Below are 57,527 nucleotides of genomic sequence, written 5' to 3'. Positions count from 1 at the left end.
AAGCAGTGGTATCAACGCAGAGTACTGTAATTATCAGCTAATTCATTAAAACTAATTTTTTCATTCTTCATTTTTCATTCACTCATTGAAAACAGTTTTCAATAAGTTTCAAATTATTATTTAACAACACCTTACTTTTGGTGGATGTTGTAACGGAAGAAGAAGTACTTGAACAATTTGAGCGTAATCCTGCTACTAGTGTTAGAACAGTTTCGGATGAAATCGGAGTATCAAAATCAACGATATGGAACATTTTATCAAGAAATGCAATGTATCCATATCACGTGCAACGAGTTCAAGGACTTTCTGTTGCAGATTATGGTCCCCGTTTGCAATTTTGCCAATGGGTTGTAAACAGAATAGATGAAAATCCGAATTTTTGTGAAAATATTCTATTTACTGATGAAGCAGGCTTTGACCGAAATGGAATTTTTAACTATCACAACCTTCATGTATGGGCTTTAGAAAATCCTAAAGCAATTGATCAAAGAAGGCATCAACAACAGTTAAGTTGCACCGTATGGGCGGGTATTATTGGTGCCGAACTTATAGGGCCATATTTCTTTGAAGAGAGATTAAATGGTCAGAATTATGTACGATTTCTTAGAGAAGAGTTAGGCCACCTTCTTGAAAACGTCCCTTTAATAATACGACAAAACATGTGGTTCATGCATGATGGTGCACCTGCGCATTTTAGCCGTGTTGCCAGAGATCATTTGAATCGAAATTATGACCAGAGATGGATAGGGCGTGGAGGTCCGGTTGCCTGGCCCCCAAGATCACCAGACATGACTCCACTTGATTTTTATCTATGGGGTCATGTAAAGTCAATTGTTTACAGAAATGCACCCAATAATATTGCTGACTTAAGACAAAGAATAATTCATGGATTTGAAGAAATAAGGAGGGATCCAAATGTTTTTCAAAGAGTTCGGAATTCCTTTGATAGAAGAATAAGGGCCTGCATTCGTGCTGAAGGTGGTCATTTTGAACACCTTATTTAATTCGATTTAAATATCTGTTCATGTTTATACTTTAAAAATAATGTAATCGTATTTACAAATATTGAAAAATTGAAAAAAACTAAAAAAAATTAAAATTAAAAAAAATTAAAAATTAAAAATTAAAATTAAAAAAAATTAAAAATAAAAATTGAAAATTAAAAATTTAATAAAAATAACAAATAAAAATTAAAAAATAAAAATTTTTAATTTAAGAAAAAATTAAGAAAGAGGGATGCCAAGCGGACTACAAATTATGATTTTTTAAACATAAAAGTGGTTATAACTCGGAAACGACTTATTTCCGGACCTATGTTTATATAACATTTTTTTTTCTTTTTTCGTCCCGAATCACCTCCCGAAGTGGAGCAGGCGATTTTTCGGACACCCTGTATATGATAATTATATATCATAAGCAGTATCCGTACTGTCCTACCCTCGTCTTCTCGTTCTAATTTATCTCCTAACATTTATTTAGTATAAGATTTAAGGCTCCTGGGTGCTCACCGCGGCCATATTGGAATCGTGACGTCAGAGGCGAGAAATAACACGTTGAGATTTTTTAGATGCCATTTCTAAATAAAAACATATTTGCATAAAATAACACTTAAGATCTCTTTAATACACTTCTAAAAAAACGCCGAAAACTATTCTTTTCCCTTGACAGTCAATCAACAATCGTAAAATGATCGAGATATCAGACTTTGACATGCGGAATGACTGCGCATGTGCAAAGACCAGACGGACTGGGCCTCATTATATTACATTTTACAGCTGTTGATTGATTATAAAGGGAAAAGGATAGTTTTCGGCGTTTTTTAGAAGTATATTAAAGAGATCTTAAGTATTATTTTATGCAAATATGTTTTTATTTAGAAATGGCATCTAAAAATTTTTAGCGTGTGTTTTCTCGCCTCTGACGTCACGATTCCGACATGGTCGACAAGGTACCAGGAGTCTTAAAAAGAATTATATTTCAACTATAATCTTTATGTTAATAGATCATACACACATATACATATTATATGCAGAGTATCCCATTTTAATAGAAAAGAATCTATGTGAATAGATCACACACACATACATATTATATACAGGGTATCCCATTTTTTAATAGAAAAGAATAAATTGGTATAAAAAAACACATCGTTGTTTGTAAGAAAAAGTATGTAGCTGCTAGCAGGGGCGTAGCCAGGGCAAAGCCTGCTCTTGTAGCTTTTTTGCCTGCTCTTGAAAAATCTAGCTGTTTATAAATAGTTCTTATTTTTTATAAATAAATTTTACTGTTTTAAATAAATTTTATTTATTTTTTATTAAAATATTCGCAAATTATTTGTAATATTTTATTATTTATAATAATATTTTTTTATAATTATCACTCATTATTTTAAAATTTATTATCGTTAATACATAATACTTAAGGCTCCTGCATACTCGATTGCCAAGTCCGTAAAATTTGTACGACAGCGCCACATTTGGCAAAACTATAAACTATAAAGCGTGAAAATGACATAAATTATTCTTGCGACTTACAGGGTCATTTATTGTCATTTTAGTGCAGTGTTTCTATTTTTAAAATAATTGCTATAGTGTTAAAACAGAGCTGTCTACGTTTTGCACTTTTCGGCCGATTTCCGAGGCTCACCGCCTAGCGGCCCCCACTTACGCTCGAGACCTTAGCAACGCGTGGCCCGATAACCGTAGTTGCTAAGGTCTCGAGCGTAAGTGGGGGCCGCTAGGCGGTGAGCCTCGGAAATCGGCCGAAAAGTGCAAAACGTGGACAGCTCTGTGTTAAAATATACCGAAAACTCTCTTTTTTTTATAATTTAATATGTAAAAGCAAAAATATTAATTTTATTTCGATACCTGTCAAACAGTTGGTTTTCGTCCTTGATTAGGCTCAATTCAATTCGACATATACAATGTTATTTATTGCTTACCCAAACAAAAAGAGAGTTTTCGGTATATTTTACAAGTCGGTTCTATCGATTACAAACCCTATTTTATTGAAGAACATTTTTATTTTAGCGTAAGTCGCAAGAATTTTCATGGTACATTTTCTCGCTTCTGACGTCATCAATTCAAGATAGCTGCAGTGAGTATGCAGGAGCCTTTTTATTATTTGAGAACTTTAGAATAGACACCATCTTTATTTATTCAATAAACAAGGTATTATGTATTTGGCGTTTGTGTATACTTTTGTATGTGTATTACTTTTTAGTTGTTTAATTCAATAAATAATTTTAACTTAAATAATAGGCTGAAAAATTTTATATAATTTTATAATTTTATAACTTTATGGTCTGTTTTGTGTGTGCTTCTTTTCCTGCTCTGCCAATTTTTTTGCCTGCTCTAGCATTTTAACTTGGCTACGCCCCTGGCTGCTAGTTACAATTTACATACTTTTTCTTGAAAACAACTGTGTTTTCTTTACACCAATTGATTTCTCTCATTATTTTATACATAAAAGAGTATCAAGATCATCGGAAAATAAATATTCTATGAGATATTTCAGAATTTATGTAAAATTATGTCAAACTTAAGTATAAAATATCTCGTAAAATATATCTACTTTATATATATATAAAAAGATTAGCTGAAATCGGTCTTGTTTTTATGTCAAAGTTTTTTGTAACGTATATTTAATTGGGATTATGGTGAGGAGGGAGGGTATGGGAAGGGAAAATGGGAGAGGGTGGGGAGGGGTGAGAGGGGAGGGTAAAAAATAAAAAATAAAAAAATAAATATATAAAGAGCACTCCCGGGGGGTTGGCCGCTGTAGGCGGTAGGGGAGCGGAGCCCCCATAGTATATATATATCTATATATTCATTTTTAGCCATCTTACCCATTAACTTTTTATGTCAAAAATTACGAGGAATCAATTTATTTAAAAAATATATAATAGTAGTTCCATTAAAAAAACATAAATAACCTTGAAAAGCGCCCTTTAGAAAAAAGTCAATATAACGTTATCTTCTGTCCCCCTTCAAATTAAACAACTTTTGTTTAAAGCATTTTGTTGTATACAATCAAAAATAAAAAAGTTTTTGGGAATGATCGATTAAAATGAAATACTCTGTGTATATTATACATATATGTATATAAATAAGTGTATAACAAAACTACTTTAAGGATGCGGGTAATATATATACATCAAAATTATGAAATAACTTCAACATAAATCCGTAAATAACCCTTTATCATTGCAAATTAGGAATGTTACTACTTTTTAGTTATACTTTGAACTAACTTCGTTAAGGCTCCTTTTGATTCTTCTTCTCTTCTTCTCTTCTTTTATGGCAAAAAATACAGCTGGTATGTTGAGTGCTGATTATGCTGCCAGATTGTCTTCAATAGATGTATATTGGGCTAGTTTCTTGAGATCAGGCTTAAAGCAGAACCCTGCTTATTACTTTTTGCTTTTTAGACATTAAATTTTTGTTAATAGAAGGATCTTTCAGTCAGAATAACGATTATTACATTTGAATAGTTTGGCATTTAAATATTTAAAAAATATTTAAATTGTGCTTTCGAAGAAAGGAAGTTATAGGAATTATGATTTTAGGATTAGGTTCTTTTAGTAGTTTGAAAATATCATAGGAGGAGGAAATTTTAGGTGAAATTAAATGGTTTTTTTTAGAGAGTGACGATAAGAGTGGAAGTTTGGACATGACCATAGTATATATGGTTAATATCTTGAGCTGGCGCTCCGCAATCACATGCCGGAGAGTCAACGATGCTGCATCTATAAAAACTGTAGTTAGTATTATAATGATTGGAACGTATTTTACTTATTGAAACTATATCATAGCGATTGAGATTAAGTTTGGAAAACCAAGCACGAGAGGTGAAACTGAATAGTTTTTAAAATATAAGGAATCTGTATGCGTTGCCATATTTGTTAGAAATTTGTTTGTTGTTTGGACCATATTTTCCCGAACAGCACAGTAAAAATCCGTATGGGGAACTAGGAAGTCAATACGGGAACTTTTATGAATAGCTTCTTTTGCTAGAAAATCAGCTGTTTCCAAAAATTCCTACGTGAGCAGGAATCCATACAAAGGAGATATCAATATTTTGCAGTGAAGCTGCCCTGAGTTTATTTTTTAAAGTTAGAATCAGATAATTATAAAGTCTCTATTAAGATTATTAGAGGAAAGAACTGCGTGTATGACTGCTAGGCATTTTTCAGAGAATACTGATGAATTATAGTTAATTTTGAACATTTTTTGGACAGACAGGGATGAAGAATAAAATGCAAATCCAACATGCTCTTCCTTCTCATACTTGGAAGCGTCTATAAAGAAAGTGTGTCTGTTTTTTAAGAGTTGGGCGTATTCAGTTTGGAATATTATTTGCGGTATTTGAGCTTGTCGGATCTTTTCAGCTGTTTCTTGAGAAGTAAACGAGGTTTGTGGTGAGAATATGATAGTATCATAGGGGAAAAGATATAGAGGGACTATAGAGAAGTCAGCTATATTATTTCTATTTGGCAGAAAGCTTTATAAAGAAGGAACGTTTTAGATAAGTAATTCCTCTTATTTATGTACATTATAGCTATAAATCATACAATTTATCTATGAGATTATATCTAAGAGCAAAAGATTTCAGGATAAATTTAGATGCCAAAAATATAAACTGATATTTTAAAGGAATAATACCAGTTTCTGCATATATTACGTTAACCGGTGTTGCCGCCTCAGTCCCAAATAGTACCGAAGTGCCCTACGCTGAATCCTCTCTAGACTATCCATGAGCGCGTCATTATAAAAAGGAAATAGAAACGAGCCATACTCGATGGCTCCTCTTACAACCGCCTTATAGATACAAAGCAAAGATTTCGGGTCTGCCCCCCACCATGTACCTCTTGATGCTTTTAAAATATTCAAGATCTTACCACTTTTTGATAGGAGATAAGACGTGTGATTGTGTCCTCTAAGATTGGAGTCCAGCCAAACCCCCCAAAATTTTGTACAGCGACCGGCTCGTATCTGAGAGTCTTTAAGTTTAATGGAGTAGGCCAAGGGATTAATCTTTTTTCTTGTGAATATAATCATAGCAGATTTTGAAGGAGATATTTCTAAACCCTTTGAGTATAGATATTTTGCTAAACGATTTGCTGAATTTTCTAGAATATCAATAGCCTGGTTTATATTATCCGACTTTACAAAAAGAGCGATGTCATCGACAAACTGCACTATTTGACACTTTCTGTCTATAAATTTCTTGCAATCGAAAAAATATAAGTTAAATAATAAGGGGCTTAAAATGGACCCTTGAGGTATACCTTTATCCGTAGACTGTTGAGCAACCGTTCTTCCATTATAGACATTGTAGAGATCTTTGACTTATTATAATGTGATATATAAAGAAGCAGATTTTAATTCGCGGCAAACCTATTTTAATTAAGTCTTCGATAAGGATATTCGGGACTAGGGCCCGAAAATAAAATCATAAATATTTAAAAATGTAGTGATTTATGTAAAATTGATGATATCTTTGACTATATAAATATGGACTTAAATATCCGACTACTTTAATCTTCATAGCCACTTTTTGCAAGCATTATATAATTCTCATAACAAATCTTAAATACGAGATAGATAGCGCATCGTGCGTCATATAGCGGTAAATAAAGGAACTAACGATTACTGAATACGTATTCTCTAGGAATTCATTTTGACTAAATTATGTGAATTCATAACGAATTTGAATATTGAATCCTTTTTGAACTCATTTTGACTAAATTATGTGAATTCATAATGAATTTGAATATTGAATTATTTTTGAACTCATTTCGAACAAATTACGTGAATTCTTAAAGAATTAGGAATAGTGAATTCTTTTTGAACTCATAATGATCATCTGTGCTATCTGGAATATCTAATAACTCTTTTAGCAAGGTGATCTGCGGTTTCGTTTCCAAGGATTCCTTTATACGAAGCGATCCATATAATCTTAATCTTATAGTTGAAAGAAGCGGCTGTTTTAAGCTTATCTTTAAGTGATAAGATAAGGGGATTATGGTTCTTAGCAGTATGAGAAGTGAGTGATTTGACTGTGCTTAAAGAGTCCGTAAAGATAGAAGAGTCCGGAATTTTGTTTTTTATAATGTAATCAATGCAGCAACCAATGGCAATTATTTCGCCTGTAAATATTGAGGCAGATGAGCGTATTTTACAAGTTAATTGGAAGTTGAGTGAGGGCGAGTAGATCGCTAGTCCGACATAAATGGCAGATTCAACTTTGAAGGCATCTGTGTAAAAAACTTGTTTGTTAACGATTATATTTCGATACGTAGAAAGAAAGACTATTTGGGGTATGGGAGCTTTTTGTATCTCCTCTACTATGTTAGGAGGTGTTATTTCCGTGTCCGGAAGAAAGAAATTAGTTTCGTAGTGGTGTGTATAAATATAAAGGGTAAGAGCTAAAGCTAAATATTTCTGTTCTGAATTTCTTGTTAATAAGAAAAGCTTTGTATAATAAAAAAAATTCGGATAATTTTTGTATTTATCGTTGCGTATTAATGATATTTGAAGGTCATGCAGTTTATCAATGATTACGCTAGATTCATCCGAAAGTGATTTTAATATAAATTTAGAAGTAAGAAATAAAAAACGATATATTTAAGTGGAGATATTGCTGCTTCTGCTAGGACTACATTAGAAAGGGAGGATTGACGTAAACCAAGACATAATTTAAGGACACACCTCTGAATTTTTTCGAGTTTGTTTAACTGACTTTTGTTACTATTAGTTGGGAGGATAAAGCATCCATATTGGTCCAAATGAACGACTTGTACAAATTGAGAAGGAGACGGAGATCCGATCCCCACCAAATGCCTCTGAGCGAACGGATTATGTTTGCGAGTTTGGAGCATTTAGTTGTTAGTGTTTCAACGTGTTTATGATAGTGTAATTTTGAGTCTAACGTAATTCCTAAGGCTGGGTCTACAATAGGTGATTTAAGCCCTAAGCTTTAAGAAATTGACCAATCACGGTCGAGTATTCTCATCGTACTTGACCGTGATTTGTCAATTTATTAAAGCTTAAGGCTTAAATCACCTATTGTAGACCCAGCCTAAGAATTTGTGGTGGGATTTGGATTTAAGAGTTTTCCCGCAAATATTGACTGACAAGGAAAGGTACCCAACTGTCACTCACGGATTTTAATGAAACTTTGCACACTTGTAAAACTATGCAAAATAATAGACACGTATTTTTTTTATGTGCGGAATCGGATTTAGGGCATGCTTGGTTATCGTTATGTGCTTTTTCTCCATAATGGTGACAACGGGATTTGCCTTTACATTGAATATTGGAATAGCGAAGGCAGGAGGAGCATTGTGAGGTTTTGGTAATAAAGGGAGTGACTTCGTACCTAACCATATGTAGGTGGACATATTTAGGTAAGGATTGACCTTTAAAAGTAATGGCTATTGTTCTCGAGGGAGCATAACTCACCTTGCCCACGCCGTTTTCATCAAAGATAGTAATTTTCCTGACAGCACCGAAAGGTTGCAGATATATTGCAGAATAGTTTCATTGAAACTTTGCAATATTGCAACTTGGTTGCAAAATATTACTGCACCATTGTTGCAAGATTGCGGCAACGGCTAGATGTCCGCTTTTTGTTATATTGCAATGTAATGTTACAGCAACATTGCAATGTAATATATTTTGAAGAATGCAACGTTACTGCAACCATCCAGTAATGCGTTACTTGTTTATTTATTTTGCTAGCAAAAATTCCGCTTTTGTAAATTTTCTTAAATATAAATTTATTTAAGTATAAATAAATATACAAACAATAAGAAATCGATTAGAATTAATTTTATATCTTTATTTAAAAAATTCTTTAGAGCTGCATATATCATATTTTTTAGAGATCTATCACATTTATATATATATATATATATATATATATATATACACTCGTCAACAAAATTAACGCATATGTATTTTAAGTCAAAATTTCGCATAATTTCAAATAAGCATAACTCCGCTAAAAATGATCGTATTTGAAAAATTTTTTTTTCACTGTCAAGCTTGAAGTCTCTACTTTAAAAACCATTCGTCAGATTTTTAATTTAACCTCCTCCTCCGTACGCCACTGCTTCAAAAGTAAGGACGTGTTTTGTCTCTAAAAAATTGCGTACTTTGACGCACTCCACGGTGTGGAATAAATTTTTTTCGCAAATCTTATCATAACTATCGTAAAATGTGGACTTTTTACTACAAGTTTAAAAAAAAGCAAAGTTCGTACGATTTTTTTTCGCGGAGTTATTACATATGAAAGTTACCTATGCATTTTTTCCATTTACCGCCAGCATTAGTATTACCCGACACGCACCACGAGGTTGTTGGTTGGATTTGGCGCATAGTGTATGTGTGTATGTGTGTGTGTGTATGCGCCCACGCGTGCGTGCGTGCGTGTAAATTTGGGCTCAAATTCCTCAAACAACAATTAGAGCATGCATTAATATGCGTGAACGTATAGAAGAAGTAATCTAAAGACGAGGCGGGAACACACAATTTTGAATGAGAACATTCCTACATTTCCCTCTCCTAACCATACGCACGCACGCATACGCACGCATGCACGCACACATACACACACAGCAGAGAGGGTTTGGAGTCATTAAATGGAAAAAATGTATGGGTAACTTTCATATGTAATAACTCCGCGAAAAAAAATCGTACGAACTTTGCTTTTTTTTTAAATTTGTAGTAAAAAGTCCACATTTTACGATAGTTATGATAAGATTTGCGAAAAAAATGTATTCCACCCCTGGAGTGCGTCAAAGTACGCAATTTTTTAGAGACAAAACACGTCCTTACTTTTGAAGCAGTGGCGTACGGGGGAGGAGGATAAATTAAAAATCTGACGAATGGTTTTTAAAGTAGACCCTGCAAGCTTGACAGTGAAAAAAAATTTTTCAAATACGATCATTTTTAGCGGAGTTATGCTTATTTGAAATTATGCGAAATTTTGACTTAAAATACATATGCGTTAATTTTGTTGACGAGTGTATATCACATATATTTTTTAGACCGATTTCGATAACTTGCGTTCAGCAGAATAATTAATATATTAACTTGCTGTCTTATTCATCGATGATGATGCGTTAGATCCATAGACATAGAAATATAGATATATATTGTAGGCTCAAATTAAATATTCAACTTCTGATATTTGTAGGCAATAAATTAATAATAGGAAAACAAGTCAGAATTTAGCAAAAGTAAAATAAGTCAGGATTTAATATAATACGTCGATTTAATACGAGATAGCCAGAAATAATGTACAGGATATAGGCCGCGATAAATAGGTCAAGGAGAACTCGCGTAAACAGAGAACAGCTGTTATTGTGTCGGCTGATCCTTCTAGACTCTGTCGCTCGATATCGACATGTGGTCGACGCGGAAAGTAAATCATGCGATCATGCGCAAATGATCGCGCGCATCGCTGTCAGGACACGCGTGGCCCGCAATAAAATAATATAATTGCCTACAGTTCGGCCAGCCTGACATTATGGCTATCTCGGCCATGCAATACAATAGATGCGCAAAATAACAAAGAGAAAACAAAAAAAAATTAAATACAAATCGGTAACCAACTCGGTAATAACTCGTCAAGATCAATATCCGCTAATTAAATACAATGATTAATATAACAAATATAAACACATTTCAAATTTAATCGTTACCATACATTTTCATATGATCTGCGTTTACATTTTCCGAGTAGCTGAGTCATTTAAAACTCTCGATATTCGAGACGATATAGCGGTCATTATCTAAAACGACTCTTATCAAATACGTAATTCTCTTTTGTACCAAATTTAAAAGTCGCATTTTCTTTACCCAAATTAAAAAGTAGTTTTACAATAATCGAAAAATTGTCAATAAATCGGCGGAAATAATTTACAATATATATAAATCGGTGAACTTCACTAATATTACGTGGCACCGAGAAATTAATAACTGATTCTACGCTTGCAACGCTGGGTCGAATGCCGCTCTCACTAATCAAATAGCTAACAACAAGATAGATAATCTCGCGATACAAAAACGAACATTTATCCGATCGCAACTGCAACTTACATTGTCGAGCCAAATAAAAAATTTTACAAAAACTTCTCAAGTGTTCGCCAATGCTTTTCGTTGTAATCAATATATCATTAAGACATATTAATATTTTATCTGCTCGAATTAAATCGCGAAAAACGTCGTCAAGGGGGGTACCGCTGAAACATACGCATTCGCCAATTCGAAAGGCATCTTTAACAACTCAAATCGACCTAAGGGTGTTACCAAGGACATATACTTCGCCAATCCGTCGGCAACTCCGACACAACAAAACACGTTTCGCAAACCAAGTCTAGAACAATAAAATTCTCCGCACAATCTATCCAAATGGTCGTCAATAAGAGGGGTTGGAAAATTATCTTTTACAATTACTTTATCTAATTCGCGATAATCGATGTACAATTGCGGTTCACTGTCTCTCTTACGCACCAATATAGTTGGGAAAGCGTATAGAAAATCGATCGGTTTTATTATTTGCTCCGGTAACAATTTATTTACAATTTGTCTCAACTTATCTTTATTGTCAAATAAAAGTCTTTGCGGTTTCAAATAAATAGGCCGATCGTGCGTCATATTAATCGTCGTTTCAATCTCCTTTCGAGGACTCACAATTTCTGTTTCGGTAACATGCTCGCTTTTATACAACTAGAACATTACAAGCGCGCGCTACGCGCGCGCCATTTTTTACTAATATTATCCATTTATAAACTTGTGATACACACCGCATAACACCGACGCAATATTGAAAAATATGTGTATACTTAATAACATTTTCTAAAGTGATAATTTTAACTTATAAATTCATGTTTTACGCACAAAATTATGAAACCCTTCTCCTTCACAATTACTCAATTTGTACATGTGTGTATACGTATATATATAAATATTATAAAATACATATCTATCTCTTTGTCCTTATTCTTTTCTTTAAGATTCATTATTTTCTTTAATAATATAACAGAATTCCGTAATGTTAAATGATTAACCGCAAACTGTCAAACTGTTAACTGTCAAACGATCTTGGTTGTAAATCACAACTTGTGATTCAAGCCGCGACTTAAGATTCATTATTTTCTTTAATAATATAACAGAATTCCGTAATGTTAAATGATTAACCGCAAACTGTCAAACTGTCAACTGTCAAACGATCTTGGTTGTAAATCACAACTTGTGATTCAAGCCGCGACGTAAACTTCGAGAAAACCAATCAGCATCGCGGAAAAGAGACTTCACAACTTCGATATTAAAACAAAAAAAAAAAAGGAAGGATAAAGAAGATACACATAATAGAAGTATGCGCCGTACAGTGCGCGCGGCGACTTATTGTCGGTATTAAATATTTAAAGACGAGCCAAAAATTAATCGTTTGTATATTTCAAAAGTACATTCTTTGTAGAACATTTTCCTACAAAGCAGATATCAGTCTACACACTTTTTTATTTAATATACATAATAGAAGTATCCGTCGTATAGTAGGACAACACAAGCGCGCGCTTTGCGCGCGCCATTTCTTCTTCATTAATAGATAAAAGTCTTAAAGAAAGCCAATAATTAATTAAATAAATCAACATATAATATCAATTTAAAAATTCAAAACGTTTATTCTTTTTATAAATACATTTTTTGAACGTTTTTTAATAAAAAAAAATTACAATTTTTAAATTAATTTTTCATTAATTAGTTTAAATTAAAACATTAACATTGCAAAATCTCACTCTTGCTTACTTTTCTTCAAATGCTATAAGAAAAATGATCAAGATAAATATATACATATATATACATATATATATATTTATGTTTGTCATATTTATCACCTGCTGTGATGAACTTTCTTCCAAATTTTTTTTTTTAAGCGTCCGATTAATATTAAGTATCGATGTCAATGACATACGTCCCTTTAATCTCCCAGACAGCACAAAACGTCCTCAGGATCATCCTGAATATATCCAGAACATCCTGGGAGATTTATAGGACGTTTTGAATTTTTGTGCAAATATTTATATAAAGATTTAATATGCATATATGATAACTTTTAGTTATATAAAATATTTAATTTAATTTTAAAACGTCAGTATATATTTATAAATGTTCCATAAAGATCTATATTTTTTCCTTAAGTGTAAAGTCTAATTAAAAATACTTGTATAATAATATAATATAATTTAATAAGAACGTACAATTATTTTCAGTTTGCTTTAATATAGAATATTCATAGAATATTTGCATATATAAATATAATTTTATTATGTCCCATTAATATCCATAGGACATCCATTAGAAATGAACTGGATGCTTACTGGTTACCCACTGGATATACATATATATCAGCACATATCTTCGAAAGACGTTCAAAGGACATCCAGAGGACATCCTAAGAATATCCTCTAGATGTCCTCTGAACGTCTTTCAAACATGTATACTGCATGTTAGGGATTCAATCTTTTAATTTAATAAAAGCAAGAAAAACAATAAAAATAAAATATTCTTATACATATATGAGCAACATATAACATATATATGTATATATATATATATATATATATATATATTTGTCATATATATGTTGCTTGTATATATAAGAATATTTTCTGTTTTTTTATTGTTTCTTGCTTTTATTAAATTGAAAGATTGATGAAATATTTTTTAAAATCAGTAAAACGTGTAAGAAAATGCTTCGACATGAACTGTTGGACTTGCAAGTAACAAAGATATTGCGCATGCGCAGTATCTTAGTAATGAAAGTAACGAAATGACGTCGCATATAATTTTCCCGGTTCTTTATGCCATATGCGCCTGATTGTGCCTAGCAGTGCCAGTGCTTCGATCGACAATTTTATTAATTGTGCCTGTTAAGTGCAAGTTTAAAACATTATAATATTTGAGTCGTTGTGAATCCTCAAGGAGGAATCAAAAGGTAAGATTTTAACATTTACAGTTTTTTAGAAAATAAGAAATAAATATATTTAAGGTTAAGATGCCACATCCTAACTATAAAAAAAAGTTTTATACAATTAATTCTCCAACCCAACGAAAAGTAAGAAAATTAGAAGTTAATATAATTAATGAAGCTTTAAATTCAAACATATCATCTAATAAACCAATATTATCTAATGAACCAACATCTGAAATCATTGAGAATGTTTTGGATATATCAATGGATGCAAATAATTTATCAAATGATAGTGATTTTGAGGAAATAAATCCTGCTTCAAGCAGCGAAAATGAAAACAATGAGTTTTTACCTTTATTTGAGCAAGAATTTTTGAATAATGATGAAGATGATAATAATACATCAGATACTGAAAAAAATGATTTTAAAATATTTCTTGCCAGTTGGGCAGTTAAAGAAAACATTGCACAGGCATCATTACGTAGTCTTTTAAGAGGAATAAAACAATATACATGTGTTAAATGTCATCATGACATACCATCTGATCCTAGAACACTTTTGCGCACTCCAAGAAATACAAATATTAGAAATTGTGCTAGCGGAGAATATTATCATTTTGGTTTATTAAAGGCAATAGAAAATAATTTTTCATCTCTTTCAAAAAATTTAAGTAATATAAAAATAAGTATAAATATTGATGGTCTACCATTATCGCAGTCTTCGCAACAACAACTGTGGCCAATTTTAGGTTCCGTAGAACAATCAAAACAAGTTTTTGTTATTGGTGCATATTATGGTAGACAAAAACCTTCTAATTCACAAGAGTTTCTAAAAGAATTCATAGAAGAAGCAAAACTATTATGTAATGATGGAATTTTTATCAATAATAAACACATTAAATGTAGTATAGATTCGATAATATGTGATACTCCAGCCAAAGCATTTATATTACAAATTAAAGGACATACTGGCTATTCGAGTTGCACTAAATGTATAACTGAAGGTGATTTCCGTTGTAATAAAGTTTGTTTTCCTGAAATAAATGCTCCATTGAGGACAGATCTAGATTTTAGATTAAAGACTGATGAAAATTTTCATATTGGAACCACAATTGTTGAAGAAATTCCTAATTTTGATTTTATAAATAATATACCATTAGATTACATGCATTTAGTTTGTCTAGGGGTTACGCGACGTTTATTATATTTATGGTTATTTGGTGATAAAAAATTTCGTTTAGAAAATAGAAAACGTCAAAGCATATCATCAAATTTAGAAAATATTTTAAAAATAAATGTGCCATGTGAGTTTGTAAGAAAGCCTCGATCACTAACTTATGTGAAATTGTGGAAAGCAACAGAATATCGAGAACTGCTTCTATATACAGGACCTGTAGTTTTTAAAAACTTTCTTCGTAGCGATATATATGATCATTTTGTAACTTTACATGTAACTATTAGAATATTATGTTCCAATAAATTACAAGATTTATTTAATTATTGTCAAGAATTATTAGAACATTTCGTTAAAGCATTTGCATTAATTTATGGCACACATAACGTTTCTTACAATGTACATGGTCTTATTCATCTTGTAAAAGATGTAAAAAAATTTGGTCCACTAGATAATTTTAGTGCGTTTAAATATGAAAATTATTTACAAACATTGAAAAAACTGTTAAAAAAACATGACAAACCTTTACAACAAATTGTAAGAAGATACATTGAACATGAAAAAAATAAAGTAGCAGAAAAACTTATGACAGAAGAAACTGATCATTTTACAATAGATTTGAGATCTATTCATTCATCTGGTCCATTAATACAAGGTTGTTGCAATCCACAATATAAAATAATAAGAAAGGAAAATATGACTTTACGTATAGATGTAAAAGCTGATAATTGTTGCGCATTAGTTGATAGAACTATTGTGTTAATAGAAAACATAGCACATAATAAAGATCTCAATGTAGATGTAATTATAGGTCGCAAATTTTTATACAAGGAAGATTTTTACAACATTCCATGTCCGTCATCATTATTACAAATATTTAGTGTACATAGTTTAAGTCAATTACAAATGTGGTCGATAAAAAATATTGATACAAAATATGTTAAATTACCACTATTAGAAAATAAATATGTAGTACTTCCATTGTTACATTAATAAATTGAATTTAAAATATATATATATATATATATATATATAGGTTTTAGATATTGTAATTAGATAATGTATATTTTATATTTTAATATATAATATATATGTATATGTATACTAACACATATATATTTTGTGTTTATATATATATATATATATATTAAATATATTTAATATATCTCTATTTCTGTTAATTTGGAGCTATGGAACAGTATGCCATAGTAGAGTTCATTGATGGACTGGAAATGATACCCTCTTCTTGGGTAACCGAAAATAATAAATATGCATATTGGCCTACTTTCACATCAAACGAAAAATTTAAAAAAGCTGTGCAAAAATGTATTTCAAAGATGGACGATTGGCCGCAACATGAAATAAAAAGGATTTTAGCAACTGCAAGTAAGTACATACAAAAAGTAAAATAAATAATTACATTAATATACATAAATAACTACATTAATATATAGATAATTAATTGTACTCTTATTTTGTTGCTCATTCAATATTCTTCAATATTAAAATAGTATTAAATATAGCATGTTCGTAGCATAACTTATAGAAAATTTTTTAAAAATATTTTTACAAACTTACAATACTTACACTTTAGAGTTTAGAGTGTAATTGTTATAGTAAAATATATAATTAACAAGCATTTTTTAAATTTAAAAATAAAAAATAATTTTTGTTTTAATAATTACTATTTGCTATATAATTTTATTTTTTTAAGGTACATTTGAAAAAGGAATAAAAAAATTAAAAAAAGCAGAATTTATATCAGATTTAAATTCTGAAAGTGAAGATAATGATACTTTAAAAAAGAGTAGAAAACATAGAGCTAAGACTGTTATAAGTAGTGAAGAAAGTTTTAGTGAAGAGGAAAAACGTGTTCGTGTACCATCATATCCAAAGCTTCCACATAAAAAAAATCTTAATAAACAGTCACATGAAAATTCAGCAATTAAAATGCCATTAAAAAGTTAGTAAATATTTATAGCGTATATTAATATAGTAAAAAGATTTATAATATATACACTACAATAATAATTTTACTTATCATTTATATAGATAAAAATGTATCAAAACTGACCGAATATGAAAATAATTCAAATATAAATTCCCCAAACAAAACAAATGTAGAAACATTTTCTTCTTCAATAAATAAAAATACAGGTAATCGATAAATATGTATAATTTTTACAGCAATAATTTTTATAATAATTTTATTTTTAGTATCGCTTTCAGTATTTTTATATTTTCAGTATTTTCAGTAAATTATTATATTTTAGTATTATTAAATAGTTGTCAACTAATTTAATTTTAATATTTTACATTTTTTGTGTTTTTTATTCGTATAGGGTATGATTTTAATCAGAATAATGTCAAAGAAAAAGAGCTCAGCTTTGAAACTTGTAAAACTGATTCTATAATTCGTAAGTATTGATTTGTAATATTTTGTAATGTACATTTCCATGTATTCTATATTACATTTGTATGTATTATATATACTTTATGTTTTAAAACGTGTTTTTTATTATTTTATAATATTTATATATATATATATATATATATTATTTACAGCAACAATAGATTTTCAACGATACGTTATACGAAAATTATTGGATATGGACTTCAAAATATCAACAATACATGAGGAACAGAAAAATATAAACACTAAATTAGATAGTATACAAAACCAAATCCAAACTTTTGTATTAGATGGTGGAGTGAAAAAGAAAGATGTCGAAGTAGATTACATGGAATTCTTTCCGTTACAAACATTAGAAGAGCTAGAAAAATTCGAACAACGATTAGTTGAGAATAAAATAAATCGTAAAGCATTGGTATGCATATTTTTAATCTTTAAAAATAATTGAATCAAAAAAATTAAACTTATTTATTTAATTTATAATTATAATTATTTTATTTATTTATAAAAAAATTTATTTATTATTTATTTATTATGTAGATTGTGCAAGTGGCACGAATAGGTGGATCGGATATTAAATCACTTACATTTAACATCATACGAAGACTTCTGAGTGATTCAGTTGGAAGTTTATTTAGCTACATTGGCGGAAAGAAAAAACGTTCATTTTTTGATTTATATCTACGAAAAATTATATTTGGTAAATACAATTTCTATTTATAATATGTAAACTACTAAAATAAGTACTTGAGATATTTTTTGCACATAAAAAATATTGTTAAAAAACATTCAAATATTTTTTGAAACTTATTTTCGGTTTTAATTACATCAATTTTAGTTACATCAATTTGGATTTGTTTTAATTACTATATTTAATGTTATCTTATATTTTTTTACTCATTCTTATAATCTTACTTAACTTTTTCAGTTCAGAGAATTTTATTTTTTAAAAATATTTATTTTAAATATTTTATTAAATATTTCTCTTTAAATACTTTTACATTTTAACATAATATAGGTGCTGTACGAGTCTATTTTCCTGAGGCTACCGAACAGAAGATATCAGAACCAATTAAATCCTGGTTAAGGCATGCAAGTGAACGTAGTATGAAGAAAAAAAAGTATGCATGTTACTTTATTTTTTATAAATTTTATTGAATAATAAAATAATATATATTATATAAAGTTTTAAATTTTGTTAAGGAAAAGTTTTGAGAAAACTATTACAACTTTAACATTATTTTAAGTTTGCAGATAAATCTTTGATAGAAACAGATATTCAATCTTTCAAATCGAATAAATATAATTTATTGAAAAAATATATGTTACAATGTAAATCCATTACAATGTAAATCTATGTAAAAATTTGCTAAAAAATTTTGCTATAAAAATTATTCTAGCATGGATAAGAGAGCAGATACAGCTTCTGTACAAGAAGATCAGGATCAAGCAGAAGAAACAACTTTAGATGAATAAATTGCTCCAAATATCTAAGAATAAACGTCTAGGGTCCAGATATTTAAGTCGTTGTAGAAACGATTGCCGACTTTGAAAGAATTTGATGTTCAATACACGGAGGCCCGATGACCCGAAGTTACGTCCAACACCTCGTCCATCGATGGTGACGATCATATTGTGATATAAAAACGCTAAGATTTGATCACTCGGAGAAGACAATTCAAGAGACTGCCGAAGTGACGTTTGTATTTTCTGTGCAATTAATTTGATATCAAACGCTTATTTATAAGAGAATTTACACCTTGGCAGAAAAGCAGAAAAGCAGAAGCTAAACTCGCGCTGATAGTAAACTAGGCAGTAACTTGGTGGTAGTAAATTTACTACCAACGCGAGTTCTGCTTGTCTGCTTTCTGCGTTTTTGCCAAGATGTGTGTGTGAATTCACCTTTATTTTTTTTATATATTCTACAAGAATAATATAAAAAACCAATGTAAAATGATTTCCTAATACTTTAAGATACAATTATTTTTTTATTTCATTTAATAGATATAGGTTCAGTTCTTTTTCAATACTTTTTCATACAGTCAAATCTAATATTTAAAACTTAAATGACTGTATTTTTTTTATGTTTATTGTACGAGTTTATGTTTATTGTATGAGCTAGAAAATCTTAGAAAGAGCGCAATAGGAAAATTTAATTTAAAAATGTATTTAAAAATTTTCTAATTTTATTTAGAATTTTGAACAAAAATACTTGGCGAAAGATTAAGAAACTTTTTTATAATATTTAGAAATAGACATCCTGTTTTTGATCATAAAAAATATCAGATCATAAAAAATATTCTTTACACCTAGGATGTAAAATATAATATATCTAATGCGAACAAATTTATAATTATATAACGCTTCATTATCAGTGCAAATATTCGTTAATTACTTAATATGATTATATTTTGAAATTTTGTTATACTTAACATTTTATTATATATATAGATATATATATATATATATATCTATATATATAATAAAATGTTAAGTATAACAAAATTTCAAAATATAATCATATTAAGTAATTAACGAATATTTGCACTGATAATGAAGCGTTATATAATTATATATATATATATATATATATATATATATCTATCTATATAGATATATATATATATATATCTTATATAAATTATATTTAGTGTATCAAAAAAATTAATTTTAATTATTCATTAAATTGTATGTTAAATTGCAGAATATTTATTTTTCATTTAAAAGAATTTTATTTTTATATATTTAAATAAATTATATATGCATACGGAAAATATGTTGGCTTTTATATATACGTATATGTGCAAAAATAAAATTAAAATTAGTAAAACAATTCATGTATGTGTGTCTAAATTAATCCTTAAATTATCCTGTAAAGTACCTCAATAACATATTCTGGATGTATTATGGACGTTTCAAAAATAACAATGTCTTATGGATATCGTATGGACGTCCGTAGGACTTTGAAATAGAATGTCCTGAGGATATTTTTAGGTATAGCATGAGGCGCTCATTTGCTATTCCTCAGGACATCCTGAAAAAGTATCAGGAATATAACAGGATATCCTCTGCACATCCCGCCTAGAAAAAAGGATGTCCTTAGGACGTCCAAAAGACATCCATGTGCTGTCTGGGCTCGTAATATCTTTCAAATTTTGAACCAGAAAATATGGCGGATCAACTGTGAAAATTATTACACAATTATTTTAAAATTAAAATTTAAATATTTACACACACGCGCGCGCGCATATACACACACATATGCAATCAGAGTTTATATAGTAGCTAGTATACACAGTAATGAATAAAAAATCTTAGTAAACGTAAGTCGTAAACTGAATCCTTTCAGAGATGCTATTTTGTATATTACTATTATAACTGACTTACGAGAAACGTCTCCCATCGATTTTAATATATTGTAGAGCACTAAAAATTATTAGACCTATATTTTTTTTAGCTACGTATATCAATATTTAGTTAGAAACAACTTATCGAAAATGAGTTCTTTTTTCATTTTTAATGAATATCTTTGAAAATATAAACTATATATAAAAAAATATTTTATACAAAAGTTTTATGGTATTTTATACTCTACAATAATTTATACACATTTATCGAAAATATCAATTTCGAAAAATTTGATATTTTCTAAAAATGTGATTACACCATTGTAAAGAATTAAAGAATATAAAACATAAAATTTTTTTATAAAACTTTTTTTGATAAATGTAATATATTTAATAGGTAATATGTAAAATTTAATATATAATATATTAATTTATTAATCAAAGTTTAATATTAATGAAACTAAAATTAAGTAATAATAAACATTTTATACCTGTATTTTGCATTACGCCATTTACTTTAACTTTTTCACCTTTCATAAAATCATTCTCATCTTCATCAAAATTTGTTATATGTATCTCTAATTTGAAATGGCCATCAGTTGTTGAACCGCAACCAATTTTTTTATTTGAATTGTTTGAATATTTTGGACCAAAATTAGATTTTATATAACCTTCTAATGCTATAAAAGAATATATATATATATATATATATATATTATCTTTAAATGAATCCAAAAAATCATTAACACATAATGTAGTATAATGATCCTGTAATATCTCATATATTCGTACAAAAAATCGACAACTTACCAACGCGTGTCGATGTATTTAACACTTCGCTAAATTTAACCTGTTCGAGTCCTGTATCTAATTTTATTGGATTATATTTCCCTAAATTTGAAACAACTGTATTTGATTGAATTTGTAATTCGTAAGGTACATTGCCACTATTGAACCGAGCAACTTTAGGTATTCGTGCTTGTACACCGTCTAGATGAATTATCTAGTGTATAACAACATTTTTATAAAGAGATATAAATCGATTCCTCGCAATATTTACTATAAAAAGTTATAAAGATAAGATTGTTGAAAAGTGAATAGTTTGCGAGATATTTTATATTTTAGTTTAACATAATTTTACATAAACTATGAAATATCTCATAAAATAAACATTTTTCGTCGATTTTAGCTCAATACTTTTATGCACAATATAACGAGAAGAATCAATTGGTGTTAAGAAAATACATTATTGTCTGTAAAAAAGGTATATAGCTGCTAGTTGCAAATTACATATTTTTTCTTACAAACAATTATATGTTTTCTTTTATCTTTATAACTATTTATGCCAAAAATTACGAAGAATTGATTTATATGTATTAAAAAAAATATAATACCATTTTTTTAAGATAAAATATAGTACACAAAATATTGTACTAAAATATAGTACACATATTTTCAAAAACAAATAAATTTAATAATTATTATTTCTATTTAACTACATATGATATCTTTATTCTATGAATAACATGATGTACAACATGCTATTTTATATATCCAGAAAAATAGAAAACATGTAAAAATAAGATATGCTTACATGATTCAATTTTATATGATATTCAATTGATTTAATGTCATCATTCCAAACAACAATTTGCACACGTCTCCCTGAGGAGACGATGATTCGCAGGGGGCAGCCCGACTTGTGAATCTTAAGGAGCCCATAGGTTCTCGGCAGTACCCCCTCCGAACAATTCAACGACCTGTATGTCGTATCGGATATGTAATCTAAGTTTTTCCACCTTGTAAGCAATTCATGCAAACTGTTGATAATTCTTCTGGTGGGATCCTTCTTTACTCTAATGTAAGTATTTGTATCACCAAGGAGGACCTTCATTTTTTCCAAATAAGATGTCTTTTCTAAGGCGACCGTTATATTGCCCTTATCGGCTCGCGTAAAAATGATATTAGGATTATCGCGTATAAACGTTCTCGCTGCTAGGGACGCGCCCGAGAGCTCCTTATCAAACAAAGATTCTTCAGGGTTGCAACTGGCCAACTTGTTAACAATTGCCGACAACCTCTGGCGAACCAATGGCCGAACGCCAACTTCCACTCTGTCGATACTATATTCTATACTTTTGATAAATTCCATAAGAACTCGATCTTTATTCTTACTTGGTAAACAAAAACACGAAAGGCTTAGGACTTTGTTTGCGAGAAATAAAAATAATAATTCAGGTGACGCTAACAGAACACCTGATACTAATTCGGCCCGCGTTGCATATTTTAATGTCCCATACATACCCAAATTTTCCGAGCGGTTTAGCCATGTGGTCCGTGATCTAGATGTAAAAATGTCCTACACAGGTTTGAATAAGTTACGCTCGTTTATCCGCGTGCATAAAGACACACTGCAGAAAGACTGGCATAATAACGTTGTATACAAAATTTCATGTCAAAATTGTAATGCCTCTTATGTCGGTCAGACCAGCAGACAGTTGAGAACACGCATTAGGGAGCACAGAAATCACATAAAAAGAAACACCGCGCAAAAATCCGTGATCACGGACCACAGGCTGAATAACCACGAATTTGATTGGGATAACGTTGAGATCTTGGATGAGGAACCGTTTCTAAGAAAGAGACGTGTATCAGAGATGCTGTTTATCAGGCGCCAGATAAATGGCCTAAACCGACAAGAAGACACAGAGTGTCTAAGTCAAGCATATATATCTGTTGTGACAAATATGCCACAAATTTCCTGAAAGACGGTCTTCGTTTAGTTGTTATCGAATTCCTTTATAGAGCCATAAATCAGTTGTAACATTAATTTCCATACATTGTATGTTTGAGAGAAGGAGATAGAGAAGAGGGGGAAGCGAGAGGAAAGGGGGACAGGGATAGAGGGAGAGAGACGGAGGGGGAGGGAGAGGGAGGGGGGAGAGAGAGGGAGAGAGAGAGAGTGGAGAGGTAGAGGGATAAGGAGAGGGACAGAGAGAGAGGGAGAGAAATAAATTCCACACATTGTGTTTGACATTGACTTCGATAACAGGCTATGAGCCATTGTATGGCGCCTTATAAATAGCATCAAACCGAATATCTTCTTCACTCGTGCGTCGGACGCGTCTGCATACGGTCGTGTGAATGTGCGATGGATGAGTGTGTGAGTAAGAGTGAGCCCCCTGTCGGAAATTCCTCACTATACTCTTCATTAGAGTCCACTTTTGAGTACCTCATGACATATTATTTCACTTTGTCTATTTAGTGGGGTATCGATCGGGGGGCTCACGGCTTTTTGCGCTGCGTGCGTCAGTATTCCACATTATAATTTATTGTATTAAATTTACTGAAGAAGGTCCAAAGAAAGGACCGAAACGTTTAGATTTAATAAATTTGTTATTCCAACAAGTTTGTTTTTAGTATTTGCGTACCTACACCCTACGCGTGGCTCCATATAGCCTCCTTCTGAATTTGTAATTTATCAATGCAGGGAGCCTACATTGTTGATTTATTATAATAAATAAATTAATAATATGTTTTAACTACTTTTTATTATTAGAAAATATAAAAATTTTAATATAATTATAAATTTTGTTAAAAAATTATGATTAAAAATTATAATTTTCTAAAATTATTTTAAAAATTTTGTTTTTTCTCAGTGATATGTCGACATGATGTTTTTGTACTGGTTTTATAATGTGAATATTTACATATACAGTTACGAAAATTTATATTAGCAGTCATACAATAAATTTATCATTATTCTTACCCGTAACTTTAGATGTCAATATCTTTTAAACAAAGCGTTTACGAGCATACCTCCAGAAGAAAATTTTTTCTTGTTTTGAAATCATAAATTCATATTTTAAGTTAACCCTGAAACACCTTGTATACACATTGTTACGTCCTGTGGACTCCGCGATTCTTTTCTTTCAAAGAACGCAAGGCGATGATTGAGAAATCACAGGCGTGGGAATAAGACTATGATCTGGCAGGCGAAGCAGCTGACCGGAGACGGTTAATCGTAAAAATAAAAAAAAAAGGAGAGATACATACCAGATGTAACTCACGGTGTTCGAAATTCTCGCTTTGACTAGTTGACAACTCGCGCTTGAAAAAGCAATAAAAATCTTTCTTTTAAAGGAAAATTTTACTTAAAAAGTAATAAAAACTTTTTAGAAGGAAATCTCCACTTGAAAATCAATAAAAATTTAGAAGAAAACTTCCACTTGAAAACGAATAAAATTTTACCAGACTAACAACGATAACCGAATCCAAACAAATGCCGCCTGACAGATCATCGAGATAATCTCGAGAGGATAATAAAAATATAAACCTCAACAAATTCTCCATTGATCAAAACCTAGGGCCCTAAACAAAAGCCCTGACCAATCCCGGTAAACTTTTAAAGTCAAGAGACGCCTCCGGGACTAAAAGGGCGTTATTGAAAAATTCCCTATTCGTCAGGAAATATTAACAAACTAACGGGAAGGAGGAACAAGAAGGTATATATACCCGCGACATCTCTCAGAGAATCTCAATCTTTTTCTCAAACCTACGCACGCGGATCATTCGCGAAAAGTTATACCACCATCCTTCGAGTCCGTAAATTGTTCGAATCTCGAACTCGTGAGCATTCGCAGTGACACTTGTGAGATCATCGTGTGCTCAGTGCTCACCGATTACGACAATTTTCGTGAGTGAACAACCGTGAGTGGAACACCATCCTCACGGAGGAGTCCTTAGCCAGATTCACACCTGGGATAATCGGAATAGTTAACACCTACCTACGCACTCAATAAGTAGTAAGTGACCCTCTTAAATTCCTAATTTTATTTTATTTTATTTTATTTTTTTTTATTTTTTTTTTATTTTCTTTATTTTAAAAGGAATAATTCTCGGATCTTTCAATTATCTAATTTTAAGCGCAATCATTTACTTCTCTGAAAATTTCTTTCTCCCCTTTCCCAAAATCACTCAGGATTCTTTGTGTTAGCGAAGTAATCCGTGATTTTTCCCTTTTCTCAAAATCATTCAGGATTCTTTGTGTTAACGAAGTAATCCGTGATTTTTTCTCTTTTCCAAAATCATTCAGGATTCTTTGTGTTAGCGAAGTAATCCGTGATTTTTCCCTTTTCTCAAAATCATTCAGGATTCTTTGTGTTAGCGAAGTAATCCGTGATTTTTCCCTTTTCTCAAAATCATTCAGGATTCTTTGTGTTAGCGAAGTAATCCGTGATTTTTCCCCTTTCCCAAAATCACTCAGGATTCTTTGCTTTAGTAAAGTAATCCGTGAGTTCTTTTCCCACCTCTCTTCTCTTCAACCTTATTTAATTTAAGGAACAGAGAAATAAATGAGGAAACATTTATATAAAATATTTTACATTATCCCTTGATCTAAGAATTTCCGAGAAATATTCTTGATAAATCCCCCTTATCAATTATTCCTTATTTCGTTCGTTCCCATAGTGAACGAACTCCGCAAACGACCCTCGCGAGCGACAGCTAAATCAGCGCGAAACCGTCGAAACCGTCGGTTGGCGAGAATTGGCTCGGGCTACTGCGGCACTGCGCGACAATCTCCATCTAACTCGCGAGACACTAGAAAGATGGACTCAGGAGCACATCTAACATATCTAACTAGCATATCTAATAAATTTTCGATGTATACATAGATATTCATGTTAGATAAAAATAATTGTATTACCAATCGGGACCTTAAAATTTAAACAATAACTTATTCCCCTCTCTGCCCCGATTGATGACCACCGTACTAATGTATCACCCGCGACCCATACCCATACACTCACACTTTCATTAGCAACTAAGTCCGTCGATTATATTATTATGTATATAATCTCTTTCGTCTCTATATTAAGAATAAATTTATAAATTTCAACACAAATGATTTTCATTTATTAACAAGCCCGTTCCCACTCATTCCCGTAAACCAAGATCGCACAAGGTCCCATCCTGCGTAAAAGAGATTAAATTCTCTTACCGAAAAGGGACCACCGAGCGAACGGCCCTATAAATAGAGTAAGAGCGACCCTTGCGGTCGTTGACCTATTTGGGCCCAAACATTCGTTCGGGTCGAACAGACGGATAGTCTGCCGTCGTTCGAAAATAAATTTAGTTACGTCCTTCCTTTCGACTCTTCCTTCCTTGAGTCTGGACGTAACAACATATATATATATATATATATATATATATACACACACACACACATACATACATGTGAGTGAGTGTGTGTGTGTGTGTGTGTGTGTGTGTGTGCATGCGTGCATGCGTGCGTGCGTGCGTGTGTGTTGTGTGTATGTATTATATATGTATATGTATGTATGTATGTACATACCTATATACATTGTGTGTCATTATAATTTCCCCAGACAAATTCTTTTGTATTTAGAAATTTTAATATGTAAGAATCAAATTAATTTCGAATACTCACATTGTCGAATCAAAAAGTTGTACGTTATCTAACACTTCATTAGATGTTAAAACTTCATTGCCATTTAATTGTTCGAATTCAGATAATATATCTACATTATCCATTTCTTCAGAAAATTTCTTATCGTCCGACATTGTATTGTTTTATGTGTGGACCTCTTCTTTTAAAATATATTTATTATTCCTATATAAGTTCAAAAAATTATTAACATTTAAAATAATTATATCAAAATTATACCATTAAAATTAAATACCATAAAATTTAATTATTTTTAAATATTTTTAAAATTTTAATTATTCTCAAATTATTTGATTTTAGAAAAATTAAATTTATTATAATTATTCCATACAAATAATAAAAACCAATGAATAAATTATCAAATCATTGAAAAATATCAAATCATTGAAAAAAAATATATTAAAATCAATATTAGATAATATAAATGTAGAGATTAAAAATTGGATTTATATACAATTATAAAATGTAAGAATATAATAGAATCGTATATATGTATCTATTATTTTTAAACTTTACATTATTTCAATATGATTTTATCAATTAAATTAAATTATCGTTAAAATTTATTACATAAATAATTAAATAAATTTATAAAAATGTAGGAAAATTAATGTAGGTATTAAGTAACAAAAATAAATATAAAAATTATATAAACAAAAAATATAAAAATTTATATTTAAAAAAGGAAAAAGTAAAAATAAAAGAATACATGAAAAAATACGAGATCGGAATAACAAGAATGAAAGAACAAGAATAATAATTATAAATAAAAAGTATGATAGATTCAAAAAAGAAAACAAAAAATCATAGCGGAGAAGTAAGAAACTGCGGAAATTATATAATAATAAATAAAAATAAAAAAAGTTAGAAAGCGTAAAAATGAAAAAGTAATAAAATAAAAGTATGTGAAAAACTGAAACAGCAAAAGAATGAAATAATTGCAAAGCACATAAATTTGAAAAGATATGATATATGTATGTGCATATGCAATCATATACGTGTACATCTGTGTGTATAAATAAATAACTGATTTACCTTTTTTAATATTATTAATTTAAATATATTGATTTAATTTAGTGTTCCTTCGGCTTTTCTCTTCCGTTTCGTCAAGAAGACTGATGCAAAACAACAGAATTTTGTTATTTAGTTGCTATCAAGTTCGTGGCATGATTTAAATTGCCTAATTCAGGTAGCAATAAATTTAATCAATAGTCTCAAATGCAATCGAATGTGTTCGATTAGAATGTAAAAAAATTTTGGTAGAAACGAGAAAGTAAGTTTATTTTTATTTTCAGCAGCCTATGTGTATGTTTTACGCAAGTGTCAATTTTATTCAAACAACAATAGATAGATGATGAAAACACTTTTACTACTTGCTCAGATCGATCATAGTCTTCTCAATTCTAATCTCGCGCTTTCCAACTTTTTAAAATACAACATATTCACAAATAACACAAATTACTCTGTATTAAAAAAAAAAGTATTTGAAAACAATTTTAAATTGGCTAAATTATGCACATAACCAAATCAATAAATAAGCAAAAACTTGTATATATGCATATATGTATATATATATATTTTTTAAATTAATACAATATTACAATTTTATTACAATATTACAATTTTAAAACAATATTATAATTTATATAATATTTAGAATACAATGAATTAAAACCAAATATTACAATAAGCTGACCAAGAAATTCAAGATTTAATATGGGTACAATATTCCTTCATTTATTCATAACAAAATACTAATTTTTTATTTTTATATTTTTTACATAATCTTTAATTCGTGCAATTTGATTTGTATACAAAAAAAAATTATATATTATCCTTATTTTTTTATTTATCTTCATTAATGCAACGCATTTTTTACATATGTATAATTATTCACCTTAATCTTAGAAGTATATATTTCTAAAAAATTATTCTTTTTTATTAATCAAAATAATTTGTTAATAATATAATTCTTAAAAAATTTGATAATAATTCTAAACAAAATTCTTGTAAAACCTTTTAGTTTTGACTTGTTTATTCATATATAAAGCCATAAGAAAAATATATAAAAAAAATATAAAATGTGTAAATATATATAAAAATAAATATAAATAAATATAAAAATATATTTAAATATATGTACCTTATATTATTAATATTATTAATAATAATATTAATAATAATTATAAATAATATTAATAATAATTATAAATAATATTAATATTAATTATAATATTAATTAAAATAATAAACCATAATTTTAATATAGGAATATATAATATATACTGGCTATATAGGAGAAGGAAGATGACCGCGGAGGTAGTGACAGGCGGAAAGTAGTGCTCCGTGTTGGAACGTGAAAAAGGTGGTTTGTTGGGTGAGATGGAGGAGAAGGAAATAAGAGGCGGATAGAGGAGTACAGGAGGAGTTGAGTGAGGTGATGGTGAGCGTGAGAACGAAGTAGAAAGGATTTTATGGAAGGTGGAATAATATGAAGCAATGGGAAGAAAGGACGAGGAGACATGACGTGGCAGAGGAGATGAGAAAGAAGGCGCTGGACAGTAAGGAGAGGCTTAAGTGAGAGAAAGGGTAGATGGAGAGGGCGCCACGGAGGTTGCGGCAAGTAGAGAGTGGGTCGAGCGGTTTTTTTTTTTTATTGATCATATACATTCAAGATAGTGGACGTTGGCAACAAGAGCCATCTAGTCCTTGGACTCGGTATTACATAGTATCTTATGCTAAATTGGAAATTCTATTGTAGAACGTACATATATGAATTCTCTTCGTATTAGGGACTGACCATGAAGAATAGAGATAAGGAGGCCGAACTATGTGTTTGGGATGTGCGACCAAAACCGAGGCCCGATAGTAGTACCTATAGGTACCTATAGATGGCATTGCAATCACAAGATGCTCGTTAGTTTGAGAGAGAGGAGAGATTGCAGGATGTAGAGCAAGAAGGATAGAGAATGACTAACACAAAAGTCCACCGTGTACGTGTGAGTCCCGTGAGGCAAAAGCGCAACCTTGCGGAGCATTAATAAACTACAATTAGGCTCGACATTTGGTCGCACATTTCGATAATTCCTCAATGCTAGTTCGGCCTCCTTATCTCTATTCTTCATGGGACTGACTTTAACTTATAAATTACATAATGTGACTTAAGCCTAGTCTACAATAGAGTCGTAAGGTCGTAAACGTAAGAAATTGACCAATCACAGTCGATTATTCTCCTCGAATTCAACTGTGATTGGTCAATTTCTTACGTTTACGACCTTACGACTCTATTGTAGACTAGCCCTTAGAATCTCCTGTTGTTGAGGTAATCGGTATTATCGTTCTCCTTAGTGTTGTCTGATTATTATTATTATTATTATATCTCACAAGCTGGTCGAGCGGTTCAGATGGCGACGGCGAAGGAAGGTGGATACAGGAGTGGAAGTGGAAAGAGGGCGCCACCGGTATGATCGACACGTGCAGGGTCGATAGTGATCCAGCTGACAAATGTTTTGGAAGAGTGGAAGAAGGTTAGAGAGCAGGTGGAAAGTGAGAGATAATGGAGATTAAGAAGAAAGGACGCTGATAGAGCCGGAAGTGGAAAAGAGGAAGAGATCTGAAGAAAAGTTAGGAGACGGTAGAAGAGAGGATACGGTGTTGGAGAGAGAGAAAGTCGGAAGATGGAATGGATGAAAGAGGGAGTGAGAGAGATAAAGGAGATGAGAGTGATAATGGAAAAGATGCTGAAGGTGATGGAGAGGAAGTCGGAGAGAGAGACTGAGGAGGAGGAGAGGAGAAGAAGAGTGGAGAAATGGCTAGAGAGACTGGAGATGATGGAGAGGTTATGGAGGAAGAACGTGGAAGGGGAGGAGAGATTGGAAGAGGAAAGAAAGAAAGAGAGGAAGGAGTGTAAAAAGAATGAGTCGGAGAGCGGAGAAGACAGGAGGTGGAGGGAAGCGGTAAGAGGAGAACGGATAAAAGAAGAGAAATGTGAGAAGAGAACGGAAGAGGGGGGAGAGAAGAAGAAGACAGAGGAAGAATTGGAAGAGAGCGGACGGAAGATGACAGGGATGAAGCAGTGCATCGGAGGGAAGAGGGGAGAGAGAGAGGACAAAACGGAGGTAGAGGCGTAAGAGCGGAATCGGAGGAAGCAGAAGGTTAAAAGAGTGAAGAGGAGAAAGGGGGGAGGTTTTAAGGGTAAGAGGGCATGGGAAAATGAAGGGGGAAAAGGGAAGGAAGACTGGAAAGGGGGGTAGGTAAGGGTGAAGTAGAATGGTCGCCTAAGGCCAGGATACAGGGGAATGATGTATTTATGTGTGTGTTTGTCCGAAGAAGTTTCTGTTTAGATGAGAGATGCAATGGAAGGAGGAAAAGGAAGGGACGCAGGAGAGGAGACAAGACAGGGGAAAATGATGAAGAGGTAGGAAGGTTAGAAAAGGAAGGATAAGAGATAGAGGGAGATGGGAGGTTAGAAAAGAAAAAGTTTATGGGGGGAAAGTGGATAGAGTGTTAGGTAGGGAGTTTGAGATAAAGGGGGTGAAGGAAAGAGAAGGGGAAGTAGGTTCTTGGGTATTGATAGTGGTGACGGGGGAAGAGGAGGAAAAAAAAGAGTGGATAGAGAAAGGGTGGGAAATTAGAAGAAAATGGGGATTAGAGATAGATGAAGAGTTAACGATGGGGGAGAGGAGGGAAAGGTGGAGGATAGTGGAAAAGGTAAGAAAGGAGAGGGCAAAAGGAAGATGTGTGGTATGGGATAATGGAAGGGGAGGCTGGTACAAAAGGGAGGAAAGAGGAAAATGTGAGAAGGAAGGGAAGGAAACGGGACACGGAGAGGACAAAACGGAAGTAGAGGCGTAAGAGCGGAATCAGCGGAAGCAGAAGGTTAAAAGGGCGAAGAGGTGAAAGGGGGAGATTTTAAGGGATAGGAGGGCATGGGAAAATGAAGGAGGAAAAGGGAAGGAAGACGGGAAAGGGGGGTAGGGAAGGGTGGAGTAGAATGATTGTAAGGTCGCCTAAGGCTAGGATACAGGGGAATGATGTATTTATGTGTGTGTTTGTCCGAAGAAGTTTCTGTTTAGATGAGAGATGCAATGGAAGGAGGGAAAGGAAGGGACGCAGGAGAGGAGACAAGACAAGGCAAGGACAGGCTGGAGGTGAAAAGAGAGGAACAGGAGAAATGGGAGAAGGAAGGAGGTAGAGCGGGGAAGAACGAGAATGAGGATAATGGCTATGATATTCTGTGTGAAAGTATTGTATATGATAAGGGAAGAGAGGAGGATGTAAGGGGTTTGGAGCTTCCCTAAAAAGCTTCTAGGCAAACCTCTAGGGGAAGCCGAATAAATATGACTATGACTATGACTATGACTATACTGGCTATATAGGGCCGAACGCGGATGTCGGTACGTCGATTCCAACGAGAAATAATTTTTTCGTTGGAATTAAATAATTATGTACGAGGCACGAATTTTGCTTGGTATTTTTGCCAAGACATTCTTAAATTTAGGAATAAATCTCAATTCGAGATTTTAATTCCTATGTTCCCTTCTGATCCCCCTACAGAAATTTAGACGAGAAAAATATAGATCCGAAAGTCGCTGAATCGGGAATAAATTTCTGTAGGGGGGTCAGAGGGGAACATAGGAATTAAAATCTCGAATTGAGATTTATTCCTAAATTTAAGAACGTCTTGGCAAAAATACCAAGCAAAATTCGTGCCTCGTGCATAATTATTTAATTCCAACGAAAAAATTAATTCTCGTTGGAATCGACGCACCGACATCCGCGTTCGGCCTTATATAGCCAGTATATATTACATATTCCTATATTTGATATTCAAGGGCCTTTAAATTTCTCATAATTTTAATATTACATAACAAGTATTGATACAATCTTTTATATATTAATAAAAGATATTTATTTCTTAAATTAAATTAAATTATTTTTACTAACATTTCAACATAAATTATTCTTTAATAAATTTATCAGATTTATTTAAAAAGCAGAAGTTACATATATATTTCTTTATATACATAATTTTTTACATATCATTTCTTTGATTATACCAAGATAAACTCTTAATGATTGCCACGAACGAACTCGTGAAACAGCAACATAAAGTTGCCTATAATTAAAAATATCTTTACGAAGATCTATACCGATTCTATCAAACGTTTGTCCTTGTGATTTATTAATTGTCATAGCAAAAGCTAATTTTATTGGAAATTGTCTTCTTAAAAAAGTAAAAGGGTATATATTTTCACAATATAATGTTATACGATTCAAAAATACAATATCTTGTGCTTTGTCACCTGTTAAAATCTTACATTTTAATAAATGATATCTAAGCTCTATAACCATTAATCTTGTTCCATTGCGAAGCCCTTCATTGATACTAAGATTTCTAATCAACATAATGATACAATTTGATCTTAAACGCAATGCATGAGGAGGAAGAGATGATGGAGATAAACTATTTAAATATTCTGGTAACAAAGCTTCACCAATGTCACCATTGTCATCATTTACAGTACTGTCTACACTTGTATAAATTCGTTCATTAGCTTTATCTAATAGTTCAACAACTTTTTTATTGATTTCATCTACATCTACATTTCTTGCAGAAAGTATCACACATTTAGCTACTTTGCCAAAATTCTTTTTACGTATTAAATCACCATATATATCTTCCACAATATCAACATTAATAGGCGCTACACAACATTCAGGAATTTGTATATTATCATTGAAATCATTTAATATGCCATCTCCCATATCCAATAAAAACTTTGCAAATTCAATTTCTTCTGGGAAAACTTGCATATTTTGTGTTAAAGAAAATTTTACGAAATGTTTCCAAGTAGAACTAAATTTAATAGAAAGATTCACAATTTCACTTCGAGTAGCATGTAATTTAATAGGCAAAAGTTGTCTGAAATCACCACCTAATAAAACAATTTTTCCGCCAAAGGGAAAATCATTATTCATAATATCACGCAATGTTCTATCCATAATTTCTAAAGCATATCGTGGTGCCATTGGTGCTTCATCCCAAATATAAATATCAGTTTCCTTCAAATATTGACCTTCTTTTGACTGTATTTTAATAACAGATGATGAATCAGCAAATAATGGAACTGATAATCCAAATATCTTATGAACTGTTTTTCCATTAGGTAATAATGTCGCTGCAATACCCGTAAAAGCCATTGTACACACGCATTTATTTCTACTTCTAGCTAAATGATAGATAGTTGTGTATATAAATGTTTTACCTGATCCACCTGGACCATCAATATAAAAACAATTATTATTATCTTCCCGAATTAATTATCATAATTAATCAGCTAACTAAGGGTGAATTTCTAATTATGCGAGAAGTTTCTCTATTTAAATTATATGATATGCCTATCGATTTATTAATTTATATAAAAATAAAAACCTTTTTTTGACGATGGATTAATTATAATTGAAACATAGTGCGATTTGACATGACTCAACTACACCCAAAAATAAGTTCAAATCAATCCCTTGTTTAATCAATATCTATATCACATAATTTTAATGGAAAAACTTATCGCTTAATTAGTATTCACCCTTAATTTTTTGGTTAATTATGATAATTGATTTGAATTCAATCTAATCAACTTAACTTTATCTTTGTGCTTGTTTGAGTGCATTTTCATCAAAAATTTAACTCCGGCGTGATTATTTCGTTATTCAAGTTATATGATGCCTATCGATTTATCGTTCTATATAAAAATGAAAACACTTGTTTTAACGGTGGATCAATTATAAGACCTAATGCGATTTGATAATATCCATGCCCAAACATAATTTAAAATCAATCCCATCTTGCTTAATTAAAATTTACCCTTAATTAGCTGAAGATTATAATAATTGTTTCAGGATAAATATGATATAACTTGAATAACAAAATAATCAAGCTGGAGTTTAATTATTAATGAAAATGCATTTAAACATCCACAAAGATAAATTTAAATTGATCAGATTTATTCAAAATCAATTATAATAATTAATCAGCTAATTAAAAGTGAATATTAATTAAACGAGATGGGATTGATTTAAAATTATTTTTGAGATTGGTAGGGTTCTATCAAATAGCATTACATCTTAAAATTAATCCATCGTTACTAAGAAATGTTTATATTTCTATATAAAATGATAGATCGATAATAAGCTTATCATAAAACTTAACGAAATAATCAAGCTGGAACTTAATTTTTTATGAAGATGGACTCAGATATGTTATCTATTCCTTTTTTTCACTCTCTCTCTCTCTCTCTCTCTCTCTCTCTCTCTTCCTTTTCTTTTTTCTATATTTCGCCTTTTCTGATTTTAAATCTTCCTTTATTTTTTCTTCATCTTTTTTCCTTTTATTTCTTTTCTTCTTTCTATCTCTTTCTATTGCCTATAACAAAAACGTAAATAAAACGTAAATAATAATATAATATAATTATGTTATAATAATTACAAATACAATAATAATATTATACTTTTATAAAAAAAAGAGATATGAATTAAAATTGATATCCCTTTGTGCAAAACAAATTTTTGTAAATGTTTCAATCTTTTTTAAAAGTAAAAAGAGCATTATTGTTAATTCTCTATTTATACTAAATGAGAATTTAACAAATCAATACGCATTATAATTTCACTATCAGTATTTACAACTATTACGCCAGTTCTATGAGCGATGATGATCGGTCTGTTCTTCTGTGATTCGGGTGTTTTTGATTTTACCACCGAGTACAGTTTGTTAGCATCTACCGCCATGAGCCATACGTTACCGAATTCGTCCGAGATAAATAGATTTCCTTCCGACGTCCAAGACGAAGACACAATTCTGTGTTCCGGAACTGGCACATCCACGTGATGTATACTCACGATTTTCGAGCATGTGGGTACTTGACAGATAGAAAGCGTGCCGTCGACGATTCCGAGTTGCAATATCAAAAACGGAGGATTCGGCAAACAGCTAATAAAATTATTAATTCCACTTTAATTCCACTTTTTTTCCACTTATTTTTTACATCATCATTACATCATTTACGTCCATACATTCATTATAATAATTGTTTTAAGATGAATCCGAATATAACTTAAATAACGACATAATCAAGATAAAGTTAAATTTTTGTAAAAATGCACTCAAACGTGCACATAGATGAAGTTAAATCGGTCAAATTATGCCTAATTAATTATCATGATTAATCTGCTAATTAAGGTTGAATATTAATTAAGTTATATATTTCTCTATTTAAATTATATGATATAGATATTAATTAATCGAGATGTGATTGATTTTAAACTATTTTTGGCATGTTCAAATACAATCAAATCACATTAGGTGTTAAAATAAATCCATCGTTAGAAAGAAATGTTATTATTAAAATATTCTTCCTTTATTAGCTGAAATCTTTGATAATTGTTTTAGAATGAATCTGATATAACTTGAATAACGAAATAATCAAGCTGGAGTTGAATTTTTACTAAAAATGCACTCAAACACACACACACACACACACGCACAAAGATGGAGTTTAATAAATCATATTCGTTTTAAATCTCAAATTGATCCATCGTCAAATAGAAATGTTTTTATTAATACAAAAATCGATATATCTCTAGGCATATCATATAATTTTAATAAAGTAATAATTAAGCTAAAACGTAAATTTTGATGAAGATGCACTCCGACATGTCCAAAGATGAAGTTATTTAGATTAGATTTATCCCATATCAATTATCATATTTAATTGACAAATTAAGTGAGGATATTAATTATGCGGAATGGGATTTATTTAAAATAATTTTGAGGCGTAGTCGGGTCATGTCAAATTGCATTATGTTTTAAAATTAATCCATCGCCAAAAAAATTATTTTATTTCTATATAAATCGATAATTCGATAGGCATATCAAATAATTTAAATAGAGAAACTTCTCGCTTAATTATTATTCACCTTTAATAAGATAGTTAATTATAATAATTGATTTGAGATGTTTCTGATAAATTAAACTTCATCTTTGTGCATGTTTGAGTGCATTTTTATCAAGAATTTAACTCCAGCTTAATTATTTCGTTATTCAAGTTGTATGATATGCCTATCGATCTATGGTCCTATATAGAAATACAAACATTTTTTTAAGGATGTGGATCAATTTTAACATCTAATGCGATTTTATTTTAGTGTCCAACCATGCTAAAAAATAATTTTAAATCAATCCCATCTCGCTTAATTAATATTCAACCTTAATTTTTTGGTTACTTATGATAATTGATTTGGATTCAATCTAATCAATTTAACTTTATCTCTGAACTTGTTTGAGTGCATGTTCATCAAAAATTTAACTTCAGCTTGATTATTTCGTTATCCAATTTATATGATAGGCATATCGATCCATCTCGTCGTATATGAAAATAAAAACATTTCTTTTTGACGATGGATCAATTTTAACACCTAATGCGATTTGATATTATTTAACCATGCCTAAAAATAATTTTAAATCAATCCCATCTCACTTAATTAATATTCACCCTTAATTAACTGAAAATTATAATAATTGCTCTAAGTAAGATAAATCTGATATAACTTGTATAACGAAATAATCAAAATGGAGTTAAAAATTTTTGTAAAAATGCACTCAAAGCTTCACATAGATGAAATTAAATTGATCAGATTCATCCCAAGTCAATTATCATAATTAAGCAGCTAATTAAGAGTGAATATTAGTTAAGCGAAATGGGTTTCTTTTTAATTATTTTTGGGCATGGTTGAATACTAACAAATCGCATTAAGTGTTAAAATTGATCCATCGTCAAAAGAAATGTTTTTATTTCTACATAGGACGATAGATCGATAGGTGTATCATACAATAATACTTCAATAACGAAATAATCAACCCGGAGTTGAATTTTTCATAAGAATGCACTCAAACATGCACTCAAACATAAAAATTAGGTGAAATTGATCAGATCTATCCTAAATTAATTATCAAAATTTATAAGATAATTAAGGGTGAATATTTATCTAAAAGCCAAAAATTTCTATTTAAATTTTATGATATATCTACCGATCTATTGATTTATATAGAAATGAAAATATTTTCTTTGACGATTGATTAATTTTAATACCTAATGCGATTTGATAGTATCCAACAATGCCTAAAAATAATTTTAAATTAATCCCATCTCGGTTAATTAATATCTATATCATATAATTTTAATAAAGAAATTTCTCGCTTAATTAATATTGAACCATAATTAGCTGATTAATTATGATGATTTCTTGGGGATAAATCTGATCAATTTAATTTTATCTTTGTGCATGTTGAGTGTGTTTTTATCAAAAATTTAACTCCGGCTTGATTATTTCGTTATTCAATTTATATGATAGGCATATCGATCTATCGTCGTATGTGAAAATCAAAACATTTCTTTTTGACGATGGATCAATTTTAACACCTAATGCAATTTGGTATTATTTAACCATGCCAAAAAATAATTTTAAATTAATCCCATCTCGCTTTATTATTATTCACCCTTAATTAACTGAAAATTATAATGATTGTTTTAAGATGAATCTGATATAACTTGCATAACGAAATAATCAAGATGGAGTTAAATTTTTGTAAAAATGCACTTAAACGTACACATAGATGAAGTTAAATTGGTCAGATTCATCCCAAATCAATTATTATAATTAATCAGCTTATTAAGGATGAATATTAATTAAGCGAGATGGGATTTTTTAAAAATTATTTTGGGCATGGTTGGATACTATTAAGTCGCATTAAGTGTTAAAATTGATCCATCGTTAAAAAAATGTTTTTATTTCTATATAGGACGATAGATCGATAAGCGTATCATATAATAATACTTGAATAACAAAATAATCAAGCAGGAGTTAAATTTTTGATAAAAATGCACTTAAACATGCACAAAAATGAGATAAAATTGATCAAATTCATCCCAAATTAATTATCATAATTTATAAAATAATTAAGAGTGAATATTTATTAAGAGCAAAATTTCTCTATTTAAATTTTATAATATACCTATCGATCTATCGATTTATATAGAAATAAAAATATTTTTTTTACGATTGATTAATTTTAATTCCTAATGCGATTTGACATGACCCAACCACGCCTAAAAATAATTTTAAATCAATCCCATCCCGCTTAATTAATATTCTCACTTAATTAGTTAATTAAGTATGATAATTGATTTCATCTTTGGACATATCTGAGTACATCTACATCAAAAATTTAACTCCAGCAGGATTATTTCGTTATTCAAGTTATATCATATTCATTCTAAAACAATTATCATTATTTTCAGCTAATTAAGGGTGAATATTAATTAAACAAGATGGGATTAATTTTAAATTATTTTTAGGCATGGTTGAATACCATCAAATTTTTTACTTATGATATATACTTTGCTTTATTAATCTCTCCTTCTTTTTTTCCCTTTTTTTTCCCTTCTTTTTCTTCTTTTTCTTCTTCTTTTTCTCATTTTCTCTTTCTCTCTCTTTTTCGTCTTATCTATGAACAGCATGTGTAAAAATTTTTATTTCCAACCAGCAGATTTCGAGAGCTCATACATATTCCCATTGATTACCTAAAGAGATGAATATTTTCTTTTTACGCACTTACTATATTAAACATGCGATACATAAACGACATATGGACACATTAATAGTATATTAATATATTACACGCAATATAAAATACTTTTTTTTTTCGTCATTGCTTCCTATTTTTAAATTTGCTTTCTTTTATAAATTCTTTTCCACTAATCTTGCGCGACACAATACAAGCTCTCGTACTGACACGAGCTGACATACTGATACCCCGCGACATTTAAAAATATATTAATATTCGCCGAACATCGCATAGATGTTTCACAAAATAATCATTCGCGATAACGAGATACTAACACCGCGATCTCACGCAATATCTTCTACCGCAACATTTAACCTTTATCACTGTTAAACTGACACGATACGAACTGTCAGTCACCATAACCGCGATCCGGGATCTCGATCGCCTCGAATCGACCGTTAATCAGACACGCGGAAAAGCGGCAACAATACAAGCGATACAAAACACACACTTCATGCGTATCATGACTTTTTTCATTATAGACTAGCTCGCAGTGCGCGCTAACGCGCGCGCTTTCCTCGATCATTACTTAAATCTAAGTAATATACTAATTTTCTAATATAAAATTTAATTATTAAGCAATCACTTATATCAATATAAATACAATTTTATCAAAAATATCGAGAAAAGTTATCATTTTTTGTCATCATGTATCTTTGCAACTAACAATAAGCTTTAAATAAAAATTTTATTAAAGTAAACTCTACTTGAAATTAATTAAAAAATGTGATTTTGTTAATAGTTTATTTTCATAAGATTTAAATTGTGAAAAAACCTTTATTTTTAATCAATTATAACTCGAAAATTATTGGTATCTCGAAATTTTTACTGAGAAAAAATAGATAATATATGTAACTTAGTTTAGTACAATTAATGTTTTTCTAATGTATGTTAATAATTAAAATAAAATTCTTTATTTATAATTAAAATTCTTTAATATATTATATGTGTACTTTTTATAATAATTTGAAAATTTAATAAAATGGCATAAATATTATTCTTTAATTTAAAAAATTAAAATTGAAATTATTTATTTAATTTTAACTAATTAATTTATTTTATCATTTTTTATTATTATTATAACATAATCATATGTCATATTTATTTGTTCTGTTTCATTAATCAAGTATTTCTTTATAAATATAATTTTTTACTTTTTGGTCGCATTATCATCTTTTAAATAAACTTTCAACGAATCCCAAGAACGAACTCGTGAAAATGCGACATACAGTTGTCCATGACTGAAAATATCTTTTCGAAGATCTATTGCAATTTTATCGAAAGTCTGTCCTTGTGATTTATTTATGGTCATAGCAAATGCCAATTTTACTGGAAATTGTCTTCTTCTGAATGTAAATGGATATATATTTTCGCAATACAAAGTGATACGATTAAGAAAAACAATTTCTCCAATTTTATTACCTGTTAAAATTTCACAACGTAGTAAATTATTATCTAAATCTAAAATTAATAATCTTGTACCATTACATAAACCTTCATTGATACTAAGATTTCTAATAAGCATGACAACAGTGTATTTTCTTAAACGTAATTTATATGGTGGAAGACACGTTGGATTTAAAGAGTTGAGATATTCTATCGGAATTGGTTCATATATATCTTGATTATCGCCAGTTGTTTCAAGAGTATCTATACTTGTATAAACTCTTTCCGTCGTTTCATCCAACAAATTTACTACTTTTTTGTTTATTTTTTCAACATCGACATTTCTTGCAGATAATATAACGTAATTAGCCATAATTTGATATTGTTTACGTTTTATAATGTCTTCATACATGTCTTTAACTATGTTCGAATTTGCATTTGCTATACATTTTTCTGGAATATAAATATTTTCTGAATGATCATTTAAAGAACCATTATCTAAATTTATTAAAAATTGTGCAAATTCTTTTTCCTGTGGTAAAGTTCTCATATTTTGTGTTAATGAAAATATCTTAAATTGCTTCCAAAGAATACTAAATTTTATCGATAAATTTATAATTTCATAACGCGTTGCTTTTTCTTTTACAGGTAATAATTGTCTAAAATCTCCACCAAGAAGAACAATTTTACCACCAAAATATAAATCATTTTGCATTATATCACGTAATGTTCGATCCATTATTTCTAATACATAACGTGGTGCCATAGGGGCTTCGTCTATAATGAAAACATCTACAAGTTTTAAATTTTTAGCTTCTTTAGATTGAACTTTAATGTTCGATGTAGAATCGGCGAAAAGAGGTACAGGTAACCCAAAAACTTTGTGTATTGTATTTCCATTTGGAAGTAATGTTGCAGCAATACCGGTAAATGCCATCGTAGTAACTATTTTTCCTCTACTTTTAAGTAGATAATACAAGGTTGTATAAATGAAAGTTTTACCAGACCCACCTGGACCATAAATATAAAAACATTTATCACTATTATTATTTGTTGTTGTTATTAAAATAGTATCAACAATTTCTTTTTGTTCTGTATTTAATTGTTTATATTGTCGCATACCTATCAATGTATCTTCTTCAATCTGTTCTTCATTATTTATTTCTTGTTCTTCTATTTCTTGTTCCATTTCAGGAAAATTAGCAATATTTGATCCTTCTTTTTGAAGTAAATTAATAATATGATTATAAACTTTTTTTATTCCTATTATAGTTCCAAATCGTCTTATATAATCTTCTGACATATCTTTTTTAAACTCATCCCATAATTTTTTCGGATGAACTGGTTGACAATGAATTAAAATTCGTACGAATAAATTTCGAAGTCGTCTTGGCATCATCCAAACTTTTGCTTCATTCATTGCACGATACCATTCATCATCATCTTCTATGAGTCCTAATGCTAAACATGCGGCAGTGAAAGTTTGATGTATTTCGTTATTAACTGTTCTTAATTCTTGAAAACTTGTAGCTCCTTTAACATGTAGTAAAAGTATACGTAAATGAAACAATTCTATCTGAGACGGGTTGACGGTATACATACGACCAATACAATTAAAGTATCTTTGACGTTTCTCCCAGCGATTAATAATTCTGCCATTAATTTTTATTTTTTTAAATACATAATGAGATGGAATATCACTGTATAAATATTGTTTTGCTTCTTCATCTCGAGCATTTAATTCAAAAAAATCTAACAACATTGTTACTCGTTCTATAACTGATCTTATCGCATCATTATTAATATTATCATCGATTATTACATTATGTTCATTTGGTAAATGAACTGGTAAACGAAATATAGCGTGACTTTTTTCTTGCAAAGGTTTACTTAAAATACGCCAACATGCTTCCACGGGTCCAACATACCGAGCTTCAATAAAATCTTGAATTTCATCATGATTTATAGTTTTATCTACATTTTTTCCAATAACTACGGATGCAGAATCATGACCTTTATAAATATATTTATATAAATATTTTACAAATCGTATACTCGAAACTATTTCAACATTAATATGACTATTGAATAAAATTAAGAGCGTTGGATTAAATGGAACAACATATCGATTATCAACAACGTATCGTCCAGGTCTTTCGTACAGCAATCCATTATTTCTTCGACGATATTGCGGATAACCATCTTCATCCATAATCGTTTCAGATCGAAACGGTTTTGGAAAATGTTTCGAGCATTTATTATTTATCAAACACCAATCTCCACATGGTCCATGAATCATATGTTTCATTACAATATCATGTAAACTTTTATTTTCATTAGAATCAGGAATTTCTGCAGAAATAAATTTATCAACTATTTCAGAATTTGATATTTTATAATTCTGTTTTAAAGTAATCAACAAATGTATATGTGGTAATCCACGTTTTTGAAATTCTATTACATAAACATATGCCAGAACTTCACCAAAAATTTTTTGTCTAACAATAATATCGATTAAATAATCTTTTTTTATATTAAATACCCGAGCACATATATCTGGCCTATCTGCAGATTGTTGATTTAGAAGTAAATTTTCATTAATTTCGCGCTAATTTGGATTACAAGTCATAGTAACAAAGATATCTGGTTTTCCATATTTCCGAACAATAGCCATCGCATCTTGATAATGTTGCAACATATTGTGCGGTGAACCTACAAATGTCGATGGAAGTATAATCATTTTTCCAATATGAGCATTATTATTATTGGCGGTGTTTGCTAAATAATCAATTAATCCTTGATAAGTCTCATTGTCAGTTCGTAATTGTTTTTGATTCTGCTTACAATAATTAATTCGATCCTTTTCAATTTTTATATAACTATCTACAAGCCATTGTTGAAATAATCGTCTTCCCATAATGAAAATATTAAAATTATCACGTATAGCTATGCGATATTTTACATATGCAGCTCTACTTACTCGTTTATTACAATTCTTACGTTGTAAATTATCATGCCATCCTTGATTACCATATGGATAGAATAATGGATAAATCCATGGTTCTACATTTGGATTCATTGTACTGACTTGTTGTAACGTTTTCTTATTTTTGTTATATATTGTTACATAAGTTTCCGGAATTTCACCATCTGCTGTAGTAGAAAAAACAGCTGCAACTTCATTTACTCTTTGCACATTGTATCGGCCACGATCAATGCCTTTTTTTGTCAAAAATCCCAATTGTAATTCACGTGTACTATTATTTTCAGTGATTTGTTCAATTTCTTCATGCATCATTCGGTAAGATTGTGCAAAAACATTATTCGTACGCATTATATTATCTATTATATGTAAAATTTCTTTATCAAGATTCGAATTTCGATGTAATCGACATTCTGTTGCTTCATTATTATCCACGATAAAAAGTTGACCATAACTTGGCATTTCGTTAGATAAGGGATATAACGCAGTATTAATTTGATAATAAATTTGTCCTTGAATTTTAAAACAATAAGGTCCACGTCTTTGCGCACTAAAATCTGCTAAGTTTACATTAAATGACGCAAATGAAAATGTATTATTGTAATCACGAATATGATTATAAAAATGACTTGATTTTTGATGATTTCCAATAAATAATTCATGAAGTTCATACGGAGGTTGTGGTAAAGAATCTAACTTAACAGAACCATGGCTGCAACAATCGTTAAATGAATTACCCTTATTAGCTACTTTTTCAGAATTAAAATGTTTTGCACCACAATGTTCACAACATATATTCATTTCTCCTATGTAATACTCTATAATATTTTGTAGTTGAGTAGTAGAAGACGTATTAATATTAACATATCCTTTTTTTAAAGCTCGACATTGTGCAATACGATTTACAACTTTACTTTTATCAACTATATTGTGTGTACTATTTGATGTGCTAGGTATAGAGAAAGTAATATTGTTATTTAATAAAGTTTCTGTAGTTGAATTGTGAACATTTCTAATTATATCAGTATCATCGTTAACATTAACATTATTCGTTGGAGATAATACTTTCATAGGTGGATTAACCGATTGTGAAACAACATGATCTCTTACTATATTTCTCGAGAAGCTTGTACTATTTGATGTGCTAGGTATAGAGAAAGTAAGATTGTTATTTAATAAAGTTTCTGTAGTTGAATTGTAAACATTTCTAATTATATCAGTATCATCGTTAACATTAACATTATTCGTTGGAGATAATACTTTCATAGGTGAATTAACCAATTGTGAAACAACATGATCTATTACTATATTTCTCGAGAAGCTTGTTAAAGTTTGCGCTATATTTGGACAAATCTCACTGCTATTTGATAAAGATTGACAATCTTTTTTAGTTATCATTCGTTTCATTTTCCGTCTTTCCATTTGAGATTTTGCTTTTCTTTCTCGTTTATTACACTGGAATTCTTCTTCTTCTTCAGCAGTTCGAACTACTTTTCTTCGAGGCATAATTAATTATTAGTTTAATAAAATAACTCGCCATTAAATATTAATACTCCTTTAATCGTCAAGTCAGCGCTGTATAAACCACACGCGGCAACAATTGTCGGTGTTCAATATTTAAAGAATTATTAAAAGAGTATTAATATTGTTACGTCCTCGGGACGGCTTTTGCTATATTTCGCAAAAAGGGGTTCACTCGCACTCACTCACTCACGCCGGCAAAATGTTACGTTCGCGCGACAGTTTCGCGATAGCTCGAAGCGCGCAACGCAACGTCACACTCTCACACACACTCGCGCCGGGAAATGAACCAGACGATATATAAAAGAATTCGATAACTTTAATGGAATTAGAATACAAGAGCACGTTAAATAAACGTAACAAGAGACCGCGCGACCGATCAGTTTGACAGCTGTCACTCAAGTCCAAATCATGGCGTCCAGAAACAATCTCGTGTCGGTTGTTAATAAATAATCTCCTTGACGATGTTATCTTGGAAACGCATAGGGGATGTAATCCAGGGACGTAACACTATCCCCCTTCTTCAAGATTGTCGTCCCGACAATCAACAATGGGGAGTCTCTTCTTCGCTGAATCTTTTCTTGTGCTCCAATGTCAACTCCAGGGCACCGACGAATTTCCCTGCTCTACCCTGGACTCCTGCCCAGGTTACCGAGCAATCCGCCAAACTGGTCCCAATTGACGAACACTTCCAAACGTCGACTCCAGGGCTCCGACGAATCTTCCTGCTCTACCCTGAGCTCCTGCCCAGGTTACCGAGCGATCCGCCATCCTGAACCCAATCGACTTTCAGCGACTTTCTCTTGACACGTCCTGGCATCCTTTGGCTGCGACTTCCGGCATCCTAGGGGTCTTCGAACAAGGGTAGGGTAACTTTTCCGTGGACCCATGCCCAAGTTCCTGCCTCGACATTTGCCCTACGATCCACGGGAAAACCACGGTCAAAAACCGTGGGTGAGACAGTCTTCTTATAATTTTCCCTTTTCCTTTTCGTTCAAATCATTCCTCCTCCAGTCTTCCTTTCCTTTTCGTCCAAAACTTCATAAATTAATAACTTTCCTTCGTCTTCTTTTTCAAATCCCTTGAAATTACAACAAAGATAAACGAGTAAACTAATAATATTCAATTACACTAAATTACACATAAAATTAAATAATAAACAAAATTGGATTTTGGATGCATTATTCATCCTCATTTTTATATTTCTCGTTAAAATCTCCCTGTCCTTCATAATTTTTTTCTTGAATGACTTTAATTGTCATCACTCTTTGTACGGCCACTTTCAAGGAAGTGATAGCCTCTAATTGAAGAGTCCTTCTCACAAGTCTATTCGAGATTGCAGAGATATATTGCGCACAAGCGATCTTATCGCGGATATGATGCGAACATTTGGGATACGCTAATTTTACCAATCTTTCAATTTCCGAACCCAAAGTAGCCTCATCCTCTCCCGCTTTTTGTTTTCTATTTGTAAACAAGGAATAATAAGACTGGGAAAGATGTCCTTCCCCAAATCTCAATTCTAATTTAGATTTTAATTCGTCGTAATTGAGATTTTCAGTATCATCTATGCACTCTAATACCGCGCGCGCTTTCCTTCTTAAGCATGAAATTAATGCCACATTCTTAGTTTCGTCATCCCAACGATTTGCTCGCGCAATCAACTCGAATTGTGAAAAGAATTCTCTTAAAGGGACTGTTCCGTCGAAGGTGTCAGGTTTTAATTTAAATCCTAAATTTCCCGTAATAATTGTCGCGCACGAATTGCTGCGATTTGGAACCATATCACGATCGCTCGCGCTCGCGGAAACCGGAATATTATTGGAACGACTTAGCTGATTTATTTGGATGATTTCCTATTCCAAACGTTGTAATATGTCGTCCCTTTTCTGCAGCTCTGTCTGCATCAACTGTCGCTCCGTTCTCTGCTCCTGTCGAAGCTGACTAAGCTCCTGAAGGATAGTTCGCAGAGTCTCGGCTTGCAGAGTCTCCGTCGACGTTTGATCCGTCGACTCCTCGCTCGCAGTCGCTCGAGATGAAGCCTGCGATCGGGTAGCTCTCGGTGCGTGCGTCGTCGTCATAATGATTTCCTCGATGTCGTACAATCCCGGACGAGCCCCCAAAATGTTACGTCCTCGGGACGGCTTTTGCGATATTTCGCAAAAAGGGGTTCACTCGCACTCACTCACTCACGCGCCCGAAATAAATAGACTCGCGTAATAAAACAAGGAACTTTAATATCACGACCCAATACAAAAGGACGATGAAATATAATAACGAATGCATATAATATGCGGAAAATGTACTAAGGTCTCGGAAGCGTCCGCACGATGCGACGGCTAGACCAAATCTCAATATGGCGCCGGAAAACATCCGCACGCCGGTTGTTAATAAACAACCCTCTAGCGATGATGCTCGGGGGATGAAATGAAGGCGCTCAGGGGATGAAAACCAGGGACGTAACAATATTTAAAGGCGAGCGATAAATTAATATTTTACATTATTTAAATGTATATCATTTGGACAACATTTTGCTGCCAAGCAGATGTCGGCTTGCACAGTCTTTTAATTTCTGCCACGTATTTAATTATTAAATACTGACCAATGTCGCCGCGCGGTTTATACATGAACTTTACGTGAACTTCAAATGCTTGCAGATACAGGGACGTAACGAAGTACGGACGTAACACGGACATAACAATATATATAACTGTTATCAATATTATAATTTTATCGTTAAATGACAAATTTTATTTGAAGGTTGAGAATTCGTCTGATATAAAGCAAATAGGAGAAAAAGAGATATCTTTTCAACAATTATTGTTGGGTGCAAGATCAATTTTAACGAAAACATCTAATGAAGATTTAGGATTATCACCACGCAAAATGATTCGAAAATAATGATTAAAATGATTTCTCTATATCATTAAATAACATGTATAAATAATACTAATACTTAAAAAAATTTTTTTTTAAACGCGTCACAATGTTTGGTTATAGTTATAAGTAGTTTTACTTTCATCTTATTTAGCAAAAGTATTATTTCATATATTCTTTTAGAGACTATACAGTATCCTGTATCAATTTTTTCCGAACTTTGACATTAAAAGTAAAATATAATTATTTCAATAATGTTGAAAATAGATGTCACCATTCGTTACATAAATAATGATTTTTTAAAAATGATGTTATATGTAATACAATGTATTTTATGAAATAAAATTAAATTTTATGTAAAATGTTTTCGTAAGCATATTGCATTATCACAATTTATAGGATTTTAATTAAATAATTAAGCAAGTTTATCTATTTATAAAATAATTAAGAGAAAAGGATATAATATCATTTTACTTTAGTACTCTCTAGCCGAAATTTGTGATACATTAAACTAATTATTATATCGAAATAGGCTATCTTTTTTTGCTTACTCCTGAGTAAATTAAACATAAAAAAAAGATATCGATAATATTAAAAAGAAAAAGAATTCCTCGATTTGCAAAATTTTATTTTTTATTTTACATCTGCATAGAAAGTATGAATGATGATTAATAAACGACTAACCCCGTAGTTTGAAATCTGATTTAATGGATACTATATATAGTCTCTAGAAGAGTATATATATATATAAAATAATACTTTCGAAATATTATAACGTTTAAATAACACGAAAGTAAAACTACTTATAACGAAACATTGTGAACGCGTTAAAAAAAATTTTTTTTTGTATTATAATTATTTTCACATATTATTTAATGAAATGGAAAAGAATCATTATTTTCGAATCATTTTGCGTGGTGGTAATCCTAAATCTTCATTGGATGTTTTTTTTACAATTGGTCTTGTACCCAACAATAATTGTTGTAGAGATAACTTTTCCTCTCCTATTTGCTTTATGTCTGTTGAATGATCAACCTCCAAGTAAAATACGTCATCTAAATGATAAAATTATAATATTAATGACAGTTATATAGTTATTATATTTTTAGAAATTTTAAAACTTTTTCACATAGCTTACTCATAATTTTTACATATCCTTTCATTTCAATCATTTGCCCCTTGTCGAAGTAGACATCATTATCATAATTAACTATTTGTATCTCCAATTTATACGTCTTATCTGTAATGGATCCGCAGCCTATTGTTTTAAAACTATTTGAAAACTTATTGAAATTCGTTTTAATGTATCCACGTATATCTGAAAAAAATTTTATTAATTTTTAGTTTATCACAAGACTGTATTATAACGAATTGACTTATAGAAAATATTTAAATCCCATAATTATAAAAATCAAATAGTATAAAAATAAGAAATTATGTAAAAAATATGTATATAAAAGATTTGTAAAAACATATAGTTACATATTTATACGTACATTTGCATACAAATGTTCATCGATATATAAGAAATACCGGATTATAGTATAAAGTATATTATATACATATAAACACTTACTAATGCATGCATTAAGATGTTGAGATACATCACACAATTCCACTAATTATGGTTGCACCGCTTGCATGTTTTTTTTTTAGGTCAAAATTACCCAACGTATTTATCGTCGTGTTGGAACGAATAATTAATTCGTATTGAAGAGTCCCTTGTGTTAGTAATGCTCACCTTTCTATCTTTCTATCTATCTTAAAGGAAAGGTGGATACACATGAACTTGTCGTTAGTACAAAAGAACTCTTATTTATTGTTAGAACATATGTGTTTTTATATGATACAAGGGAGGATGGATATATATGTCAATAATCGATAATACAATCGAACAGCGATATCGACATCTGCATTCGATATCACTCAACTAAACTTTATGATACTATAATTGCGGTGTATATCAAATATCTATCAAATCCCCCACTTTGATTACTCTGCAATTTGTCGTAATCCTAACTTCTCAACATGCTTATTCATTATAATATAAGATAATGGCTTTGTGAATATGTCAGCCACAATATCACCAGAAGAGATATATTTTAGTTCAATTAAACCGTCCTCATGCATCTCTCTAGTAATATGATAAGTTATATCAATATGTTTTGTACGCGATCTCTCTATTTTATTTCTTGTAAAATCAATTGCCGATTTATTGTCGCATCTTATGACATATGGTTTACAAGGCATGTCTAAGCCTGTTTTCTGTGCTAGTTCACTGAACATCATATTCAACCATATAACTTCCTTTACAGCTATTTCTAACGCAACATATTCAGCCTCCATAGTAGATGTCGAAATTGACTTTTGTTTATTAGACTTCCATATTATTGGGTTTCCGTTTAGAAATACTATCATACCACTATAAGAGTGTCTATCATCAATATCTGATGCCCAATCTGCGTCACTAAAAATTTCTATCTCATTTGTACCGCAACTATACACTAAACTAATATCTTTTGTTGCAGCCAAGTATCTTAATACTCTCTTAGCTTGTAACCAATGTGCTCTCCCGGGATTAGAACTAAATTGTGACAATTTTGTTACCGCGTACAATATATCTGGCCGTGTTGCCAACGCTACATACATTAGTGATCCAATTAATTGTTTATACGGTACATTATTCATTTCGTCCTTATCAACATCGCTCTGTGGACTGTCATATTTCGATAACTTTATCCCGGGTTCAATCGGTGTTTTATAAGTTTTACAATCATCCATTCCATATTCGCTTAACAATTTGTTTAAATATAATGCTTGCGATAATCTTACTTTATTTTTTTCATATTCGATAGTTATACCTAATAAGTACGATACTCTACCTAAGTCTCTTATTTCGTATTCTGAATCAAGTAATGACTTAACTTTGTTTATTTTGTCAATTGATGGAGCAAATAATATAATATCATCTACATATAATGTAAGAATAAGATTATTATCGTAAATGTAAACACAGTTGCTTGCTTGCAATCGTTTAAATCCATGTTTTATTAGAAATTCGTCAATTGCGTTATTCCAGTTACGCCCTGACTGTTTTAAACCGTATATTGGTCTTAAAAGTTTCGCTACTTTTATATCATAGTCTTTATGTCCTGGCGGCAATCTCATGTAAATTTCTTCCTTAAGATTTCCGTAGAGATATGCACATTTTACATCTAATTGTAAGTGATGCATCTTCCAATTATGCGACATCGACATGGCTATTAACAATCTGATTAACGAAATATTTGCGACAGGTGCATATGATTCTGAATAATCTATATCCTTCTTTTGGGAAAAACCTTGTGCGACTAATCTAGCTTTATATCTTGCTATTTTCCCTGCCGAATCTGTTTTAATTTTATATACCCATTTACTTCCAATACAATTAACGTTTTCTGGTTTGCTTAATATTTCCCACGTGTTTCTATTATTCAAACTTGTTAACTCTTCTTTCATTGCTATTTCCCATTTTTCCGATTGTGGTGACGTTACCGCTTCTTCATACGTTGTTGGTTCAACTATTTCTGTTAAATTAAATTCTATGTTTTTAGGTTTTACTGCACGACCCCACGGATTTTTAACTACTTTCCTCGGCCTACCTACGTTACGTTTTCCCTCTGATAAAGTTTTATGTGAATCAATTAATCCTGCATTATCATCCGTGTGTTCTTCTTGCGTTTCACTAGTTTCTGATTCTTCATCTTCATCTACAGTATCTACATCATCAATATTATTAGTATTAGTAAACGGAGTTTCAAGTGTCTTTTTACTATAAATATACTCATATCCACAAACATCTTCAACAAACTCTACATGTTTTGTTTGTAATACATCGCATTTAATCGGATCCCACAATCTATATCCTTTCGTTTGATTAGAATATCCAATAAGTATACATTCTTTCCCTCTAGAATCAAGCTTGTTTCTACCTTGTTTACTGATATGCGCATAAGCTAAACAACCATAAACTTTTAAATGTTTTACACTTGGATTATTTCCCGTCCAAATCCTTTCTGGAATGTCATTAACAAACGAATGTATGACTCTATTTTTAATATAACACGCAGTTACAATAGCTTCAGCCCAAAATCTTTCAGGTAACTCAGCATTTTTAAGCATTGCACGTACTAAATCTAACAATGTCCTATTAATTCGTTCTGCAATTCCGTTCATTTGTGGTGTATATACATTTGTTCGTTCATGTTTTATTCCCATTTCATCAAACATCCGTTTAAGATTTTTATTGCAATACTCTAATCCATTATCACTTCTAAATCTTTTTACCTTTCTGTCTGTCTCTCTTTCTACTCTAGCTATATATTTACGGACATATTGAGTTACTTCATCTTTACTTTGTAAACAATATACTGTCGCTTTTCTGGAATAATCATCGGTGAATGTCAAAAAATACTTTGCTCCACCAATTGATTTTATTGGCATAGGGCCACACAAATCTGAATGAACTAACTCTAATGGATTCTTTGTTTGTCTACAACCTAGTTCTTTACAGGGAGCTTTCGTTGATTTACCGATACTACAACTATTACAGTGCGTGTCGTTTATATTTATATTGTCTAAGCCTCTAACTAAATTTCCTTTAGATAATTCGCGGATAGTCTTCATATTTACATGGCAGAATCTTTGGTGCCATTTTTCACTATCTGTTAACTTATTAGTATATGTGATGTCCGCTTCGGTTTGATTTATACTATTTATATTTTTTACGATTTTCGCTTTAACAATATATAAACCATTTTTGCATAGAGCTTCCCCCACTATCATCTTATTCTCTTTGTCTTGAATTTTAAGTTTTCCGGTGTCTATTAATAGTCTTTTACGTTTCTTTTCTATTTGCGAAAATGACAATAAATTACGTCTTACATTAGGAACGTGATATACGTTTAGTAGCGTCAAATTGAATTTGTTATTACCGACAAAGGTTTGTATTCTTATATTACCTACACCTACAGCCTTTAAAGTGTCGCTTGATTTACTATCTGCTGAATAAATTATTTCATTAGCTATTGATTTATATTTATCAAACCATTCCCTATGTTTACATACGTGATGAGTCGCTCCACTATCTATCAACCATGAATCATCTAATTGAGTATTATTTAATTCTAATAATAGCATATTACTATTTTTATTTGTATTAGATGTGTAACGCTTCATATTTCTTTTCGCATTAAACAATTTTGTATTGCAACTGTTCGCTAAATGCCCTATTTTATTACATCTAAAGCATCTTCGTTTTTCTTCCTTATTGTGTTCCTTACTGTTTGTTTGATATGCCTCCTTTGGTTGTTCATCAGTCTTTCCTCCTTCCTTCAGGGTTCGACGTTCAAATTCGTTCATGAGTATCTCTTTAATTTCGGTTGATTTGAATTTTTCATCATCCAGATTTGCAAGCGCCATTACTATTCCATCATATCCGTCCGGAAGACCTGATAACATAGCGTAAGCAAAATCATCATCTCTAAATTCATATCCTACCTCCTTAAGACTGTCACTGCATGTCTTCAGCCTTGATAAATATGAATTCATCGTCTCGTTAGGTTCTAATTTTATGGACACCATCTGCTTCTTTAACTGTAAAATCCTTGCTCGCGATTTTGGTTCAAAAATCCTCTGTAATGCTTCCCACGCATCAGATGCCTTGACGCAGTCCAGGATATGTATTTGATGTTCAGGTTCGACGCCGAGGGCTATTGTCGCTAGAGCTTTGTTTTCTTTAATCCGAAAACGTTCTCCTTCTTTTGGCGCATGATTGTCCGGTAAAATAGCTTCGCCGGTTACATGCTGCCACAACTCTCTTTGTACTAAGGTCATCTTCATGTTAAATTTCCATGACCGAAAATTCGCACCATTTAATTTGTCAATGCGATCAACAACTTGTGATGACGAGGCCATTCTTTCTTTCTATCTGTATTTTTACTGCCTCAGACCGAAATTTATGAATGCTTCAAGAATCTTTCTCGAAAAAATTAGGTTATATTTCCGTTTTCTCGATCAATATTGTTATATGCTTATTTACCCGTCCTGGGCCCATAACCTTGTTAGTAATGCTCACCTTTCTATCTTTCTATCTATCTTAAAGGAAAGGTGGATACACATTAACTTGTCGTTAGTACAAAAGAACTCTTATTTATTGTTAGAACATATGTGTTTTTATATGATACAAAGGAGGATGGATATATATGTCAATAGTCGATAATACAATCGAACAGCGATATCGACATCTGCATTCGATATCACTCAACTAAACTTTATGATACTATAATTGCGGTGTATATCAAATATCTATCACCTTAGTTGAATTCAGGTATTTTTACCCTTTTAGCCTTGGCACCATCAATACGCACAATCTGCAAAATTAACAAATATTATTAAATTAAATATATTAAATTAATATTATTCTAATACTACTGTTTTATATGTACTTTATTGGAATAAAAATTTTTTAAAAAAATATTACAACAAAATGATAATAAAAATAATAATTTTAATGTTATAAAAAATAAATTATATAAAAATGTATCACTTACTCGATTTGGTTGTATATGAAAATTTATACGATCAATTTCTTCGTTCCAGGCAACAACTTGAATGCGATGTTTACTGTTGTTGTTCACCAAAAACTTTAACAATCTATAATGTTGGGATTTACCAACTATCTTCGGACCATCAATTTCGTCGATAAATCCAACAATTTCTCTAAATAAATTTTTTATTAAAATTAGTAATATAAAAATATTTTAATTTATTTTAATTATCAAGATAAAATATTAAATAATATGTTCTTTTATTTGTTAATTACAATAAAAGATAATTATTTTTTATTTAAGAAAGAATCAAATATATATACATAATGTGATCACAACAATTGTTAATAAATAGTCCAAAAGAAATTTTGAAGGTTATTGTGACATAAAAATTTTGATATTAAATATATTTGTATCAAAACTATATTAATTTACAAATGAGATATTTTAATTAAATTATTCTAATAACATGCTTTAAAAAACAATACATTATTAACGAAAGTGTATTAAATATCATTTATTGATAATATTTTTCCAATGGTAGATTTGATAATTACATGTGGTTATATAATTTCTGATAATGTAAATTTTAAAAACAATTCATTATATTGTAGTATATTTCGTTATTAAATTTTTCGTTTAAATTAATCTCATAAATATTCTATTAACTGATATGATAATACATTTAAGACATAGAGGTAAAAATTTGCATAATAATTATACAATTAAATAAAAAATTACATTATATTAAGTATAAATTAAACATATAAAGACTCACACAGTAGAATCTTCGAATTGTATCGATTCCAACATTTCATCCGATGCCAAATATATCGTCTCTAAAACATCATTTTGATTGAGAAAAGTAATTTCCTGCCTGTTGACTTCCACATCATTACTTCGATTTGGAGTAAAAGTTTCCTTTTTGTTGCTGTTTTCCGAATTATTTTCTTCATTTAATGTTTCCTGCTGTATGTTAAGTATTCTGTAAATGAGTAGCGTATATCAATATAATATCAATATTATTAATAAAATATATTTTATAAAACTTTTATGTCACGAAGTTATAAGCTCTTGCATTTAAATTATTTAAAAGATTATTATATTGCGAACTTTAAGAAAGAATCGGTAAAATAGAATCTTTTTTATATGAGAAAGCAATTATAAAAATAACTTAAATTATTACGAAAAAGCTATCAATCGATTTTAACTAACAAAATTAGCTATTCTCTAACAATAATTTAAAAATTTATAAATAAAAAATGAAAATATTAAAAAAATGAATATATTAATAAATTTACTTGTTAAGAGAGGATTCCTTTAAATTAATTTGGGACGAATGTTTATTTCCATTATTCTCCATTATATCTCTTTTTCATCGAATTTTCTATAGCAACGATAAAACAAAATATGTTACTCTCTGTACATAGCAACGTATCTTCTCAAACCTGCAGGAGGTTCAAAGAGGTGAGCTAAATTATTGATATATTTTTAATAATTATGTTATAAATTATACATTATAAACAACTTTAATAATTATTACATTGCTTAATTATTTTTTATATTTTAAATTGTAATTTTTAAAAATTTTGTTCGATATTGATATTGCTCTCTTATAAAATTCTTGCGATTTGATTTCTATTTTTAATAGGGAATTACACTTTATGCGATATATTATTGTATACGTTTTTGTTTTAGTTTTAAATAAAGGAGCGAAGAAGAAAAAGGGATAGAAAGAAAAAATGGAAAAAGTTAACCAACATCAAAAGGATAAGAAAAAAAATAATGGAAATAAACTTTCGTCCCAAATTAATTTAAAGGAATCCTCTCTTAACAAGTAAATTTATTAATATATTCATTTTTATTAATATTTTTATTTTTTATTTATAAATTTGTAAATTATTGTTAAAGAATAGCTAATTTTGTTAGTTAAAATCAATTGATAGCTTTTTCGTAATAATTTAAGTTATTTTTATAATTGCTTTCTCATATAAAAAAGATTCTATTTTACCGATTCTTTCTTAAAGTTCGCAATATAATAATCTTTTAAATAATTTAAATGCAAGAGCTTATAACTAGTACTCTGCGTTGATACCACTGCTT

General features: G+C 30.5%; 6 protein-coding genes across 6 annotated transcripts in view; 4 read left to right on the top strand and 2 right to left on the bottom strand.

Moving 5' to 3' along the window:
• Window positions 1-1,004, top strand: part of LOC145948359 (uncharacterized) — a 2,292-nt gene extending 1,288 nt beyond the window's left edge. Inside the window, exon 2 of the mRNA XM_083058062.1 lies at window positions 107-1,004. Within this exon, the coding sequence (XP_082914188.1) occupies window positions 107-1,004 (898 nt within the window). The remainder of the gene's footprint in view (window positions 1-106) is intronic.
• A 12,781-nt stretch (window positions 1,005-13,785) lies between these two features.
• Window positions 13,786-19,940, top strand: LOC145949067 (uncharacterized). Its single transcript, XM_083058776.1, has 9 exons — window positions 13,786-14,007; window positions 16,345-16,542; window positions 16,871-17,119; window positions 17,209-17,313; window positions 17,499-17,573; window positions 17,722-17,984; window positions 18,110-18,269; window positions 18,588-18,690; window positions 18,970-19,940. Exons 2-9 carry the CDS (start codon window positions 16,347-16,349, stop codon window positions 19,043-19,045), a joined length of 1,227 nt encoding a protein of 408 aa, XP_082914902.1. The 5' UTR covers window positions 13,786-14,007; window positions 16,345-16,346; the 3' UTR covers window positions 19,046-19,940.
• LOC145949066 (uncharacterized) lies at window positions 14,004-16,282 on the top strand. The gene has a single exon (XM_083058775.1). The coding sequence runs from the start codon at window positions 14,068-14,070 to the stop codon at window positions 16,147-16,149; it is 2,082 nt and encodes a 693-aa protein (XP_082914901.1). The 5' UTR covers window positions 14,004-14,067; the 3' UTR covers window positions 16,150-16,282.
• A 9,660-nt stretch (window positions 19,941-29,600) lies between the features above and the next one.
• LOC145949074 (uncharacterized) lies at window positions 29,601-32,806 on the top strand. The gene is made up of 2 exons (XM_083058781.1): window positions 29,601-30,103; window positions 30,773-32,806. Exon 2 carries the CDS (start codon window positions 31,063-31,065, stop codon window positions 31,513-31,515), a length of 453 nt encoding a protein of 150 aa, XP_082914907.1. The 5' UTR covers window positions 29,601-30,103; window positions 30,773-31,062; the 3' UTR covers window positions 31,516-32,806.
• Window positions 32,693-34,723, bottom strand: LOC145948333 (ATP-dependent DNA helicase Pif1-like). Its single transcript, XM_083058039.1, has 2 exons — window positions 33,479-34,723; window positions 32,693-32,704 (listed from the first exon to the last, which is right to left on the bottom strand). The coding sequence occupies exons 1-2, from the start codon at window positions 34,586-34,588 to the stop codon at window positions 32,693-32,695; spliced, it is 1,122 nt and encodes a 373-aa protein (XP_082914165.1). The 5' UTR covers window positions 34,589-34,723.
• Window positions 34,724-35,651: 928 nt separating this feature from the next.
• LOC145948325 (uncharacterized) lies at window positions 35,652-44,751 on the bottom strand. Its single transcript, XM_083058030.1, has 9 exons — window positions 44,457-44,751; window positions 43,512-43,808; window positions 43,356-43,469; window positions 42,579-42,989; window positions 42,103-42,467; window positions 41,493-41,988; window positions 39,844-39,910; window positions 36,071-36,377; window positions 35,652-35,810 (listed from the first exon to the last, which is right to left on the bottom strand). The coding sequence occupies exons 1-9, from the start codon at window positions 44,749-44,751 to the stop codon at window positions 35,652-35,654; spliced, it is 2,511 nt and encodes an 836-aa protein (XP_082914156.1).
• Window positions 44,752-57,527: the final 12,776 nt, after the last annotated feature.

Source organism: Prenolepis imparis, unplaced genomic scaffold (assembly GCF_030444845.1).
Source record: "Prenolepis imparis isolate NDT839.2.m4 unplaced genomic scaffold, iyPreImpa1.0 SCAF_2, whole genome shotgun sequence".
Taxonomy (NCBI): Eukaryota; Metazoa; Arthropoda; class Insecta; order Hymenoptera; family Formicidae; genus Prenolepis; species Prenolepis imparis.
Note: the sequence above shows the minus strand (reverse complement) of the source record. Positions and strands in the feature narration are given on the sequence as shown.

Bases quoted from the DNA above. Each gene is read 5' to 3' on its own strand.
- LOC145949066 (XM_083058775.1), top strand. From the start codon at position 14,068: ATGCCACATCCTAACTATAAAAAAAAGTTTTATACAATTAATTCTCCA.
- LOC145949067 (XM_083058776.1), top strand. From the start codon at position 16,347: ATGGAACAGTATGCCATAGTAGAGTTCATTGATGGACTGGAAATGATA. The intron at 16,543-16,870 runs GTAAGTACATAC...TATTTTTTTAAG, and splicing joins AAGGATTTTAGCAACTGCAA to GTACATTTGAAAAAGGAATA. The intron at 17,574-17,721 runs GTAAGTATTGAT...TATTATTTACAG, and splicing joins TAAAACTGATTCTATAATTC to CAACAATAGATTTTCAACGA.
- LOC145948333 (XM_083058039.1), bottom strand. From the start codon at position 34,588: ATGGCTTTTACGGGTATTGCAGCGACATTATTACCTAATGGAAAAACA.
- LOC145948325 (XM_083058030.1), bottom strand. From the start codon at position 44,751: ATGCATGAAGAAATTGAACAAATCACTGAAAATAATAGTACACGTGAA. The intron at 43,809-44,456 runs GTAAGAATTGTA...TTATTTCTGCAG, and splicing joins ATGGCATGATAATTTACAAC to AAATTCCTGATTCTAATGAA. The intron at 41,989-42,102 runs GTAAAAGAAAAA...ACTTTACCACAG, and splicing joins ATTTTAGACAATTATTACCT to GAAAAAGAATTTGCACAATT.
- LOC145949074 (XM_083058781.1), top strand. From the start codon at position 31,063: ATGGAATGGATGAAAGAGGGAGTGAGAGAGATAAAGGAGATGAGAGTG.